The following is a 72,089-nucleotide window of genomic DNA, read 5'->3' as shown; positions in this document are numbered from 1 at the left end:
TTGTGTCAGTACCTCCCCCGACCTGAGAAGTCACTAGTGCTGCCTGAAGTGAAACCGCCTGAGCAAGGCTAGTGCAAACAGTCGATATCTGGGCCAAAGCCTCTTGATGGCCTGGAATCATAATGGGCACAATTGGTGCCTAAGCTGGTGCCACCGGCTCAACTACATCTGGAATCTTCTCCTGCACTGGAGCAATTGGTTGGTCTACAGGTGCTTCTCTAGTTGGTGGTACTAGAGGTCGTCCGCCTGGTCCGGTAGCACTTGTCCTCACTATCCGTGAGAGAATAGAATAACAGAAGTTTAGTTTCCGGAATAACAAAATTCACACGACAAGAACACAAGAAGGTGAAGTTTCCCTAATGGTTCGGCAACCTCTTGAACATAATACAAACATCTCTGTACCGATCCGCAAGACTCTACTAAACCTGCTCATGACTCCTAAGACCTATGTAATCTAGGCTCTGATACCAACTTGTCACGACCCAAATCTCACATGTCATGATGGTGCCAATGCAGTAAAAGACAAGCCGACAACCACAATAAACCACGCATTCTTTAAGATTGAAAACATAATAAAATAAGATTACGAGTAAAATCTCATAAATACTGATACAAAAATACCGCGACTCAATACAATATTCCTTATAACTCTGGGTGTCACTAAGTATATGAGCATCTAAATAACAACATAGTCTGACTGCTAAGTACACTGTGTAGGAAGGTAGAACAGTATAAATAAAACTAAAAGATAAAGGATGAGAGTCAAGGTCTGTGGACACCAAAGCAGCTACCTCGAAAATCTCCGAACTGATAAAGCTCCAAAATCAGCAAACACCGTACCCGAAAGTACCTGGATCCGCACACAAAGTGCAGAGTGTAGTATGAGCACAACCGACCCAAAGTACTCAATAAGTAATAAGACAAACCTTGGGCTGAAAGCAGTGACGAACTCAACAGGTACAGTCCAAATACAGAAATAACAGTACAGAAATATAGACATGCCTTCAAGTTCAACAGTTTAAGCTCAAAACAGATAAAATATACCAAGTGTGACTAAAATGAGAGATGATACATCTCTATATCTACATGTCAATTGTCACGCCCCTTTTTCTCGTGAAATCGAGTTTTGAAATGTGACTCTTTTAAGGAAGGTATTAAAAGAGAGAGTCGCCACCTAACGGATTAAGGTGCATTAGGGAACCTATTTTCAAACAACTCTGTCTAGCCAGTTTGCTTCAGTAAAGATCGGGTAAGGGCTCGAAATTACCTCGAAGAGAAGGTACTAGGCACTCTTCGAGGTTCACAACTGTGGGTTCCGGCCGAACTCAATTATAAGAATTAGTCTATGTGATCAATGCTAAGAAACAAGGAACTATTAAACATGAATAATCAATTGAAAGACAAGGGAAAGGGCGGTCCTAAGTTTATTAGCCTAAAGGATCAACCCATAAAACATAAATAATACTTCAAAAATCCCTTGAGATGGGGTGTTACTCATATTATTCAGTAGACTATCATCTCCTGCTACCTAATTATTATCTTTAAGTTGTTTGCCTGAAGCGCACTAGTCAATTCTAAGTCATTTCCTATGCGTGCACTACCCATCCCATGCTTATAGTCCAGGAGGCATTTGGACCTCTCTCTCAGGGTGGTTCTAGACTTTAAATTAGGCTGCTAAAAAATATCAAAAACGAGGCATCATACAAAACAAATTGGACTTTCACTTATAAGCAAGTAAGGGCTCAAGTTGACCTCCTCACTTAGAGAATAAATGCACGCGAGTCAGATTAACAAAGACAGTTGCCGATTTTAATAAGTTGAGGTTTCAGAAACCTATTGGCAGGATCTCTATATGAATCTGAATTTAATAAGCGGGCTGTTTATAACCTTTGAAACCTACAAAGTTTCCTACTGATTACAGGTATAAGCGATTAAACCTATAGGCATGATATCTAGGCATTTTATGCAGTAACTAACAGTGGTAATTACAGGATCATATTTAGAATTGGTTAATTGAATCCTATAGGCATGGTTTCTATTGACAATAGTTAGGGTTGAGGACTATTAAAGAAACGAGTAAAATAGTTAAATGATTCAGATCCTATAAGCATGATTTCTATAATTAAAAACTGATTTTAGATCTTATAGGCATGATTTCTAACAAACAGGCATAGAGCATATTTTTATCCAAATAAAGGATCTATATGTAGGATTTTTATTGGAAGATAATACGTTTTGAGCAGGGATATAATACCTATAGGCATGCTTTCTACAATAATTGGAAACTAGCATGTTTTGAGCAGAGACAGATTACATATAGGCATGATTTCTAACACATGAAGGCTGAAACATGTTTAAACAAGATAGCATATTTTAGCTAAGTAATGAGCCTATAGGCAGGATTTCTACCCATTTCGGTGCAAGCATAGGATAAAAGCCTTTTACCCAATTTTACTAATACCCCAAATTGTTATTACATGAATTATTATAGACCCAGAATGAACAGAATAAATTACAACATATACAATTATAGAAAGCCTACAGTAGGCCCAAAAGTACACTTGGCCAGGCCATGCCTTCTTTCTCATAGTTCACAACAGCACAAAATCACATGTTCATGGACATAAGGCAGCCAAGACTTGAGGGATTCCCCAGTAGTCTTAAAAATAGAATTGAGCATATAGAACCACGACCCCAGTGTGTCAGAGTTCCCAAAGGCTTTAAGAACCCAGGGCAGTGCTCACACTAGGGAAGTTAACAGAGATCATTCAGAGGAGGGACTAAAGACCAAGTTCTAGTGTGTCAGAGTTCATAAGGGCCTCAAATGGACCCTGAGCAATGCTCACACTAGAGAGGTTAAAGGACAGAACCTAAATAGCCTTGGCTTTCAACCGGCTAAGAATAGGATTCAAAGAACTTAAGCGAGAGGTGAAAGAGAAAAGACTAAAGTTGAGGGATAGGAATTGATGTATTTAAATAGACACGACCAAATTGAACATATTAGGCAAACAGTAGAACAGATCACAGAAATTAAAAGCCAGCTTTAAACTTAGGAAAACAGGTTCAACACTTAGCATAGAAACAGTCACATGCTAAAGAGAGGCTGATAAGAACATGTTTGCAGGATTGACTGGGGTTATTATCACTATACAGGTTGAAATATGATTTGGAATTATGCTAGGTATATAGGCAACCTTTTGCTCAACCACATAATCACATAAAGGAGAGGGCATCATGTTAGCAATGGGGGAAAGATCACAAACACATATGCCAGGGCATTTTTACAGAGATTCTGGACAGCATGAAAGGTACACAAATAGCATATAAGCATTCAAGCATTGTTATAGAGGTCTAATTAACAGAATATGATTCAGCTTGTGCCAAAAGTTTAGCCTAACACCTTAAAGTAACAATTGAAACATGCTGAGAGAACTATTCTAAATCACAAGCAAATAGTAAAAGGGTATGGGATCAGGGGGTAGGTGAATAAACATGTTCATAGGCATTCAAGAGTCAATACACTAATTGAATAGGCCCTTAAGGAGTTCAAATAACTTCAGAACAGGCAACATTAGGAGCAACAAGTGTTAAAGAGACCAAGACATACACAACTACCAAAGATAATGCCTAAATATCACTCATATGCATATTGGATCATGGATTCAGGAATAATAAAATATACAAATCAGGGATATGTAAGAATGCAAGTGCAGAAGTTAGGTGACTCACCAGTTAAGCGAGAAATGCAAGAAAAGAACAAAACCCACAATGTTCTGAATCGTCAATGAGAAGCAAAAACCCAGAACTTAATGGACTTGGCTTTCAGCCAGCCAAGACCATAGTATAATAGGAAATAACAAAGTAAAGTTTTGGATCTAGTGAGGTTATAATGATTTCCAAGTCTATTTAAAGGGAATAGGGGAAGGGGTTTATATAGTGGTAGAGATTAACACATAAACATAGAAAATTATCAGCCAAACACTATAAAGGAAAGCATTTAAATCAGTAAGGAAGAAAATTTGAAACCCTAGTTTTTAGGTAAACAACACAAAATTGGCAGAAAATAAAGACAAAAGAATTACATATTGCAAAGATGAACATAGACAAGAAATTATTCAAGAAGAAACACATAGTCGAACTAGATTTGGTTCGATTAAGAAGGATCTGAAACCCTAATTTAGGGTAAGTAAAAAATCGGCAGAAAATAGATAGATTTATACATAATAGGGCGAATAAAGATGAGATAATACATAAAATCAAGGCCTAGACCAATTTTGGTTCGAATCTAAGAGGATCTGTAAACCCTAACCTTAGGGTTAAGCAAGATCTGAACAGATCGGGCTCACATGGTGCAAAATAACGTGTGTGGACTCAATATCGTCCAGATTCAAGAGATGAAGATCGATTAGGACAGAATCAAAGTAGGGATACTTGCCATATTTAGGCAAGTACTAGGTAATTCCGCAAAGAATCACCCAATAAAGGAAATATGTCGAAATGGTAAGTAAATGGGAAGAAAATTCCATTAGGAACGGGATTAGGAGATGATTTTGGTGAGGCGGCGGGCTAGGGCTCTTCAGAGGAGGAGAGAAAAGACAAGGCGGGTTCGGGAAAATGGTGTTAGGATTTGGGGGATGGTGATATATGGAAAGGGGGAAATGTTTGTGAGCCGTTGATCATTGTTTATCAACGGCTTGGATTTAAGTGGAGGTTGGGTTGGGTTTAATGAAATGGGCAAGGGACTGGGCTAATAGTATTGGTCCAAGGGTATTGGGCTGGTGTATTGGGTAGTTTTAGGTCCAAATTTGGGTAGGAATTTAGGCTACTTTTTAAATGCCTCATATTTAATAAATAAATAATTTATAAAAGCAATTAATAAATAATAAAAATATCATTTGTGCACTAAAATAATTTAAAATAATTGCTTAATATTTTAAAAATATAAAAAAATTATTTTCTTCTTAAATAATGTAATCATACATTAATATGGGCTATTATTGATAAAATGTGCAATTTAGCCTTAAAAATGCAAATGTAATTATAAGAATACACTGAAAAATATTTAAACATTATGTTAGTATAAATGATAAATTGAGATGATTAATTCATCATAAAAATAATTTGGAGGTAATTATTGGATATTTGTATAAAAATGCAAAAATAAAGTTATTTAAATTCTTTAAAAATTATGACAGATTGTAAAAATGCTTGTGTGTGCTCATAAATCAAAATGATGATGCATATGTACTATTTTGAAAGTATATGTATATATATAGTTAAAGGTGAGGGCAAAATTGGGTATCAACATCAATTATGCAAGCCAATTGTAATACAAAACAATGATAAAATCATATGCATACTCTCAGAGTCACTCATGTCTCACATTCACTCAATCCTCACAGTCACTCAATCCGCCCAATCGCTCGGCAATCGCTCTATGGCACCCGCACGCGGCACTCGGTAGGTACATGAGCTCACTGTTGGTGAGTCAGGCTATAGAGGGGCCGATACTGCCCAAGCGCTATAATAAGCCAATCATGGCATGAATCAATAAAGCCTCCTGCGATGTGCAGCCCGATCCCATAAATATCCTCACAATCAGGCCTGCGGCCTCACTCAGTCATCAATCTCTCTAGTCTCTCGGGATCTCAAGTATCATGATAATCAACCCAAACAATGATGATATGATATATCAATAAATGGCAACAGAGACTGAGATATGATATGCAAATGATAGTTGTGACTGAGTACATAATTGCAAATTAAACAAATAATTCAACAGCAAAACAACCTATATGAGTACCAACAGTACCAACATATAGCCTAAGCATGATTTTTAACATGAATTATAGCTCAATTTCTTTAACACATAGGGAAAACGTGAAAAATAACAAGTTATATGACAACAGAATTCCACAAAATCGACCGAGTCACAATTCCTACGGTGCACGCCCAAACGCTCGTCACCTAGCATGTGCGTCACCTCAACATCAACCACATAACACGTAATTAAGGGATTCAAACCCTCATAACCAAGTTTAGAAGTGTTAATTACCTCAAACCGTGCAAATCTCTACTCCAACAAGCCCTTGCCTCACGAATTAGCCTCTGAATGACTCGAACCTAGAAACAAACAACTCGATACAATAAACACAAGCTATAGGAATCAATTCCATATGAAAAGGCTAATTTCTTAAGCAAAAGTCAAAAGTCAACTCAAAAAGTCAACCACGAGCTCACATCTCGAAATCCAACAAAAGTTACAAATCAAAACACCCATTCAATCATGAGTCCAACCGTGCCAAAATTACTCAAATCCGATCACAACTCGACCTCTAAATCCTTAAATTAAAGCCTAGGAAATTTTTGCAATTTTTCCCAATTTTTCAACCCAAAATACTAATTAAATGATGAAAACAATGATATATTCATGTAATTTAAACAAATACGAGTTAAAATCACTTACCCCAATCACTCCCTTCAAAATCTCTCCAAGAATCGCCTCAATCTGAGCTCCCAAAATCAAATTGTGAAATATAACTCAAACCCTGATTTTTGAAACTTATAATCTGCCCATATGGCCCCTCTTCGTGATTGCAAAGCACAAATTCACATGCTACCCAATTACTCTCTGGGAACGTAGGATACCACACGCAAACATAATATACAGACTTCCTAGACCTACGCGATCGCGATGAACAAATGTGCGTGAACCCCAGCATTTTTTTTCTTCTTTGCGGATGCGACTAAGCAAACGCGTTGCAATACAGTAACTGCCAAAGCTATGCGATCGCAAACCTTACCTCGGGATTGCATATAACAATATTCCATCAGTGACAAACAACTCTTCGCGATCGCGACATCCCACTCGCGATCGCGTGTAAGGAAACTAGTAGCAGAAATCAGCAGTTCCTCCAAGGATCAAAATGCACCAAACATGATCCAAATCATACCCGAGGCCCTCGGGACCTCAACCAAACATACTAACAAGTCCTAAAACATCATATGAACTCACTTGAAGCGTCAAATCACATCAAGCAACACTAAAACCGTGAATCACGCATCGATTCAAGCCTAATGAACTTATGAACTTCTAACTTCTACATTGAATGCCGAAACCTATCAAATCAAATCCGATTGACCTCAAATTTTACACACAAGTCAAAAATGACACAACATACCTATTCTAACTTTCGGAACAAAAATCCAAGCCCGGTAACCACAAATTCAACTCTCGGTCAAACTTCTCAATTCTTCAAACTTTTATTTTTTCAACTTTCGCCAATTCAAGCCAAAATCATCTACGGGCCTCCAAATCAATATCCAAACACGATCCTAAGTCCAAAATCACCATACGGAACTACCGAAACCATCAAAACTCCATTCCGGAGTCATTTACACATAAGTCAATATCCGGTCAACTCTTCAACTTAAGCTTCTGACCTTGGGAATAAGTGTCCCAATTCATTCTGAAACATCTCCGGAACCGAACCAACCACCCTGGAAAGTCACATATTAAAAATTGAGCATAGAACAAGCACTAAATGGGGAAACAAGGCAACAACACTTAAAATGACCAGCCGGGTCGTTACATCCTCCCCCTCTTAAACAAATGTTCATCCTCGAACGGGTCTAGAGTCATACTTGGAGTCTCAAAAGCTGTGGATATCTGCTTCGAATCCCCCGTTCAGTCTCCCAAGTGGAATCCTCGATTGGATGATTTCTCCATTGAACCCTTAGTGAAGCTATATTCTTTGACCTCAACTTTCGAACATGCCGATCCAAAGCACCGGCTCCACATTATAAGTCAAATCACCATCCAGCTGAACCGTGCTGAAGTCCAAAATATGAGACGGATCACCGACATACTTTTGGAGCATAGATACATGAAATACTAGATGAACACTCAATAGAATAGGCGGCAATGCAATCTTGTAAGTCACTTCCCCAATCCTCTCAAGCACTTCAAACGGGCCAATATACCGATGGCTCAACTTGACCTTCTTCCCAAATCTCATAACACTCTTCATGGGTGAAAATCCGAGCAGTACCTTCTCTCCCACCACGTAATAAACATCATGAACCTTCCAATCGGTGTAGCTATTCTGTCTAGACTGCACCGTGCGAAGATGATCCTGAATCAACTTAACCTTGTCCAAAGCATCCTGAACCAAGTTAGTACCCAATAGCCTAGTCTCACCTGGCTTAAACCAACCCACCGGAGACCGACACCATCTCCCATACAAAGCCTCATACGGAGCCATCTCAATGCTCGATTGGTAACTGTTATTGTAGGCAAACTCGGCAAATGGCAGAAACTAATCCCAAGAACCCCCGAAATCTATGACACAAGCACGTAGCATATCCTCTAATATCTTAATAGTGCGCTCAGATTGTCCATCCATCTGATGATGGAATATTGTACTCAACTCAACCCTTGTGCCTAACTCCCGCTACACTGCTCTCCAAAATTGAAATGTAAATGTGTACCCTAATCTAAAATGATGGACACTGACACACCGTGTAGGAGAACAATCTCGCGAATGTAGATCTCAGCCAACCACTCCAAAAAATAAGTATTCTCAACTAGAATGAAATGCACGGACTTGGTCAACCGATCCACAATCAACCAAATAACATCAAACTTCCTCGAAGTCCATGGGAGCCCAACTACGAAGTCCATGGTGATACGCTCCCATTTCCACTCCAGAATCTCAAGCCTCTAAAGCAATCTGCCTGGTCTGTGATGCTCGTATTTCACCTGCTGACAATTTAGGCACCTAGCTACAAACCCTACTATGTCTTTCTTCATCCTCCTCCACCAATAGTGTTGCCTCAAGTCCTGATATATTTTTGCGGCACCCAGTTGAATGGAATACCGCGAACTGTGGGCATCCTCAAGAATCCACTCTCATATCCCATTCATATTAGGCACACAAATTCAACCCTACATTCAAAACAACCTATCATCCCCAATACTAACCTCATTAGCATCACCGTGCTGAACAGTGTCCTTAAGGACAAGCAAATGGGGGTCATCATATTGAAGCTCTCTGATGCGATCATATAAGGAAGACCGAGAAACCACACAAGCTAGAACCCGACTGGGCTCCGAAATATCTAACCTCACAAACTGATTGGCCAAGGCATGAACATCTGATACAAGCGACCACTCACCAATAGGAATGAATGCAAGGCTACCTATACTCACCACCTTTCTACTCAAGGTATCGTCCACCACATTGGCCTTCTCGGGATGATACATAATGGTAATATCATAGTCCTTTAGCGGCTCCAACCATCTCCGCTGCCCCAAATTTAGATCCTTTTGTTTGAACATGTGCTGGAGACTCCGATGATCTGTAGATACCTGACAAGACACACCGTAAAGATAATGCCTCCAAATCTTTAATGCCTGAACGATGGATGCCAACTCGAAATCATGAACATGGTAGTTCTTCTCATGGGGCTTCAGCTAGTGCGAAACATGGGCAATCACTCTACCCTCCTACATCAAGACACACCCAATACACAATCCGAGAAGCATCACAATACACTGTATAAGAGCTTGAAGTTGCATGCAAAACTAGAACTTGAGTTGTGGTCAAGGCAGACTTGAGCTTCTAAAGCTCTCCTCACACTCATCTGAGCACCTAAATGGAGTACCCTTCTAGGTCAACCTGTCAAAGATGTTACAATGGATGAGAAACCCTCCACAAAGCGATGATAATATCCGGCGAAGCCGAGAAAACTTTAAATCTCTGTAGCTGAAGATGGTTTGGGCCGACTCTGAACTGGCTTTATCTTCTTTAGATATACCTTAATCCCTTAACTAAACACCACGTGCCCCAAAAATGCCACCGAACTGAAACTCACAATTGGAGAACTTGGCATAAAGTTTCTCCTCCCGTAACCTCTATAGTACAATCCTCAAATGCTAGGCATGCTCCTCCTGGCTACATGAATTCACCAGGATATCATCAATGAATACTATGACAAATGAATCAAGGTAGGGCTAGAATACACAGTTCATTCGATGCATAAATGATGTTGGGGCATTGGTTAGCCCAAAGACATCACAAGGAACTCATAGTGACCATAACGGGTCCGGAATGTCGTCTTAAGAATATCCGAGTCCCAAACCTCCAATCAATCTTAGAGAACACCCTCACTCCCTGAAGCTGTTCAAATAGACCAACAATGTGTGGCAAAGGATACTTGTTCTTGATTGTAACTTTGTTCGACCGCCTATAGTCGATGCACATCCGCATAGTACCATCCTTCTTTTTCACAAACACAACTGGTGCGCCCCAAGGCGATATACTAGGCCTAATAAACCCATTATCAAGAAGCTCCCGAAGCTGCTCTTTCAATTCCTTAAACTCTGTCTGTGCCATATGATACGGAGGAATAGAAATAGGCTGAGTGCCCGGCACCAAGTCAATACCAAATCAATATCCATGTAGGGTGGCATGCCTGGCAGGTCTGCAGGAAACACATCCGGAAAGTCTCGCACTACCAAAACCAAATCAATAGTAGGAGTATTGGCACCAACATCTCTCACAAAGGCCAAATAGGACAAATACCCCTTCTCAACCATCCGTTGAGCCTTCAAATATGAAATCACCTTGCTAGGAACATAATCTAGAGGACATCTTCACTCAATCCTTGACAAGCCCGGCATCGCCAACGTCATAGTCTTAGCGTAACAATCTATAATAGGGCGATCGCCAACGTCATAGTCTTAGCGTAACAATCCAGAATAGGGCGACATGGAGACAACCAATCCATACCCAAAATCACATTGAAATCAACCATACTAAGTAATAAGAGATCAACTCTAGTCTCCAATCCTCCAATGGTCACCACACATGACCGATACACACAGTCCACAATAATAGTAACGCATATCGACACAAATACATGAACAAGTGAAACTAAGGACTTATGAGGCATATCTAAATAACGAGTAAAATAGGATGATACATAGGAATAAGTAGAACTTGGGTCAAATAATATGGAAGCATCCCTGTGGCACACTAAAAAAATACTTGTGATCACTGTATTTGAAGCAATGACTTCTGGCCTAGTAGGAACAGCATAGAATCGAGCCTAATGACTACCTGATTGAACTCCCCCTCTAGGGTGGCCTCTAGCTGCTTGAGCCCCACCTCGAGCTGGCTGGGTGGGTGGTGAAGTGATACGAAAGTCACCGCTGACCCTTATGCTGAACTAAACCTCTAAAGCGACAGGGATAGTGTCTCCACACATGCCTAAACTCCACGTAGTTCCTGCTGGTGGTAGGGGCAGAATCGGGCCCCGAGAACCAGAATAATTACTAGAAGGACCTGGCACAAATGAACCATGAACCGATGGAGCATCGAATAAACTCTAAGCTAGGAGAGAACTGAGAGATGACTGAACCGGACGAGCACTGTCTGAACCTTCGCTAGCTGATGCACCCCGATGAACCAGACGAGCCATTTGAGCGGGCCTATAAGGAGAACTCCTACTGTGGTACGACTGCCCCCAGAAGGAACACCGCTAAAACCACCCGAACCACGAGGCCTCTTGGCCTCTCTCTCCTCACGCTCCTGACTACAGACTAACTCTAGCCGCAGAGCAATATCAACCACCTCGTCAAACCTAGCACATGATGCATTCTCCCGAATCATAACAAAACGCAACTAATAGCTAAGGCTATCAATGAACCTCATAATCCTCTCCCTCTATGGGAACCAACCAAATCACGCGATGAGCCAACTCTAAAAATCTCATCTCGTACTGGGTCATAGACATACCCTCTTGGTGTAGCTGCTCAAACTGCCTATGTAGATCTTTCCTATAGGTCGGTGGCACAAACAACTCCAAGGAGAGAACGGGGAACTCGTGCCATGAAAGTGGTACAGCATCAGCTGGCCTGCTCTGATCATAGGCCTCCCACCATCTAAAGGCTTCCCCTTTCAGCTGAAAAATAGTAAATGAGACCCCACTAGTCTTCAGAATACCCGCCATGCAAAGAATCCACTAACACCTAACCAAGAAATCCTGAGCATTCTCAGACTCAACCCCACTGAATGTTGGAGTCTTGAGCTTCCCAAACCTCTCTAGTCTCTTCTGCTCCTCATCACTCATAATGGGACCCACCTAGGCTTGAGAAACTACAACCGGCTGGGCTGGTAATATCCCCGGTGTTTGGAGTCCCTCTATCACCTGCTCTAGAGTTTCAGGTGGCGGGAGTCTAAGTACCTCCCCCGGCATGAGAAGGCTAGTGCAAAAAGTCAATATAGGCCAAAGCCTCCTGAAGGCCTAGAATTATAATACGCATAGTTGGTGCCTGGGCTGGTCCCACCGGCTCAACTACATCTGGAATATGCTCTTAGGCTGGAGCAACTGGTGGGTCTACTGGTGATGCTCTAGCTACTATACGAGCTGCACCTCGGCCTCTATCGCGGCCCCGAACTCTCGTGGCCCTAGCTAGTGGTACTGGTGGCCGTCCGTCCGGTTCAATAGCACGTGTCCTCACCATCTATTAGAGAATAGAATAATAGAAGTTTAGTTTTTGGAATCAACAAATTTGCATGACAAAAACACATATAAGTGAAGTTTTCCTAATGGTTCTGCAGCCTCTCGAAGATAATACAAACATCTCAGTACCGATCCGCAAGACTCTACTAAACTTGCTCATGACTTGTGAGACATATGTAACCTAGGCTTTGATACCAACTTGTCACGACCAAATCTCACATGTCGTGATTGCGCCTATCGCAGTACTAGGCAAGCCTACAACCACAATAAACCACGTATTCTTTAAGATTGAAAAAATAATTAAATAATCTTAAGAGTAAAATCTCATAAATAATGATACGAAAATACTGCGACTCAATACAATATTCCTCATAAATCTGGGTGTCACTAAGTACATGAGCATCTAAATAACAACATAGTCTGACTACTAAGTACACTGTCTAGGAAGGTAGAACAGTATAAATAAAACTAAAAGATAAAGAAGGAGAGTTAAGGTCTACGAACGCTAAAGCAGCTACCTTGAAAATCTCCGAACTGATAAAGCTCCAAAATTAGCAACCACCGTACCCGGAAGTACCTGGATCTACACACGAATTGTAGAGTGTAGTATGAGTACAATCTACCAATATACTCAATAAGTAACAAGATTAACCTTAGGCTGAAAGTGGAGACGAGCTCAACACATACATTCCAAATACGGAAATAACAGTACAGAAATGTAGACATTCTTTCAAGTTTAACAGTTTAAGCTCAAAACAGATAAAATATTCCAAGTGTGACTGAAATGAGGAATGATATATCTCTATATCTACATGTCAATTATGCATGCTAATTGTAATGCAAAATAGTGATAAAAACATGTGCATACTCTTAGAGTATCAATTCACCCAGCCCTCCCATTCACTCAATCCTTACAGTTACTCATTCCTCACAGTCACTCAGTCTCCATAGCCACTCAACCATCCTAATCACTTAGCATTTGCTCTCGGCACTCGCACTCGACACTCGGTAGGTACCTGTGCTCACTGCTGGTGAGTCAGACTGGAGGGGCGAATCTTGCTAAAGTGTTATAATAAGCCAATCATGGCATTAATCAATAAAGCCTGTTGTGGTGTGCAGCCCGATCCTATAAACATCCTAACACTCAGGCCCTCGGCCTCACTCAGTAATCAATCTCTCCAATCTCTCGGGCTCACAAGTATCATGATAATTAGACCAAACAATGATGATATGATGAATCAATAAATGGCAACAGACACTGAGATATGATATGCAAATGATTGTTGCGACCGAGTACATAATTGCAAATTAAGAAAATAATTCAATAGCAACACGACCTCTGTGGTTCCCAACATTACCAGCATATATCCTAAGCATGATTTTTAACATGAATCACAGCTCAATTTCTTTAACACATGGGGAATACGTGGAAAATAACAAGTTATATGACTACACAGTTCTATAAAACTGACTGAGTCAAAATTCATACGGTGCACGCCCACATGCCCGTCACCTAGCATGTGCATCACCTCAACACTAACCACATAACACGTAATTCATGGATTCATACCCTCAGAACCAAGTTTAGAAGTGTTACTTACCTCAACAAGCCCTTGCCTTGCGAATCAGCCTCTGAATGACTCGAATCTAGCTACAAACAACTCGATACAATCAACACAAGCTATAGGAATTAATTCCATATGAAAATGCTAAGTTCTTAAGCAAAAGTCAAAAACTCAACCTCGAGCTCATGTCTCAGAATCCAACAAAAGTTATAATATCTGAACACCCATTAAACCACGAGTCCAACTATGCCAAAATTACTCAAATCCAATCACAACTCGAGCTTCAAATACTCAAACTAAAGCCTAGGAAATTTCTACAATGTTTCCTAATTTTTCAACCAAAAACACTAATTAAATGATGAAAACAATGATATATTCATGTAATTTAACCAAATTCTAGTTAGAATAACTTACCCCCAATCACTCCCTTGAAAAACTCTCCAAGAATCGCCTCAATCCGAGCTCCCAGAATCAAATTGTGAATTATAACTCAAACCCTCATTTTTGAAATTTATAATCTGTTCAGATGGCCTTCTTTGCGATAGCGGGAAATGCTTCGCGATCGTGAAGCACAAAATCATAGGCTACCCAATTTACTCTCATGAACACAGGATCCCATACGTGAATATGATACACTAACTTCCCAGACCTACGCGATCGCGAACAACCTCACGCGATCGCGATGAACAAATGCGTGTGAACCCCAGCCTTCTCTTTCTTCTTCGCATACGCGTAAGCCTACTCATTTGTAATACATTAACTACCAAAGCTACGCGATCGTAGACCTTACCTCGCGATCGCATAGAACAATATTCCATCATTGACAAACAACCCTTCGTGATCGTGATCGCGTATAAAGACACTAGTAGCAGGATTCAGCAGTTCCTCTAAGGTTCAAAATGTGCCGAACATGATCTGAATCACACCTGATGCCTCCGAGACCTCAACCAAACATACCAACAAGTCCAAAAATATCATACGAACTCACTTGAAGCATCAAATCACATAAAACAACAACAAAATCATGAATCGCTCATCGATTTAAGCCTAATGAACTTTTAACTACTACATTCGATGTCGAAATCTATCAAATCAACTCCGATTTATCTCAAATTTTGCACACAAGCACAAAAAACCTATTCCAACTTTCGAAATCAAAATCTGAGCCCAGTAAATACAAAGTCAACTCTTGGTCAAACTTCTCAATTCCCCAAACTTTTATTTTTCTAACTTTCGCCAATTCATGCCAAAAAACTAATATTACCATACGGAGCTATCAGGACCATAAAAACTCTATTTCGGGGTCATTTACACATAAGTTAACATCTGATCAACTCTTTCAACTTAAGCTTCCAACTTGGGACTAAGTGTCTCAATTCATTCTGATACATCCCCGGAACCGAACCAACCACTCCGGCAAGTCACATAACAATAATTAAGCATAAAATAAGTAGTAAATAGGAAACATGGCTACAAAACCCAAAACGACCAGTTGGATCATTATAGAGTGTTACACTGCAGATATTTCAGTGTTTTGGATTCAAGCTACCTCTAGTTCATGGTTGTTTAGAACTTAAACTCTGATTATGTAATTTAAAATAGATATTGTACTTATTCTTTTCATTTCGATTTGTAAATCTAAATTATAAAGGTTTATGACTTATACTACCAATCTTTGGGATAGTTGTATAGTTTCTATTATATATATTATTGATTTCACAGTTTAGTTGTAACTTATATTGTTTGGCTTACCTATCAGATTGGGTTAGGTTCCATCACGACTTAGTGGAATTTTGGGTCGTGACAAGTTGGTATCAGAGCACTAGGTTCATAGGTTCTATGAGTCATGAGCAAGCGTCTAGTAGAGTCTTGCAGATCGGTATGATGATATCCCTACCTATCTTTAAGAGGCTACATGGCATCTATCAAACTTTCCTTCTTTTTTTCCTCATCGTGCGGCTTTATTTTAGCTTGGAACTTTTATCTTATATTTCTTCCTATTCACTAGTATGTCATCTTGCGCACTCGGTATCAGCTATGCGCTGATGGTTTGTGATACTGTGGATGGACTATGAACGGCTATGGATGATTGATTATAGTTGTGATATGTCATCTAGTCTTGGAAAGGGGTGCAGTGGTAGACCTTTCGATGGTTCAATTGTAGGAGTGTAGCGGATTCTTGTATCTAGTTGATGAGTATATACTCGGAAGGATTAATTGGTTTCCTAGTTGTTGTGACTATGGTAGGGTCATGGGGAGAAGTTGGATTGAAGCTAGCCGGTGGGATTCGAGATTGTGTGTTTTGTATGAGATTTCTATTTAGTGGAATACATATGTCATCATTTCAGAGCATTTGAGAAGGTTCGCTCGACTATCGCAAGGATGAGTATGTGCTTGGCATAGTCTTTGGTGTGTTCTATGACCAGTGTTACATGAGTTTATGAAGTATTCAGTTGATTAGTTGTGTGGGATCGGGGAAGCTATGAAGGAAGGGCACTATGGGTTACTGACAACGTATTCTATGGCTTTGAGCCAAGAGGTGGAGTCTTGTATCGACGATCAGATTGCAGGGTCATATGTCATATCAGTTTCGAGACTAAGGGACACTAATGGATTAGCTATGACTTGAAAAGGATTACTTTGGGAATGTTTCGAGCTGGATATTCATTGTGGATGTGGTGTGCAAGGAAAAGGAATTGCTTGGTTGTTTCTTTGGTATTCATGTGTTGATGAAGCGCGGGTTATTCGATGCATATTGGCATGTGTATGGGAGATTAAATCAAGGTGAAAGGTTGTCTAGAAGGTCCTGATTGGTTCAAGATTTACATGTGGTATTTACAAATTTTTAACTTTGTATATGGCTAGGGCTTGTGATCGGATTCACAGCAGGTCCCTTTAGAGCAAGCATTTCGGATAGAGTTGCTTTTGGGTTTGGCAGTCTGTGTGACTCGCTTGAGTTAGAGGAAATCAGTCCTGAAGACTTGATTATCTTTTAACGGGTTTCAAAGAATTCACGATAGTTATGGCCACAACTCGGGTTTGATGTCTTCACGGGTATAAAAGGTGTGTTGCGTATGGTGATATCCTCCTGGACTTAGTTAAATGGACGATTATTGATCAATGAGGTATTCATCCTGCTTATAATTTAGAGTTGATTATGAGGTTTTTGTATTTTTGAAAATTAGCATGATCATTGGTGGTGCACCCTGTGGGGTTGGAAGTTGTGAGTATGAGGTTACGGTTTAGTTTCAAAGGGAAGGTCATGAGTTTTAGATGGCTTGGATAATTTCATATGTTTAAGAAAATGCTGGCACTATTTGGTATCGCTTGGAAAGGGTGTGCATTTTAGAAGGTGCCTTGTGTTTTGGCCTGCGGATGCTTGACTAATGTTACGGTGATTGCCTGGTTTTGAGCTGTTGAGGTTCAGGTTTTGCTACATGGTGAAGAAGGCGTAGGTGGGTATTTTTTGTAAAATGATGGTATAGTAGTGATGTATCAGTAATTTGAGTAGTGGAGTTGGGATTGGATATGGAGATTTCAGTATTCATGAGGTTTAGAGACCCGATGTTCTCTTGGGCAAATTGTTCATTGATTATGAACTACAAAGATATGTTTAAAAATGGATAGTTGATGGTATGTGTTATGGATAGGTTGATATGGGCTTTTGGGAGGTTATTTACCTATTTGGGGATGATCGGAATTGGTTTGGGGGCTATTTGTAGGCCTAATCAGAATGGGTATTCTATATCAGATCGGGTTTGCTTATGTGTTTCTCCCTTATGCTATGACGGGTTGTGAGGTTACATGAATTCGCACGCATGTTGTGATCCTATTTAGGCCTTATGGCGATATGGGCGAGAGGGCCCTCGCAATGTTGATTTTATTATTGCACCATAGTTGTGCTTGCCTTTTTTCGTATTGTATTATGACTACTCACCTCCCCACAATTATACTTATTCTCTATCGTGTTTGATGTTGACGCACATGTGTTTAGTGATCAAGAGCAGTATGGCTCGATAGGTATACCTACGTGGATTGATATGTTTGGGATCGAGTTGCTCCGTAACGGATTTATGTGTGATACCCTTCCTTATGTTTATTTCATGTGTTTTGTTTTCCCTTTATGGGATGAGTTCACGAAATTATGCATTTGTTATTATATCATTTGTACTTGTTGGATAGTCTCCGTACCTTGTTTTCTTTCTATTTTGGATATATCAGAGTTATTGCTTGTATGGTGTACGTACCACATTATGTAAGGTTCCATTTGACTTTAGGTATGACTTGTCGGTTGGGCTGTTTGTATAAAGTGAGATGAGGTTTTTGGACTTGGGATTTGCACTATCGTATTGGGGTAAGGAATGTATAGAAGAATAATACTATATTTCCGCTCAGAAATTGTCAATGGTCCTTGTCGGGCAAGAAAACTCCACTACTTATTGATTGGGTGAGTGGTTATGAGTTTCTACATGTTTTTTTCATCATTGGTAGAGTATGAAGGTTTGGAACAAGGTTTTATTTAACATGAGGTTTGTTATCGGTACCTGATTTGGTAATAGGCAACTATTGTGGTCAGAGATATTACTATGGGCATATGAGCGATGGGCTACATTGTGTGGTTATATCTTGTGAATATATTTATGATTTGTTGCAGTTGGTTGATATCACTGCGGTCTGTGTAAGCGATAATCAAATCTTAGAAGGAGTCCTGGATGTTAAAATTTGGTTTTAAGGCTTATAGGTAAGGTTAAAGGAAGAGTCTCCAATTGAGATTGTGTAGATTGGATTTTATGGATTGAGGTGACGTGGGATCACCCACGAGTATGTGTATGGTGGGTTAATACAGTGAATTGATGGCTTTGAAATGACTCTTGGCACGTTCGAGGACGAACGTATGTTTAAGTGGGGGAGAATGTAATGACCCGATCGGTCGTTTTGAGCTCTAGTGTTCCGTTTGGTGGTTTGAGACTTTGAGTAGATTATTATGATGTATTATGAATTGTGTGTATGGTCGGTTTTAGTTTTCGAGTGGTTCGAGATTGATTTGGAAGAATGACTCTCGATTTAGAAGCTTTAAGTTGGAACAATTGACCAAGGTTTGACTTTTGGGAAAACAGACTCGGAATCAAGGTTTCATGGTTCCGATAGGTTCATATGGTGATTTTGGACTTGTACGTCTGTTCGGATTCATTTTTGGGGGTTCCTAGAAAGATTCAACACTATTTGTCGAAAGTTGTCAATTTGAAGAACTTAAGAGTTCATAAGTTTGACCAAGAGTTGACTTTGATATTATTGGACACCAATTGGTGTTCCGAGACTTTGGATAGGTCTATAATTGAACTTGTGTAAGAAATTTGGAAGTAATCCGAAGTGTTTAAGTATGATTCGGACACTCTTTTGAAAGAATGAAGATTTAACAAATTATGAGAGATTCTATTCAGTTTGAACCTAGATTCTTTGTTGTGATGTTCCAGTGGGTATTTTGAGGCTTAGGATAAGTTTGCATAATGTACTTGTACTTGTTGGTATGATTGGATAGGGTCCCGAGGTGCTCGAGTGTATTTTGGATTATTGGTTGAGAAACTAGTTAAGTTAAGGATTTGGAGATTGACCATGGTCAATATCGGGTCAAGATGAACTCTTTTCAGTGTTTTGAGTGCGCGAGCAAGTTCTTAGCATGTTTTATGATTGAAATGCATATATGGTTTGTGTCCGGAAGGTTCCGAATAAGTTTTGGATGCTAAAATGAAGATTCTTTTGTTGCTAATTTTCTGGTGTAAAATAATTACGAAAATGTCATTTTTGTCTCTTAAATTTTCAGACTTCTTTTAAAACTACAAAACGTCATATCTCCCTCATTTTAAATCTAAATTGGATGATTTAAAAGGCTATCTTGGGTGTAATCTTGCAAGTATTATGTTGGACTTATCAAATGTAAATTTCGGGATCATCTAGGATCAGGTTCGAGCTATAACAACTGCTGCATTTTTTTACTCGTTTCGAAATTTAATCACTGTTTCTCACAAGTTTTTGGAGCTCGGATTTTGTCGATTTTGGAGTGGATTTTCACATTGAATTGGGTAAGTATTTTGGCTTGAATTCTTTTATATTTCATGATTCCAACCTTGAATTTAAGGTTTGTTTGATGAATCAAATTGAAGAAATTGAGAATTTTAGTAAAAACTTTTCTAAAACATAAATTGATGATTTGAAGGCCGATTTGAGTCAGAATTGGATGAAATGTCATGATCCAAACCGAAGGGCCGCGATGGGCACCCGGTGACTTACTCAACCGAGTACTAACATAACATATCTTTCTTATCATACTATCATGGGTAAATGAGCCAGAAAACCCGTCATGAGATAATAAGAATAAAACATAAAGGAATACTCAACATATGACGACCTAACATGATATACAAACTTATACATGTGACATACGGTCCTATAAGACCAAAATGAACACTCGTACACTGAACATAGGCCGACAAGGACATACAATCTTTCATATGCATGACATCCATCTCTATAAGCCTTTAAGAGTACATGCATATCATAAAAGTTGGGACAGGGCCCCGCCATACCAATCAATACATGTACAAATCATACTGACCAAATAGGCAACTCCGGAGCAAGTGGAGTGCACCAACACCTTCTGTGGAGCTGATAGCCTGCTAGGAGGAATGTCAACCTATCTACCGGGACCTGCGAGCATGAAATGCAGCATCCCCAAGCAAAAGGGACGTCAGTACGAATAAAGTACCGAGTATGTAAGGCAGGAAAGCATAAATAAGAACAGTAATGTAAAGAGATATAAAGGAGATTCAACCTGTAACATCTGAGTGCCTTTAGGGGCTACTGACATGAAATGCATAATACATATATATAAAAAAAATTAAAAACATGCACCTTTGTGGGCATCATCATCATCATATCGTACCCGGCCTCAAAGAGGACTCAGTAAAAACGTACCCGGCCATCATAAGGCTCGGTAGAATCATACCACGTGGAGCTCGGTAAATCCAACTGATCAGTGATTGCACAATAGGTGTCGTACCCGGCCGACTATAGCGCGGCTCGGTAGTGTAAAATAGATACTATATATAATGCATGTTGAACTCATGGAATCATGTTCTAAACCTTTCGGAGTGACGTAAGGTCGTTTCACTTTCGATTAATATTATGTACATTCATACCATCAATATGAACCTCGGTAGGATTTAAGTATCATACATACTTGCTTAGAATAATATTATAAGGAAAGAACAATATGGGAAACCATAGTTTCTAGGAGTAGATCCGTTATGAAATAACATATCGTTTATGTGCATTTCATTTTAGATCATGCCAAAGGAAAGAAGGAAGTGCCTTAACATACCTTTGAAATCTTCTATCCAATCTTCAAGTAAGCTCAATATGATCTTCTTATGTCTACAATGAGTAAACCAACTTCGTCGTCATCATATAAGTGTTGTAACTCTCATATTTGGAAACTAATATTATACAAGTAAACGGACAGCACCTCCCTTATTTGTACTAAATCTCATATGTTACCAAAAGTCACCAAACAGCCCAAACAACAACAATATAATTCACAATAAGCTCTCTGATTTGTTCAACAACCATTTTGAGCGGCAAGCTCGATTTATGATTAATAAAATATGGTTTGATTCCAATTCCTTTTCCTTGAATCTTCCTACAACATATATATCATCATACTTATTCTTACCATATTATTTTCAACCCAAAACATCATAAGCATAATCTTCAAATATAGTCCACACACCTAGCACCTTAACATTTATCGTCAACATCTTATTTTTCATGTTATTTTCTTCAATCCACTAAATTAGCACGTAGATAAGCTTAACAACAGCAGACACAACATAATAAAACTATTTATAACAATTCTCATCCATAACAAACCATATATATAGCCTCAATACAACCCACAAAAAAGATAACGATTCCTTATGCCATATCAATTACTATCTTGTAGATTTTCACTCAAACAACTCAACCAACACATGATTGACCTTAAGAACACCCAAGAATATGATTTAATTACCTTAGGAAGTAGATAAAACTTGAAATCCCCAGCTTATGTAGCTCACAACAACCCTCAATCACACCACAACCCTATAGGTGTTGTATTCTCTTCTTGAATCAACCTTTGTGTTCATGTTGGTGTGTAAACACTTGTATTTTGCCTTGAAACTCTAATATACATGAAGGAGGTACTGATTCTTAGCTTAATCATAAAAAAAACACGAAATCTGAGGTTACTAACCTTTGGAGAATCCTCCAAAACAGCCACAAGATGAAGAACTACGATCTAGCAAGCACCACGGGAATTCTAGCGTTGGATTCATGTTTTTATCTTAGGTTTTCACCCTAGAATCATGGAGGAACACACGGAGAGAATTTAGGAGGGTTTAGGAACTATTGTGGATGAGAAACAATGAGTTAAAACGACATATAAATGACTTAAATACAAGCTGAAGTTTAAACCGACTTTGTGGGTCCCATGGGAGTTGCTTGCGCAGTCTCGCAAAAATGCAAATATCTCTTTAGTCCGATGTTGTATCAATGAATAGTTTAATGCGTTAGAAACTAGACTCGTATATATTTAATTTGATATGTATATGATCCCTTGATTCCAAGTATATTGTGAGAAAGTTCAGCTACATTTGACCTAAATTTCAGCACATTATGAATGCAACTTGTGATGACCTTTGCTAACTTTTGTTCCACAACTCTCTGACTTAAAAACATAACATACGACTATCATAAGACCAAAATAACTCATCTCTTAACCTCCTCATCATGTTATTCACCCCAGTCTCATCCCAAAAGTATATGTTATGACATTCCAAACTTGTCGATTTTCGACGAAACTTATTAACTTCAATTCGTTTTAGCGTCTAAGCTTTCCATCCCTTTTGGTACTTGTTATTCATAATCTTAAATATTTGTAACCTACAAGATAACATTATGAACTTACGTTATGTAATTTTAAAAATGATCTCATTTTCGAGCTTACATCAATTGGCTTACGACGTACTCTCACGTATGAAAACATGGGATGTAACATGAAATTAGTATAGTTGGACTCGCATTGGAATGAGTGTTAAGCTTTGTAGGGTTCAGAGGTGCAAGCCCGAGGTTGAATTTTTTATTTTAATTAATGATCGCAGCTTTATTATTCGAAATTATTTCCTATGGCTTTTATTTATGATATTAAGTTATTTTAGCTAGATTCGAGCCGTTCGGAGGTTGTTTCATGCGGGAAGGGCTTCTTAGAGTATTGATTTAGCTTTGTTGAGGTAAGTATCTTTTCTAGCTTTGTTGAGAAAAATTTTCCAATAAAATGATATTGTTTGCCACATGCGGGGGTGATATACATGCGAAGTGATGAGCGTATATGCATGTACCAGGGTTTCCATGCTCGGGAGGGAGAAATTGTATGCTCCTTTGTACATTGATGAATTTGTGATTTTATTGCCTTAGGTTTTACTTGATTTCTGTAATAATATGAGTACGAATTTCAAGCTAAAGACCGTGCTTTATCCTATTACCATTTGATTAAATTTGATGGACTCTTTGTGAAACCATTGATGTGCAAATTCGATCGTAACAATACCTAAATTATGAATACATTGCTATGACTTTTATTCTTGAAATACTTGGGTTCCATATTTGAGTTGAAGATGACTTTTGAGATTTGATGAGATACTTGAGCAATGGGGTTCTTGAAGTCCATTGAATTGCTTAATTGTTCAAGAATTATGATTCTCGTTCACGTGGTGTATTTTTGCTTAATCACTCTTCTTGAAGTTACTCGTGCTTCTTACCTTGCTTGTTCTCGATGTGTATATATATGCTTGGTGAGGAAGAGTGTAAAGCTCAAAGGGTGATGCCGTGTCATTATTATATATTATCATGTGAGAAAGAGTGTAAAACAAGAAGGGTGATGTCGTGCCATTTCATATACATTATTATGCATGAAGGATAATGTCATACCATTTCATTTACATTACCATGTGAGGATCAGAGTAAAAGCACGAAGGGTATGTCGTGCCATTGCATTTACATTATCATGTGAAGATGAGAGTAAAAGAACAAAGGGTGATGTCGTGCCATTGTTATATATTATCATATGTTCATGGTATGAAGGGTATTTCTGTGCAGGTAAGGACGAGAGACATGCATTATATTGTGATATCTTTTCCTTGCGTATACATTTATGCCTTTATCCTGAGTTGTTACTATTGCACCTATGTTTTCTATGATGTTTGTGGTTGTCATGTCTTTTCCTTTTCCTTATTTGCTATTGTTTTATCTGTGTCTACAATTTGTTAATTATTGTTGCTTTCATGTCTACCTTTGTTAGTTGTTATATTTATATCTATGCCTTTCCTCATTTGTTGTGCTCTCATCTAAACCTTCTATTTTGCTAGATATTGAAATTTATGTTCTCCTACCTTAATTGCTATCATTACTTATGTGCTTCCGACCTTGTCTGTTATTGTTGTCCATATTCTTTGCCTTGTTCGTTATTGCTACCTGTGTATTTTTCACTTTGTTGTTACAGTTGTTGGAATTTCTTTTACCTGGTTTATACTTTTATACATATGCTTGGTGAGGATGAGATAAATTCACGAAGGGTGTTGATGTGTCAATTAATTTGGTATACATTCATATATCTGGCGAGGAAGAGATAGATGCATGAAAGGCGTTGTCCTACCATTTGACTTGATATCTTGAATACATTCCTCATACTGTGATGATTCGTGGATTAACTATGTTATTTAGTGGTTATCGCTTAAGGAAAAAAAATTGTTGTGATATTGAGAAAACTAATCATGATTTCATTTAGTAATCATTTAGTACTTCGCGTATTTGTTCTTTACTCTTCTTTGTTATTTATAATATTGTTTCTATTGCAAATCTACTGCATAGGTTATATTATTGAGTATATTTTAACTAAAAACCTTTGTCACTACTTCACTGAGGTTAGTCAAGATACTTAGTGAGTATATGGGGTTGGTTGTACTCATGCTACACTTCTGTACCTTGTGTGCAGATCTTGGAGTTGCGTAGCTGTGGAAGATAGAGCCCTGCACTGCAGACGTTTCACCATTCCGGATTCAAGCTACATCTAGTCATGGTAGTTTAGAACATAAACTTTGATTATGTAAATTTCAAACAGATATTGTACTTATTCTTTTCATTTCGATTTGTAAATCTAAATCATAGAGGCTCATGACTTATACTACCAGTCCTTGGGTTAGTTGTATTGTATTCGATTGTAGTTTCTATTGTATATATTGTTGATTTCACAGTTTAGTTGTAACTTATATTGTTTGATTTACCTAGCGGGTTAGGTTAGGTACCTTCACAACTTAGTGGAATTTTGGGTCGTGACAAGTTGGTATCATAGCACTAGGTTAATAGGTTCTATGAGTCATGAGCAACTATCTAGTAGAGTCTTGTTGATCGGTATGATAACATCCATACCTATCTTTGAGAGGCTACATGGAATCTAGGAAACTTCCCTTCTTTCTTTCCTCATCGTGCGACTTTTTTTTTTTGCTCAGCACCTTTATCTTTGATTTCTTCCTATTCACTGGTATGTGATGTTACACACTCGGTATCAGCTATATACCAATGGTTTGTGATGTTGTGGATGGACTACGAAAGGCTATGGATGCTTGATTATAGTTGTGGTATGTCGTCTAGTCTTGGAAGGAGTGCAGTGGTAGACCTTTCGGTGGTTCAATTGTGGAAGTGCAGTGGATACTTGTATCTAGTTGATGAGCATGGACTCAGAAGGATTAATTGGTTTCCTAGTTATTGTGACCATGGAAGGTTCATGGGGAGAGGTTAGGTTGAAGCTATCCGGTGGGATTCGAGGTTGTGTGTTTCATATGAGATTTCTATTTAGTGGAGTGCATATGTCATCATTTCAAAGCATTTGGGAAGGTTCGCTCGACTATCGCAGGGATGAGTACGTGCTTGGAAGAGTCATTGGTGTGTTCTATGATCAGTGTTACATGAGTTTATGAAGTATTCAGCTGATTAGCAATGTGGGATCGGGGCAGCTATAAAGGAAGGGTACTATGGTTTACTGACGACGTATTCTATGGCTTCGAGCCAAGTGGGGGAGTCTTCTATCGACGATCGGATTGCAGGGTCATGTGTCATATAAGTTTCGAGACTAAGGGATGCGTGTGGATTAAATATGACTTGAAAATGATGACTTCGGGAATGTTTTGAGCTGGGTATTCGTTGTGGATCTGGTGTGTAAGGAAAAGGAATTGCTTGGTTGTTTCTTTAGTATTTATGTGCTGATGAAGCACGGATTATTCGGTGCATATTGGCACATGTATGGGATATTAAAAAAAGGTGAAGGGTTGTCGAGAAGGTCCTAATGGGTTCAAGATTCACATGTAGTATTTAAGGATATTTAACTTTGTATATGGCTTGGGTTTGGGATCGGTAGTGGATGGTGTCTGGAATTGCGGTACTCATATATCAATGCGGACTCTTCATGGCAGCGTTAGAGAGATACAAGAAACGGCTTCGGATTCATGGCAAGTCCCTTTAGAGTGAGCATTTCGGATTGAGTTACTTTTGTGTTTGGCCGCCTGCGTAACTCGCTTGAGTTAGAGGAAATCAATCCTGAAGCCTTGATTACATTTTAATAGGTTTCAAAGAATTCACGATGGTTATGGTCACGACTCATGGTTGATGTCTTCTACGGGTATATGAGGTGTGTTGTGTGTGGTGATTTCCTCCAGGACTGAGTTACGTGGATGGTTCTTGATCAATAAGGTGTTCATCCTTTTTGTAATTCAGAGTTGATTATGAGGTTTTCATATTTTCGCAAATTAGCATGATGATTAGCGGTGCACCGTGTGGGGTTAGAAGTTGCGAGTATGAGCTTGCGGTTTAGTTTCGAAGAGAAGGTCATGAGTTTCAGATGGCATGGACGATTTCAGATGTTTAAGAGAATGATGGCACTATTTGGTATCGCTTAGGAAGGGTGTGCATTTTAGAAGGCGCCTTGTGTTTTGACCTGCGGATGCTTGACTAATGTTACGATGATCACCTTGTTTTAAGATGTTGAGATTCAGGTTTTGCTACGTCGCGCAGAAAATGTAGATGGGTATTTTATGTAAGATGACGGTGTACCATTGATGCATCAGCAATTTGAGTAGTGGAGTTGGGATCAAATATGGAGATTTCAATATTCATGAGGTTTAGAGACTGGATGTTCTCGTGGGCATATTGTTCCTTGATTGCAAACTGTAAATATATGTTAAAAAAATTGGATAGCTGATGGTATGTGTTATGGATAGATTGATATGGGCTTTTGGGAGGTTATTTACCTGTTTGGGGATGATCAGAATTGGTTTGAGGCTATTTCTAGACCTAATGAAAATGGGTATTCTATTGTATTGTTTGGGGCTATTTCTACTACCAATCCTTAGGGTAGTTGTATTTTATTCGATTGTAGTTTCTATTATATATATTTTTGATTTCACATTTTAGTTGTAACTTATATTGTTTGGCTTACCTAGCGGGTTGGGTTAGATGCCATTACGACTTAGTGAAATTTTGGGTCGTGACACATGATTTGTTGGCTCCCAAAATATGCTTGTTTCTTTTTTATATTTAACTAAGAAATATACAAAAAAAAAAAAAAATAGATATTTGAGGAGCTTTTGTGTCTATACCCAGTTTTGGGGTTATAATTTAAGCTATACCCACTTTATAAAAAAAATTTGCAAGTTTACCCATTTTATGATCAACGTCAGACTTATCGGTCTGAAGCTAAAAAAAATTAGTCCGAAATACAATACACTTAAGGCCAATTAAATTTAAAATGCTAAAATTGCACTTAAGGGCAAATAGGTAAGAACCTCTACAACCACTATTTACATTTGAAATTTTATCTTTGGAAGTCTCACCGCTCTATGTGATGAGGCTCGAAGCACTCAAGTCCCAAGCGACCATCGAGAACCATCTCTTTTCCTTTATTGTGTTATTAAAATTTACTATTTTATTTCATATTCTATCTTCACTGTCTAGTTATTATTTGGATTGCATCTGTCTCTTTTAGTCCTCTACAATAAATTCAAATTGTTTTATACTAAGAATCAAATTTTGGGTTACGCAGTATTCTATTGAAACATAGAAATCTATGTGGGAGAAATTTTACCATGAGACATAACAATTATTCACTTTTATAGGCCAAACAACAATCTTACATCTATATATACGTTTTTATATTCATCTAACCTTAATAATTAGAAATTAAATAAATCACTCATAAATAACTTAAAATAGAAGAGTAATAAAAAAAAGTCAAGAGAGCACCACAAATATAGATACAAGTCCTTTATGGCTAAAAATACGTAAAGTATCTTTATAAAAATAAATAACTATGATCCTAATATTTATAAATTGATATATTTATATAGTGCACTCGTAGGTTCTTTCTAATATCTTAACCCAAACAAATATTATTGATTTTGTGAATTTAAAATCAAACGAAACTCCGTCAAAGAGTATAAGGTATACGAATTGTTAGGTGTTTGCCATAATTTTCTTACCATATTTGGTTTTCCTATTTGTTGAAGGAAAGGGCAATATAATTACCTTAATTGGGTTTTCCTTTTTGTAGAAGGAAATTATAATTCTCCTATACTTGGCTAGTCCTTTTTCCTGTAGGAAAATGTTTGAACTTCTATAAATTGAGGATCCATCCTTTTTATTCAGCAGCAACCACAATATAGCCATATGGGGTTTGAGAGTCGTGTTTAGGGAAAGAACTTTACGGGACAAGTGTTAGTGTGTCACTTGTGTTTGCCTCTTCGTGAGGTTGTTCTCTCGATATTTTGTACTCTCTTTTTATAGAGTGGATTGCTCATCTCCGCGGTGGACGTAGGTCAGTTGACCGAACCACGTTAAATATTTGTATCTCTTTTGGTATATTTCTCCTTTGTTGTATGATTTATCGTCGCTCAATGTTTGCTTAGCTAGCTTCCGTATGACACCTGATTTTTACGGTCCTAACAAGTGGTATCAGAGCGAGGTTCAAGACAGGTTCATCTTGGCGGGTTCAATTCTAGCGCAACATATTTGACGATAATTGTGATTTTTGTCTGAGAAATTTGACCGGTGTGCTACGCACGTTGAGACATACTTTGTGGTGGGATTTGGAGATGCAATGTGTTGAAGGCTATGTGAAGAAGGTGGATTAAGTTTATTTTGTCAGAAAATTCCGGCCAAGGGAGAGAATTGTTAGGTGTTTGCCATAATTTTCTTACGTAATTTGGTTTTCCTATTTGTTGAAGGAAAGGGCAATATAATTACCTTAATTGGGTTTTCCTTTTTGTAGAAGGAAATTATAATTCTCCTATACTTGGCTAGTCCTTTTTCTTGTAGGAAAATGTTTGGACTTCTATAAATTGAGGATCCTTCCTTCTTATTCAGCAGCAACCACAATATAGCCATATGGGGTTTGAGAGTCGTGTTTAGGGGAAGATCTTTACAGGACAAGTGTTAGTGTGTCACTTGTGTTTGCCTCTTCGTGAGGTTGTTCTCTCAATATTTTGTACTCTCTTTTTATAGAGTGGATTGCTCATATCCGCGGTGGACGTAGGTCAGTTGACCGAACCACGTTAAATGTTTGTGTCTCTTTTGGTATATTTCTCCTTTGTTGTATGATTTATCGTCGCTCAATGTTTGCTTAGCTAGCTTCCGTATGACACCTGATTTTTACGGTCCTAACAAGTGGTATTAGAGCGAGGTTCAAGACAGGTTCATCTTGGCGGGTTCAGTTCTAGCGCAACATATTTGACGATAATCGTGATTTTTGTCTGAGAAATTTGACCGGTGTGCTACGCACGTTGAGGCAAACTTTGTGGTGGAGATTTGGAGATGCAACGTGTTGAAGGCTATGTGAAGAAGGTGGATCAAGTTTATTTTGTCAGAAAATTCCGGCCAAGGGGGAGAATTGTTAGGTGTTTGCCATAATTTTCTTACCATATTTGGTTTTCCTATTTGTTGAAGGAAAGGGCAATATAATTACCTTAATTGGGTTTTCTTTTTTGTAGAAGGAAATTATAATTCTCCTATACTTGGCTAGTCCTTTTTCCTGTAGGAAAATGTTTGGACTTCTATAAATTTAGGATCCTTCCTTCTTATTCAGCAGCAACCACAATATAGCCATATGGGGTTTGAGAGTCGTGTTTAGGGGAAGAACTTTACGGACAAGTGTTAGTGTGTCACTTGTATTTGCCTCTTCGTGAGGTTGTTCTCTCGATATTTTGTACTCTCTTCTTATAGAGTGGATTTCTCATCTCCGCGGTGGACGTAGGTCAGTTGACTGAACCACGTTAAATGTTTCTGTCTCTTTTGGTATATTTCTCCTTTGTTGTATGATTTATCGTCGCTCAATGTTTGCTTAGCTAGCTTCCGTATGACACCTGATTTTTACGATCCTAACAAGTGGTATCAGAGCGAGGTTCAAGACAGGTTCATCTTGGCGGGTTCAGTTCTAGCCGCAACATATTTGACGATAATCGAGATTTTTGTCTGAGAAATTTGACCGGTGTGCTACGCACGTTGAGACAAACTTTGTGGTGGAGATTTGGAGATGCAACGTGTTGAAGGCTATGTGAAGAAGGTGGATCAAGTTTATTTTGTCAGAAAATTCCGGCCAAGGGGGAGAATTGTTAGGTGTTTGCCATAATTTTCTTACCATATTTGGTTTTCCTATTTGTTGAAGGAAAGGGCAATATAATTACCTTAATTGGGTTTTCTTTTTTGAAGAAGGAAATTATAATTCTCCTATACTTGGCTAGTCCTTTTTCCTGTAGAAAAATGTTTGGACTTCTATAAATTGAGAATCCTTCCTTCTTATTCAACAGCAACCACAATATAACTATATGGGGTTTGAGAGTCGTGTTTAGGGGAAGAACTTTACGGGCAAGTGTTAGTGTGTCACTTGTGTTTGCCTCTTCCTGAGGTTGTTCTCTCGATATTTTGTACTCTCTTTTTATAGAGTGGATTGCTCATCTCCGTTGTGGACGTAGGTTAGTTGACCGAACCAAGTTAAATGTTTGTGTCTCTTTTGGTATATTTCTCCTTTGTTGTATGATTTATCATCGCTCAATGTTTGCTTAGCTAGCTTCCGTATGACACCTGATTTTTACGGTCCTAACACGAACAGGGGTAAATTCGAGATTTCAAATAAAAATTCTACATATGTTTTCTCAATGTTGCCCCTAACCTCTATGACTTAAAGCTCTGCCAATTGGGAGTTTAGTGGTATTGTATTCGTTCCTTCGTTTATATTGAGCGCTCACACGAACCTAGTCAGTTCTCTGCCTTTATTGTCAATCGCTCTTTCTCCTCCTATTGAGCCTTCACTATTTTCATTAGAAGCTATTGAGTTTGAGAGGAGAACTTTTTTTTTCTTTGCTCAGCTCTCCGGTGGTTTCTTCTTCTACTTCCTCTTTCTTTTTTTCTTTATTTTTTGTGGATTTCATAGGTAAATTTTTGTTTTTCTTTGTTTTTTAGCAATGTCTATGTTTTAATTTTCAATGTAATCTATCGGGATTAAGTGTTCTGTGATTTTGACTGAATAATTTTTTGTGTTGCATGTATTCGTTATATCTTGATATGAATAGTGAAAGTTAATTTACCGTGATTGGAACCTCCAAATTTAGACTTGATCTTTTTGTATCTTGTAATTGCTAATGGGATCTATATTCAGACGATTCCTATGTGCATTATAGTTGTGCGGAATTTTTCTATAATTCTTGCTTCTTCTTTCCTTAAATACACCCTATTGCTAATGGGATTTTTGTGGGCATCTAGTTGTTCTAATGTGCTTTGGGATATTTTTTTTTACGGGAGATTCACATGCATGCCTCTACCTATATTAGATTTGCACACTTATGTTGTCACGATCACAATTTCTCACCTTAGTATGTCATGAAGGAACCTAGTCTCTAAGACTAGGTAAGCCTATCATACATTGAGAATTAACCAAAATAACAACATAGATAATCCACTGTTAAATTATGATAAATAAACTCAAATGGTACGACTACCAAATAACTCCGCAAAACCTGGTGGAACCGAGTCATAAACTCTACAGAAAGTGCAGTAATAATCTCAAAATATAATACTGTTTTGACCAAGAAATAAACAGTAATACAACTAAAAACAGAAGGTGATTTTGAGGCCTGCGAACATCTAGCGGGTGTACCTTGAAGTCTCCTGAAATAACTGATCAATCACTAGTGTGCGGCACGATTGGATATACCTAGATCTGCACAAAAATGTACAGAAGCATAGCATGAGTACACCACAACGGTACCCAGTAAGTATCAAGCCTAACCTTGATAGAGTAGTGACGAAGCTAGGTCAAGAAACTTGCTAGGACAAGAAAATTGAACACAGTATAATATAGTCTAATAACGGATGTTACGCCCCGCAGTATTAAATTACGGTGATGTCACGCCCCGCAGTATTAAATTACGGTGATGTCACGCTTCGCAGTATTAAATTACGACGAGGTTGCACCCTATAGTATTGTACGTTGAATTTATCGTAACGAAATTGACATCAGTCCAAGGAAAAGATTATTTGGGATTATAAGGATTATAAGTGATAAGTAAATTCGTGAAGGTAAGAGAGTAAGTAAATCAAAGAGAACAAATTTTGTCAAAGTTTGGCATTTTGGGATAAAATACGGTCCGAGCTAAAATACCCGGTATTTATGACTAGTGTCATACAAGATACTACATGACCATTGTAGTAAGGTGTACAAGGTATGTTAAAAGAGATTAGTATTTAATTAAGTTGAGACAATTTTTAAATTATACGGGTAATTGATTAATTACCGGGTAATAAGACATTACCCAGTTAACTAATAAGTGGATAAAAAAATCAATATCTCACCCCCACCCCATGTGGCAAGAAGCCACAAGATTGGAAGTGACTAAGTAGTCACTTTATCAGATGGCTAATATGTGATAACCAAGGCATGATTTAAAGTATTAGCAAAAAACATTTTTCATTATCTAGAAAACTAAGTAAGCAACTCATTAAATGAAAGCATTCTGTATTTGGTTTCAAACAAATGACGTGAGAAGCAGAATAAGTTCGTCCATATTTCAAATCTAATCCAAGATTCGTTCCAATTTCAAATAAATCCAAGCCAATTTCGTTCCTCAAGTTGAAAAGCCCAGAAGCTTAAATCTGATTTTTGGGTTTTAAGTTTAATCCACGAAGGTTTTCAATGGGATAATTATACGGAGTTGTTCCTGCTCTAGGTATATTAAGGTTATCCCTTCTTTCTTTTAGCATGATCCATACGATACGAACGAAATGTGCAAATGCACAAATTCCATAAATGACTTTATTCATAGAAGTATTAGAGATATCTATGTTATTTAATTTCCATGTGTCATAATATTTTATTATCCGTTCGTGTGTCTCAGGAAAAAAAATGAAAGTTGAAACGAGTTTACTTTATGATATTACTCAAAGGTAAAATGGTCTTATGACATTTCGAAAGATTTTATTAAGTACTTTTCATGCGTTGCATTCATGTACATTGACCCATGACCAGATGGCGTTATATATGTGTATATATGTATGTATGTGTATATATATATATATATATATGGGATATGGGAAAGGTTATGGCATTATATATGCACCACTACCTGATCAGCTGGTATACGTTGATGATTTTGCCCACCGTGGCCGATATGATACGATGGGATGCCCTCAGAGGCTGATGATGTTATGAGACATGTACCTATGCACGACATGACATTAATATGCATATGCATGATGCTAAAAGTATTTCATGATTTACAGAGTTATTCAATATAACGACCCGACTGGTCGTTTTGCTTTTTAGAACCTTGTTCCCCTAAATAAAAAATTTCGCGCATGCTTTAACTAATTTACGACCCGCGGGGATGGTTGGTTCGGGAATTGGAAGAATTTGGGTTGAAACATGCTCATTTGATTCCTTAAGATTTTCTTAAAAGGCTAAGTTTGACTTTGGTCAATATTTTTAGCAAACAGACCCGAATTCGTATTTTGACGATCCCGGAGGGTCCGTAGGAAAATATGAGACCTGGGCGTATGCCCGGAATTGAATTCCGATGTCCCTAGGCCGAGTAATGAATTTTTATTAGAAATTATTAAATTGAAATTCTAAGGATTTAATGAAAAGGAATAATGCTTGATCATGTTGGTATCAGGCCCATATGTTAGTTCCGGAGCTCGGTACAGGTTCAATATAATATTTTAGTCTTGTATGTGAAATTTGGTGAGAAACGGGACTGATTTGACGTGATTCAGATGTCTGGTTGTAAAGATAGGAATTTGAATGTTCTTAAGGATTTCATACGTTTTGGTGTTGAATCTGTGGTTTTAGGTGTTATTTCGGTGATTTGATCGCTCGAGCAAGTTTTTACAATGTTGTTGGACTTGTGTGGGTATTCGGAGTGGAGCCCCGAAGGCTCGGATGAGTTTCGGTCATGGGTTGGGGGTGAAAAACACCCAGTTTTCTGGTGTTTCTGTGAGAAATTGTAGGTCTCGCAAATGCGAGGAATTTGTTCGCAATTGCGACCCTGCATTTGCGAGGAAACTACCGCAATTGCGATGAAGGCAGCAGGTGGGCAACGTCGCATTTGCGACAATTGCACCGCAATTGCGAACCCTGCAGGGTCCGCATTTGCGATCCCAGGATCGCATTTGCGATGAAAGCAGGAAGGGAGCCAGTTCGCATATGCGAACCTGATGTCGCAAATGCGACATCAGAGACCTGGGCACAACTTTAAAAAACGGGACTTACACCATTTATTTTATTTTATCTCTACACTTGGGTGATTTGAGAGCTTTCAAAGAGGGGATTTCAACATAGCATTGTGAGGTAAGTTAATTCGACTTAATGTGAGTTTAATGCTTGGGTTTTGGGTAGATTAACACACAAAAATTTATGAATAATATTAGATTAGAGCAAGACCTAGGGTTTTGATAAAAGTTAGATTTAACCCCGAAATTTGTTATGAAATGAATTAGAAATAATATATTATTGATCCTTAGGTTATAGAGAACAACTTCCTTCGAAAAATTTCGGAACCCGGGCACGTGGGCTCGGGGTCGGATTTTAGGAAACTTGTGTTTAAGATTGGGAAATTGCTTAAATAACTAGAATACAATTTTGTGAGCTTATATTGACAGTTCCTACCTCATTTAACTAGTTTTGGATCGTTCGACTTCAAATTGAGGGTTTGGGCTCGTTCTTGGTATTGGAAGTGCACTTTGGAGCGGGGTGAGTCTCCTTTCTAAATGCGGGGGCTACGTACGCATCAGGTGACGAGAGTACGTGCGTAGTTACTATTATGTTAATTTTCGGGTAGTCTAGGACCCGTATCATGCTATATTTGTGAATGTCTCTATATTTCTTGCTAATATGATCACTTAGGATATGCTAGAGACTTGGAAAGGAATATAAGCGAATGTATACACTTGTTGGACACTTGTATGAATTTACCTGGAAATAAATGTGCATTCATGTGTTTTCTTGATATTAATTGATATTTGTGGATCGGGCTGATTGCCTCGGTAGAGATAGATACATCTATGGTTCGCGCCATTTGACCCTCTGGCAGTGCATAATTTATTTTCTATTGGATCGGGCCGTCGACCTCGCCATAATGTGCGCATGATATCTACGTGAAATCTCATCCATGACTTGTTCTGCTAAATATTTGAAATGTAAATGGCTAATTGTAAAATTGTTAAGAACATGACTTATTACCTCTTGCTACAAACTGTTGATTATTTGTGCCTCCCATTCTTAGCATAACACTTTATTATATTATTCGACCTTAGTAAGTATTAAGTCGACCTCTCGTCTTTACTTCTTCGAGATTAGACGGGATACTTACGGGGTACATGTTGTTTATGTACTCATACTACACTTCTGCACTTAATTGTACAGGATCTGAGGCAGGTACATCTGGCGATCAGTCTGGGGCGTGCCCTTGATTCATAGTCCGAGACTTTCACGATGAGTTGCCTCTTCCTGTGCCATTCAGCAGCTTGATGGAGTCTCTTTTCATTTATTTTTGGCTGTCTATTCTATTTTGAATAGTAGGGTGGATTTATTCTTTTGTATATTCTACTAGATGCCCATAACTTGTGACATCAGGTCTTGGCACACACATTAGTAGACGTTTCTTTTGGGTTGTATAATTTTTATCGAATGTTGCATATTATCACATGTTTTTAATTGCAAATTAAGAAAATGTTATAATTGTTTTGGGTAAGTAAAATAAGAATTTACTAATACTTCCGCGTTGGCTTGCCTGACAATAGTGTTGGGCGCCATCACGATCTGTTATGGAAATGGGTCGTGACAACTTGGTATCAGAGCACTAGGTTCACGTAGGTCTCACAAGTCATGGGAAAACCTATTAGAGTCTTGCAGATCGGTACAGAGACGTCTGTATTTATCTTCGAGAGGCTATAGGGTATTAGGAAAACTACTCTTTATTTATTTCCTATCATGCAATGGCTGGTATACTAAATTTCTCTCTTTTATTCTCTCACAGATGGTGAGGACATGCACAGGTGATGTTCCAGACCCGAGAGGAGCTGCTCTCCCCATTGCTAGAGGCCGGGGGAGGGCACCTGCCCAAGGTAGGGGACGAGGGCATCCCAGAGCTCTTCCAGTAGCACCACCAGTAGATCCTGCGGGAGATCCTATCATCGAGGAGAAGGGCAAGGTGCCCGCAGTTGAGCCTACCCCGGCGGACTTTATGACAGCACCGGGTTTTCAGGAGATCATGGGTCGTATGCTGCGATTCATGGATTCCATGACTCAGGCTGGTTTATTTCCAGCAGATCCATCTACCTCACAAGCAAGAGGGAGAGCACAGACCCCTACTACTTAGGCCCCTGGACATGCAGCTGCAGTGTATCACACTCCGGGTGCACTACCCGCAGCCAGTGGCGCCCAAGCCCAGACCAGCTGCGGATGGCTACCCGCAGAAGTTGTTGGATATATGGACCAGACTTCACCCTCCTGTCTTCGGGGGTGAGCATCATGAGGATGCCCAGGACTTCATAGACAGGTGTAGGGATAGACTGCACAATATGAGGATATTGGAGTCGCATGGGGTTGACTTCACTACTTTTCAGCTAGAGGGTAGGGCCCGTAGATGGTGGCAGTCTTGTGTTCTTGGCAGGCCGGTAGGTTCCCCTCCCCTCACTTGGGGTCAGTTCACATAGTTATTCTTGGATAGGTACATTCCTCCCTCTGAGAGGGAAGATCTGCGGTATCAGTTTGAGCATTTGGAGCAGGGTCAGATGTCTGTGACCGATTATGAGGCGAGGTTTTCTGAGTTGTCTTGTCATGCACTCATGATACTTCCCACTGACACAGAGAGAGTGTGGAGATTTGTTGTGGGGTTGCACCCAGGTATTCGAGTTAGCATGGCCCGAGAGGTGGAGATGAGTACTGAGTATCAGCTAGTGGTAGAGATTGCTCGTAGGATTGAGGGATATCGCCAGAGGTCTAGAGAGCAGATTCAGCAGGACAAGAGGGCCCGATTTTCGGGAGAGTTCAGAGGTGCCCTAGCTAGGGGTAGAGGTCACTTCGGGAGGGGTCAGCCCAGCAGACCCTCGTATTCAGCACCACTACCACCTCCCCGAGGTGCTCCAGTGAGACTGTATTTCAGTGCGATGCTGGAGAGTTCTTACCGCCTACCAGCTATTCAGGGTTTCTCCGGCGGTTATTCAGGTCCACAAGGTTCTTCTGATTCTTATTTCAGTGCTATGCCGGAGAGTCCATACCATCCATCGGCTATTCAAGTTTCTTCCAGTGGGTCTATAGGCCATCAGGGTCAGCCATCAAGGCAGCAGGCCGCCGCACCACGGGGTTGTTTCGAGTGTGGAAACCTTGGTCATATGAGGAGATACTGCCCCAGGCTTCAGGGCAAGGCAGTGCAGCAGGGTCAGCAGCCTATGATTTCAGCACTGGCTGCCCTGCCACCTAGAGGTGGAGGGTAGACTGGTAGGGGTCGTCCTAGAGGTGGAGGCTATACAGGGAGAGGTCAGCTAGTTACTGCTCAGTCAGGTGGAGGCCAGCCAGCCGGCGCTCCAGCCAGATTCTACGCCCTACCATCTAGGCCAGATGCATTGGCCTCAGATGTCGTCATCACAGGTATTATTTCCATTGGCAGTAGATATGCTTCGGTATTATTTGATCCAGGGTCTACTTATTCATATGTTTTTGCTCGTTTCCTGGTTATTTCTCCTGAGCCTTTGGGCACTCATGTTCATGTGTCCACTCCTGTGGGCGATTTCGTGGTTGTGGATCGGATCTATCGGTCCTGGGTGGTCACCTTCTGTGGTTTCGAGACTAGAGAGGATCTCTTGTTGCTTGACATGATCGACTTTGAGGTCATCCTGGGCATGGATTGGTTATCTCCATATCACGTCGTCCTAGATTGCCATGCCAAGACTGTTACTTTAGCGATGCTAGGGTTGCCAGGGTTGGAGTGGAAGGGTTCCACGATTGATACGTCTAGCCGGGTTATCTCTTTCCTGAAGGCTCAGCAAATGGTCGAGAAGGGGTGTTTGGCTTATTTGGCTTATGTTCGGGATACCACCGCAGAGTCTCCGACGATTGATTCAGTTCCAGTAGTTTGAGAGTTCGCCGATGTGTTTCCTTTTGATCTTCCTGGCATGCCACCGGATCGTGATATTGATTTCTGTATTGATTTGGCTCCAAGCACCCAGCCTGTATCAACCCCACCGTACCGTATGCCTCTGAGGAGTTGAAGGAGCAGCTTGAGGATTTGTTAGCAAAGGGGTTTGTTAGACCTAGTGTATCGCCTTGGGGTGCACTAGTATTATTTGTGAATAAGAAGGATGGGACTATGCGGATGTGCATTGATTATTGCCAGTTGAACAAAGTCACCATCAAGAACAAGTATCTGTTGCATCGTATCGATGACTTGTTTGACCAGTTGCAGGGTGCTAGGGTGTTCTCCAAGATTGACTTGAGGTCAGGGTATTATCAGCTGAAGATTCGGGACTCAGATGTTCCGAAGACTGCATTCCGGACTAGATATGGCCATTATGAGTTCCTAGTGATGTCATTTGGCTTGACTAATGCCCCAACAGCATTCATGGACTTGATGAACAGGGTATTCAGGCCTTACATTGATTTATTTGTCATCGTCTTCATTGACGACATCTTGATATACTCCCGTAGCCTGGGGGAGCACAAGCAGTATTTGAGGGTAGTGCTTCAGACCTTGCGAGAGCAGAATCTATATGCTAAGTTCTCTAAGTGTGAGTTATGGCTAGATTCAGTGGCATTCTTGGGTCATATTTTGTTAGGAGAGGGTACTAATGTGGACCCCAAAAAGATTGAGGTAGTTCAAAGTTGGCCACGTCCTACTTCGGTGACCGAGATTAGGAGTTTCCTCGGGTTAGCAGGTTATTACAGATGATTCGTGTAGGGCTTTTCATCTATTGCATCACCTCTGACTAGATTGACCCAGAAGGGTGCTCCTTTCCATTAGTCCGATGATTGTGAGGCGAGCTTTCGGAAGCTCAAGACAGCCTTGACTACAACACCAATTCTTGGGTTGCCTTCCAGTTCAGGGATGTATATGGTATATTGCGACGCTTCGCACGTTGGATTGGGATGTGTATTAATGCAAAAGGGGCGAGTTATTGTATATGCTTCGCGTCAGTTGAATATCCATGAGAAGAATTATCATGTGCACGATCTGGAGTTGGCCGTGATTGTTCACGCTCTTATGATATGGAGGCATTATCTGTACGAGGTATCATGTGAGGTTTATACGGATCATCGCAACTTATACCACTTGTTCAAGCAGAGGGATCTCAATTTGAAGCAGCGTAGATGGCTTGAGTTGCTGAAGGATTATGACATCACCATTCTTTATCACCCGAGCAAGGCAAATGTGGTCGCAGATGCCTTAAGCAGGAAAGCAGAGAGTATGGGTAGCTTGGCATTCATTCCAGTAGATGAGAGGCCACTAGCTTTGGACATCCAGTCCTTGGCTAACAGATTTATGAGGTTGGATATTTTAGAGCCCAACCGAGTTCTTGCGTGTGTTGTTGCTCAGACTTCATTATTGGGTCAGATCAAGGCTCGGCAATTCGATGATTTACATTTGGCAGTTCTTAGAGAGATAGTGCTTTAGGGTAGTGCCAAGGAGGTTTCTATTGGCGAGAATGGTGGTTTATGACTCCAGGGTCGCTTATGTGTTCCTAATGTTTATGGTCTAAGGGAGAGGATAATAGAGGAGGCACACAGTTCATAGTATTCCATTCATCCGGGTGCTAAGAAGATGTATCGAGACTTGAGACAGCATTATTGGTGGTGAAGGATGAAGAAAGACATAGTGGAGTATGTGGGTAGGTGTTTGAATTGCTAGCAGGTCAAGTACGAGCACCAGAGGCCGGGTGGCCTACTTCAGCAGATGCCTATACCAGAGTGGAAGTGGGAGCGCATTACTATGGATTTTGAAGTTGGCTTGCCCCGGACCTTGCGGAAGTTTGATGCACCGTGGGTCATCGTGGATAGGTTGACCAAGTCAGCACACTTTATACCGGTTGTGACTACTTAAGCTTCGGAGAGACTGGCTCAGATTTACATTTGGGAGATAGTCCGGTTGCATGGTGTGCCTGTTTCCATCATATCAGATAGAGGCCCTCAGTTCACTTCTCATTTCTGGAGATCTGTTCAGAGTGAGTTGGGGACCTGCATGGAGCTTAGCACAGCATTTCACCCACAGACCGACGGGCAGTCAGAGCAGACAGTTCAGATTTTGGAGGACATGCTTAGAGCATGTGTGATTAACTTTGGAGGACAGTGGGGTCAGTTCTTGCCTTTGGCAGAGTTTGCTTACAACAACAGCTATTAGTCCAGCATCGAGATGGCTCCATTTGAGGCTTTATAGGATCGGCAGTGTCGTTCTCCTATCGGGTGGTTTGAGCCCGGTGAGGCTAAGTTATACGGTACAAATTTGGTACAAGATGCCTTGGAGAAGGTAAAGCTGATTCACGAGAGCCTTCGCACAGCTTAGTCCAGACAGAAGAGTTACGCAGATCAGAAGGCGCACGATGTATCATTCATGGTTAGCAAGAAGGTCCTCTTGAAAATCTTGCCAATGAAGGGTGTTATGAGGTTCGGGAAGAAGGGCAAGTTGAGCCCAAGGTTTATTGGCCCATTTGAGATGTTGAGACGAGTTGGGGAGGTTGCTTACGAGCTTGGTTTACCCCCTAGTTTATTGGGAGTTCACCCAGTCTTTCACGTGTCTATGCTTCAGAGGTATCATGCCGACTTGTCCCATATGGTGGATTTCAGTACTATTCAATTGGATGAGAGTCTGAGTTACGAGGAGGAGCCAATTGCCATTATTGATAGACAGGATTGCCAGTTAAGATCCAAGAGGATTTCAGCGGTAAAGGTCCAATGGAGGGGCCAACCAGTCGAGGAGGCGGCCTAGGAGTCCGATGAGGACATGCGGAGCAGATACCCACACTTATTCAGCACCTCAGGTACTTTTCTATGACCATTCGAGGACGAACGTTTGTTTAAGAGGTGGAGAATGTAACGAACCGACTAGTCGTTTTGTTTTGTAGAACCTCGTTCCCCAAAATAAAACTTCCCGTGCTTGCTCTAACTAATTTACGATCTGCGGGGATGATTGGTTCGGGAATTGGAAAAATTTTGGGTTGAAATATGCTCATTTGATTCCTTAAGATTTTCTTAAAAGGCTAAGTTTGACTTTGGTCAACATTTTTAGCAAACAGAGCCGGATTCATGTTTTGACGGTCCCGGAGGGTCCGTAGGAAAATATGGGACCTGGGCGTATGCCCGGAATCAAATTCCGAGGTCCCTAGGCCGAGTAATGAATTTTTATTAGAAATTGTTAAATTGAAATTCTAAGGATTTAATGAAAAGGAATAATGCTTGATCATGTTGGTATGGGGCCCATATGTTGGTTCCGGAGTTTGGTATAGGTTCAATATAATATTTTAGTCTTGTCTGTGAAATTTGGTGAGAAACGGGACTGATTTGACGTGATTCGAACGTCCGGTTGTAAAGATAGGAATTTGAATGTTCTTAAGGATTTCATGCATTTTGTGTTGAATCCATGGTTTTAGGTGTTATTTCGATGATTTGATTGCTCGAGCAAGTTTGTACAATGTTGTTGGACTTGTGTGGGTGTTCAGAGTGGAGCCCCGAGGGCGCGAGTGAGTTTCGGGCATGGGTTAGGGGTGAAAAACACCCCAGTTTTCTGGTGTTTCTGTGAGAAATTGCAGGTCTCGCAAATGCGAGGAATTTGTTCACAATTGCGACCCTGCATTTGCGAGGAAAGCACCGCAATTGTGATGAAGGCAGCAGGTGGGCAACGTAGCATTTGCGACAATTGCATCGCAATTGCGAACCCTGCAGGGTCTGCATTTGCGACCCCAGGATCGCATTTGCAATGAAAGCAGGAAGGGAGCCAGTTTGCAACTGCGAAGATTTTGTGGCAATTGTGAGTTCACATTTGCAAACCTGATGTCACAAATGTGACATTTGAGACTTGGGCACAGCTTTTAAAAACGAGACTTAGGCCATTTATTTCATTTTATCTCTACACTTGGGCGATTTGGGAACTTTCAAAGAGGGGATTTCAACATAGCATTGTGAGGTAAGTTAATTCTACTTAAACTGAGTTTAATACTTGGGTTTTAGGTAGATTAACACACAAATATTTGTGAAAACTATGGGATTAGAGCAAGACCTAGGGTTTTGATAAAAGTTAGATTTAACCCCGAAATTAATTATAAAATGAATTAGAAATCATATATTATTGATCCTTAGGTTATAGAGAATAACTTCCTTCGAAAAGTTTCGGAACTGGGGCACGTGGGCCCGGGGTCGGCTCTTAGGAAACTTGTGTTTAAGGTTGGGAAATTGCTTAAATAGCTAGATACGATCTTGTGAGCTTATATCGACTAGTTCCTACCTCATTTAACTAGTTTTGGATCGTTCGGCTTCAAATTGAGGGTTTTGGCTCGTTCTTGGTATTGGAATGCACTTTGGAGTGAGGTAAGTCTCCTTTCTAACCTTGTAAGAGGGAATTGTCCCCATAGGTGTGATAATTGAGTAATTTGCTACTAAATGCGAGGGCTACGTACGCACCAGGTGATGAGAGTCCGTGCGCAGCTACTATTATGTTAATTGTCCGGGTAGTCTAGGACCCGTATCATGCTATATTTGTGAATGTCTCTATATTTCTTGCTAATGTGATCACTTAGGATATGTTAGAGACTTGGAAAGGAATATAAGCAAATGTATACACTTGTTGGACACTTGTATGAATTTACTTAGAAATAAATGTGCATTCATGTGTTTTCTTGATATTAATTGATATTTGTAGATAGGGCCGATCGCCTCGGTAGAGATAGATGCATCTATGGTTCGTGCCATTCGACCCTCTAGCAGTGCACAGTTTATTTTCTGTTGGATCGGGCCGTCGACCTCGCCATAATGTGCACATGATATCTACGTGAAATCTCATCCATGACTTGTTCTGCTAAATATTTGAAATGTAAATGGCTAACTGTAAAATTGTTAAGAACATGACTTATTACCTATTACTACAAACTGTTGATTATTTGTGACTTCCATGCTTAGCATAACACTTTATTATATTATTTGACCTTAGTAAGTATCAAGTCGACCTCTCGTCTTTACTTCTTCGAATTAGACGGGATACTTACGGGGTACATATTATTTATGTACTCATACTACACTTCTGTACTTAATTGTACAGGATCTTAGGCAGGTACATCTGGCTATCAATCTAATGCGTGCCCCTGATTCATAGTCCGAGACTTCCACGGTGAGCTGCCCCTTCCTGTGCCGTTCAGCAGCTTGATGGAGTCTCTCTTTATTTATTTTTGGCTGCCTATTCTATTTCGGACAGTAGGATGGATTTATTCTTTTGTATATTCTACTAGTTGCCCATAACTCATGACACCGGGTCTTGGCACATACATTAGTAGACGTTTCTTTTGGGTTGTATAATGTTTATCGAATGTTGCATATTATCACCTGTTTTTAATTGAAAATTAAGAAAATGTTGTAACTGCTTTGGATAAGTAAAATAAGAATTTACTAATACTTCTGCATTGGCTTGCCTGACAATGGTGTTGGGTGCCATCACGATCTGTTATGGAAATGGGTTGTGACATTCATACTTACAAGTTGAGTTATGTACTGTATATTTCTTCCATGTCTGTTATGTACTTATTTATGTGCCTTACATACTCGATACATTTTTCGTACTGATGTCCCTTTTTCCTGGGGACGCTGCATTTCATGCTCGCAGGTCCCGATAGACAGGTCGAGAGTCCTCCAAGTAGGCTATCAGCTCAGCGGAAGATGTTGGTGCGGTCCATTTACTTCGGAGTTGCTTGTGTGGATGGTATGATTTAGACGTGTATTGTTTAGTATAGGGAGATTTTGTCCCGGCCTTTATGACATTTATGTACTCTTAGAGGCTTGGAGACATATGTCGTGTACGTGAAAGATTGTACGGCCTTGTCAGCCTATGTTTTGAGTTTATAAATAATCATGTTTGCCTATTAGGCCCGTATGTCACGTGTATATGATAATGTAATAATAAAGATACAATGCGTTGGTACTCGGTTGAGTAAGGTACCGGGTGCCCGTCGCGGTCCATCGGTTTGGGTCGTGACAACAGAAAATGAGGAAATGAGTGGAAACAAAGAAGTACAATAATGTAGGCTAACAATAGAATTTAAGGCAATAAAGTCAACAAGGAGTAAAAACATGATAGGAACAACAAGAAATCAAATACGAACAAATACAAGTAAGACAAATGTAGAGATAACAAAATTGTTCAACTTCCTTATACCACCGCGTGAGCCTTGCAGTTATTTTTAAAAACATCTTCCCAAAATAGCTACACGCATTTTAGCCCTCTTATCTCACCGGGTAGCTTCAAGTAATTCCCTTACTAGCAATACGCGTATAAATCCACCTTATCTCACCTCATGCGTATCAACCCCTATCCTTATACCACTGCATGCGTATCAAATATAACACAATAATCAACTCGCACTACACGTGCCCATATGACACAACACTTGCCAAAATCAACAATACCAATGTTACCATAACATATAGCCCATGGCTCAACCACAATGTGAACAAGAATCTCAATAATAACAAAATGAATGAGAAATACTCAACGAGGAAAGATATCTCAATAATCAACAACTTCAACCTCAATGTAATAATAGATTTCACAACTTCAACTTCAACAGCTCAAAATAAAGGTATTCCCACGAAAAGACAACTTCCCATTCAAGTGGATATCATAAGCTTAACAATGAATGAGATAGTATGAAATAGCAACTACGTCTACGTGCATAAGTAGAAAACAACACGAAGAGACATTATGTAATAACAACTTCAAATAAGAATAATTCAACAATAAAAGAGGTAACAAGAACATAAGAGAGGCAACAACTTCATCTAAAGTATATAGGAGCAAACTTGACAATAAAAGATAGAACATGTACTAACAACGTTATGTAGATCATGTGAGAGTAAATTTAATAATGGAAGATATAGCATGTTATGACATGTCTAATTAAATGCATGGAAGAAGCCTAAGAGTCTAAACCGCTCAAAATACCACATAAAAGTATGTGTACACACTCGTCACCTCACATAATTCAAATAACACAATCAACCCAATTCTTAAGGGGTAATTCCCCCTCACAAAGTAAGATACTTATCTCAAACAAGCTAAATCAATTCACTAATAATCCCTTCCCACGCAAATTCAACGCTCAAATCTAGCCAAAATAACTTAATACCATAAATACAAGCCATATGAAGAAATTCTGGGTAATAAAGTTTCAATCTTTAATGAAAATCAAAAAGTCAACCCATGCACATACCTCGAAACGCGACCAAACTCACAAATTCCGAATACCCATTGCAATACGAGTCCAACTATACCAAAATTATCCAATTCCAACCTCAAATCAACCTTCAAATCCTCAATTTATGGTTTAGGAAAGTTTTTACAAAAATGCTCAATTTTTCCAATTCAAATCACCAATTAAATGATAAAAACAAAGATGGAATCATGAATAATGAACAAATCCGAGTCAAAAACACTTACTCCAATCCAAATGGTGAAAATCTGTTCCAAAATTGCCCAAATACGAGCTCCACAACTCAAAATATGTTAAAATGAACCAAACCCTCGAAATAGAGTACTATATAGTTTGCCCGGGCATTACCCTTCGCAATCACGGAAAGCCTTCGCGATCGTAAAGAACAAAAATCTCTAGTTGCAAAATCCTCCTTCACAAACGTGACCTCCAAGGTGCGAACGCGATGACCAATGACCAACACCTACATGATCGTAGACCATTAAACGCGATCGTGATGAACAACCACGTGCAAATCCTCAGGCCTCCCCTTCCTTCTACGCGAATGCATCTCCTCACTCGCATTCGCATTGAAAAACACCCAAAGCTTCGCGATCGCGTCCTTCTCTTTGCAAACACGATGAACAAACGACCACCTGCAGAAATAACTCTTCACGATCGCGGCCCTTTCTTTGCTATCATAAAGGAGGAAACCAGAAGCACATAAATAAGCATTCCAACAATGAAGAGAAATGGTTTGAAACACATCCGGAACACACCTAAGGGCCCCAAGGCCTCGATTAATCGTACCAACCAGTCCCAAAACACAATACGAACTTGCTCGAAACCTTAAATCACATCAAATAATACCAAAACCACGAATCGCACATCGATTCAAACCTAATGAACAAATAAACTTCCAACACCTAAATCTAATGCCGAATCATATCATACCAATACAAAATGAGCTCAAATTTTGCACACAAGTCATAAATGTCACAACGGACCTACTCCAACTCCTATAACTGAAATCCGAATCCGATATCGATAAAGTCAACTCTCGGTCAAACCTCTCAACCTTCCAAACCTTCAACTTTCCAACTTTTTCCAAAAATCAACAAATCAACCTACGTGCCTCCAAATCAACATCCGAACATATGCCTAAGTCCAAAATCACCATACGAAGTTGTTAGAACCATCAAAACTCCATTATGGGGTCGTCTATACAAAAGCCAAACTCCGATCAGCTCCTCTAACTTAAGCTTCCATCTGTTGGACTAGGTGTCCCAATTCACTCTAAAACATCCCCGAAACCATACCAACCACCCCGGAAAGTCACATAACCACAAATGAACCTAGAAGAAGCAGTAAATAGGGGAACAGGTCTACAATATACAAAATAACCAGCCAAGTCATTATATTTCTCCTCCTCTTAAAACAAACGTTCATCCTCGACCGAGGATAGAGACATACCTAAATTGCTGAAAAGGTAAGGATAACGGCTACTTATATCATGCTCGGTTTCCCAAGTCGCCTCCTTGAACGGTTGACCTCTTCACTTAACCTTCACTGAAGCAATGTTCTTTAACCTCAACTTTCGGACCTGCCTATCCCATATAGCCATCGGCTCCTCAATATAAGTCAAATCCTTGTCCAATTGAACTGAGCTAAAATATAATACATGAGATGGATCACAAAAATACTTCTGGAGCATGAAAACATGGACACTAGATGAACTGCCAATAGGTTGGGTGGCAATACAAGTCTATAGTCCACCTTGCCAACTCTATCAAGGATCTCAAAAGGACTAATATACCTAGGGCTCAACTTGCCCTTCTTCCCCAGCCTCATCACACCCTTCATGAGTGAAACCTGAAGAAAAACCCTCTCTCCCATCATAAAAGCTACATCATGAACCTCCCGATTAGCATAACTCTTCTGCCTAGACTGTGCTTATATGAAGCCGATCCTAAATCAACTTGACTTTCTCCAAGGCATCCCAAACCAAATTAGTGCCCAACAACCTAGCCTCTCTCGGCGCAAACCACCCAACTAAAGAATGACACCGCCTCCCATATAAGGCCTCATAAAGAGCCATCTGAATATTGGATCGGTAGCTGTTGTTGTAGGAAAACTCTGCAAGTGGAAACACAAGCACATGAACTAATCCCATGAACCCTGAAATCCATAACACAGGCACTTAGCATATCCTCCAAGATCTGAATGGTGCACTCAGATTGCCCGTCCGCCTGGGGTGAAATGTTATAATCAACTCAACCCATGTGCCTAACTCACACTGCACAGCTCTCTAGAAATGTGATGTGAATTGCATGCCTCGATCAAAGATAATTGACAACGGTACACTATGGAGACGAAAAATCTCACGGATATAAATTTGAGCCAGATGCTCCGAAGAATAGGTAGTCACCACCGGAATAAAATGTGCTGACTTAGTCAACCGGTCCATAATGAGACAAACTGCATCACATTTCTTCAAATTCTGTGGGAGCCCAACAACGAAATCCATGATAATACGCTCCCACTTCCACTCGGGAATCTCAAGTCTCTAAAGCAAATCACCTGCCTCAGATGCTCGTACTTCACATGCTAACAGTTCAAGCACCAAGCCACATACTCCACCATATCTTTATTCATTCTTCTCCACTAATAGTGCTGCCTCAAATCCTCATACATCTTAGAGGCACCCGGATAAATGGAATACTGCAAACCGTGGGCCTCCTTAAGTATCAACTCATGCAACACATCCACATTAGGTACACATATCCGACCCTGCACCCGTAACATCCCATCATCTCCAATAAAAACCTCATTCGCATCGCCGTGCTACACTGTGTCCCAAGTAAATAGGGGTCATCATACTAAAGCACTCTGATGCGATTATAAGAAGAAGACCGAGAAACCAAGCAAGGAAGAACCTAACTAGGCTCCAAAATATCTAACCTCACAAACTGATTGGTCAAAGCCTGAACATCCAATGCTAGCGGTCTCTTACCAATGGGAATATATGCAAGGATACCCATACTTTCAACCTTCCTATTCAATGAATCGGCCACCACATTGGCCTTCCCGCGATGATACAAAATGGTGATATCATAGTCTTTTATCAATTCTATCCACCTCCGTTGCCTCAAGTTTAGAACTCTTTGTTTAAAAAAGTGTCGTAAACTCTGATGATCTGTGAATACCTCGCAAGACACGCCGCCGAGATAGTTCATCCAAATCTTGAATGCATGAACAATGGCTACCAACTCTAAATCATGAATGGGGTAGTTCTTCTCATGGGGCTTCAGCTGACGCGAAGTATAAGCATCACCCTACCCTTCTGCATTAAGACACCCCCCGATGCCAATCCGCAAAGCATCACAATAAACTGTATATGAACCCAATGCTGACGACAAAAATAGAATTGGTGTTGTGGTCAATGTAGTCTTGAGCTTCTAAAAGCTCCCTTACACTCGTCGGACCACCTGAATGGAGCACCATTCTTAGTCAACCTGGTCAAAGGAGCTGCGGTGGATGAAAACCCCTCTACAAAACAGCGATAATAACCAGCCAAGCTTAGAAAACTCTGTATCTAAGTGGCAAAAGATGGTATGGGCCAACTTTGAACTGCCTTCACCTTCTTCAGATCCACCTTAATCCCCTCACTAGACACCACATGACCCAAAAACGCCATTGAATCAAGCTAGAACTCACGCTTGGAGAATTTTGCATATAACTTCTTCTCTCTCAAGTTTTAGAGCACGATCCTCAAGTGCTGCTCATGCTCCCCCCGGCTATGAGAATATACCAAGATGTCGTCAATGAACACGATGATGAAAGAATCAAGATATGGCTGAAATACACTGTTCATCAAGTGCATAAATGTTGTTAGGCATTGGCTAGACCAACTGACATCACTAGAAACTTGTAGTGACCATATCGAGTCCAGAAAGTAGTCTTTGATATATTCGGATCTCGAATCTTCAGCTATGATACCTTGATCTCAAATCAATCTTCGGGAACACTCTAGAACTTGACTGTAACTTTGTTCAACTACCTATAATCAGTACACTTCCGTATAGTACAATCCTTCTTCTTCTCAAACAAATCCAGAGCACCCCAAGGTGAAACACTCAGCCGGATGAAACTCTTATCGAGCAACTTCTGAAGTTGTTCATTTAACTCATTCAACTCTACTGGTGCCATACGATATGGTGGAATAGAAATGGGATAAGTTCCCGGCACCAAGTCAATACCAAAATTAATATCCCTGTCGGGATGCATGCCTGGCAAGTCTGCTACGAACACATCTGAAAAATCTCTCACAACCAGAAGTGACTCAACGGTAGGAGTATCAACACTGACATCCCTCAAAAAGACTAGATATGCTTCACACCCTTCCCAACCATCTGTTTTGTGCCTTTAGAAAGGACACAATCCCGTTAGGGATATAATCTAATGTACCCCTCCACTCCAACCGCGGCAAACCTGGCATAGCCAATGTCATGGTCTTGACATGACAATCCAGAGTAGCATCATAGGGAGACAACCAATCCACACCTAAGATCACATCAAAGTCTACTATACCAAGTAGCAATAGATCAACTCTAGTCTCATAACCACAAATAGTGACTAAACACCACCGATAGACACGGTGCATAATAATAGAATCTCCCACAGGCAAGGACACATGTATAGGAGCACTCAAAGAACCACAAGATATATCTAAATACGGAGAAAAGTAAGATGACATATATGAGTAAGTGGAACCGAATCAAATAAGACTAATGCATCCCTATGACAGACCGGAACAATACCTATGATGGCAATATCTGATGCAACTACCTTCATCGTGCCAGGAAAAGCATAGAATCAAACCTTGCCTAACCCTCTAGGGCGACCTCTACCCCCCTGACCTCCACCCCTAGCTGGCAGTACAGGTGGATCGGCAACTAGATCAGTAACCATGGCCTGTGAACCTTGTGGGCCCCATAAAATTCATGGAGCTTGTGTAGTCTATGTAGGTGCACCCATCCTAAGTCAGGGACAGTCCCTCACCATATGTCTGGTATCGCCACACTCGAAATAAGCTCTCGGTGGGTGTGGCTGCTGAAACTGACTCTGGCCTGGTGGGCTAGATTGACTGCTGAAGTCACCCCGCATAGGAGGTGTAGTGGAAAGTGGATATGCATAATGGGCAACCTAAGACCTTGGAATATCCAAAGCATAACTAGTGTCTGGAAGTGCTGAATTAACTGGCCAACTCATATACCCTATACCATAACGGGGTGCAACAGTTGCATGGGCACCACTATATCCTCCAGAATCTTGAGGTCTCTTGGCCTCCCTATCCTCCCTCTCTCAGCCCTGTGTACCCTCCAACCTCCATGCGATCTCTACAACCTATTGAAATGGAGTATCTATCACCAACTCTCAAGCCATGCTGAATCTAAGACCATAACTGAGTCCCTCGATGAACTTGTGGACTCGCTCTCTGACCGTAGAAACCAAGGCAAGTGCATGTCAGGACAACTCACTGAATTTGATGGCATACTCTGACACTAACATTGTCCGTAACACAGCTGCTCAAACTTTGTGCACCATGCATCCCAAAGGGTCTAGGGAACAGACTCTATCAAAAATATCTCTGAAAATTGAGCCCAAGTGAGTAGGGTTGCATCAGCTGGCCTACTCTCTTTGTAAGCCAGCCATCACTTATACGCTGCTCCTGACAGCTGAAATGTAGTAAAAGCAACTTCGCTCACCTCCACAATACTCATGGTGCAGAGAATACGGTGGCACTTCTCTAGAAAACCCTGTGCATCCTCTGTAGTTGTGCCACTAAAAGTAGGGGGATCATACTTCTCGAACCTCTCAAGTCTCCTCTTCTCCTCCTCAGATGTCGCTGGCCTGACCTCAGGCTGAACAGGAAAAATGGGTTGTGCTAGCATGACACTCGAAATATAATTGATATAGACCCGCTGCTCTGGAGTATGGGCCATAGGAGTATGAGATCCTCCCCAAACCTAAGATGTAGATGGAGTAACCCGGATCCATCCCGCCTAGCTAGAGTACCGAACATGCTCAAAAAATGTGCTAGGGTCTCTTGAAGTCAAGGGGTGACACCAGGTGCCTCGGGTTTCTATCCCCCAACTAGAACTATTAGTGGCTCCTCAGTCGCTACTCATGCAGGTGCTCTACCTGCAACACGTGCTGCTCCTCGACCTCTTCCCCGACCCCAGCCTGTCGCGGCTCTAGCAGGGGCACGAGTGTTTGATCCTCTTATCCAGTTGTTTCCTCACCATCTATGAGAGAATAGAAAGACAAAGGCTCAGATTTCAAAATCAACATATCCGCACGATAAGGAATCAAAGAAGTGGAATTTCCTAATAGTTCTGTAGTCTCTTGAAGATAAGTACAGATGTCTCCGTACTGATACCCAAGACTCTACTAAACTTGTTTATAACTCGTAACACCAATGAACCTAAAGCTCTGATACCAACTTGTCACAACCTCAGTTTTCCACCTTAAGATGTCGTGATGGCACCTAGTTTCTAAGACCAGGTAAGCCTAACATATATTGAGAATTAACCGAAATAACAACTTAGATAACAAGTTAAACTGTTAAACTATCATAAATAAACTTAAACGGTACAACTGCCAAATAATTCCCCAAAACCTGGTGGAACTGAGTCATAAACTCTACAGAGAGTGCACTAATAATCTCAAAATACTATAATGTTTTGAACAGGAAATAAATAGTAATACAACTAAAAGCAGAAGGTAACTTCGAGGCCTGCGAACATCAAGTAGGTATACCTTAAAGTATCCGAAAATAACTGAAAAATCACTGGCGTCGGACACAAGCAGATGTACCTGGATCTACACAAAAATATGTAGAAGCGTAGCATGAGTACACCACAACGGTTCCTAGTAAATATCAAGTCTAACCTCGGTAGAGCAGTGACGAGACTAGGTCAAGACACCTACTAGGACAAGAAAATTGAACACAGTATAATATAGTGTAATGATGGAAAATAAGGAAATGAATGGCAACAAAGCAGTACAATAATGTAGGCTAACAACGGAATTTAATGCAATAAAGGCAACAAGGAGTGAACACATGATAGGAACAACAAGAAATCAAATACAGACAATACAAGTAAGACAAATGTAGAGATAACAAAATTGTTCAACCAACAATCCTTTTTAACATAGAATGTACAACAAGAATCACAACTGAGATATCACACCTAACAATATCATTTCACAAGTCATAATCACAGTCTTCCTCATATCACCGTGTGAGTCTTGCATTTGTTATTGAAAATATTTTCCCAAAATAGGTACACGCGTTTTAGCCCTTTATCTCACCGCGTAGCTTCAAGTAATTCCCTTACTAGCAACTCGTGTATAAATACCACCTTAACTCAACGCATGTGTATCAACTCTTATTCTTCTACCACCATGTGTATCAATCACAATACAATAATCAACTCGCACTGCACGTACACACATCCCACAATACTTGCCAAAATCAACAATATCATTGCTACTACAATATATAGCACATGCCTCAACCACAATGTGAACAGGAATCTCAATAATAACAAAATGAATGAGAAATACTCAACGAAGAAAGATATCTCGATAATGAGCAACTTCAACCTCAATGTGTTAATAGATTTCACAACTTCAACTTACACAATTCAAAAAGAAGGTATTCCCACGAAAAGACAACTTCCAATTCAAGTGTATATCATAAGCTTAACAATGAATGAGATAGTATGAAATAGCAACTACGTCTACGTGCATAAGAAGAAAACAACACGAAGAGACATTATGTAATAACAACTTCAAATAAGAATAATTCAACAATAAAAGAGGTAACAAGACAATAAGAAAAGTAACAACTTCAACTAAAGCATATAGCATGAATGCATGTTATGACCATTTCAATTAACAATACAATGGGAGATATAATATGTTATGACAATTTCAATTAAATGAATGAAAAAATTCTAAGAGTCTAAATCGGTCAAAATATCATATATAAGCATGTGTACATACTCGTCACCTCACATAATTCAAATAATACAGTCAACCCAAATCCTAAGGGGTAGTTCCCTACACAAAGTTAGGCAAGATACTTACATCAAACAAGCTAAAGCAATCCACTAATAAACCCTTCCCTTGCAAATCCAACTCTGAACGGCTCGAACCAAGCCAAAATAACTTAATACCATAAATACAAGCCATATGAAGCAATTTCGAGTAATAAACTTTCAATCTTTAATGAAAATTAAAAAGTCAACTCAATAAGTCAACCCCGAGCGCACACCTTGGAACTCGACCAAACTTATAAATTCTGAATACCCATTCCAATACGAGTCTAACCATACAAAAATTATCCTATTCCGACCACAAATCGGCCTTCAAATCCTCAATTTACAGTTAAAATTCCCAATTTTTCCAATTCAAAGCACCAATTAAATGACAAAAATAAAGATGGAATCATGAAAATAATAAACAAATCCGAGTCAAAAATACTTACCCCAATCCAAATGTTAAAAATTCCCTCCAAAATCGCCCAGATCCGAGCTCCACAACTCAAAATATGTTAAAATGAACCAAACCCTCGAAATAGAGTACTATATAGTCTGCCAGGCATTACCCTTCGCGATCGCAAAGAACAAAAATCTCCAGTTGCAAAATCCTCCTTCGTGAATGCGACCTCCAAGGCGCGAACGCAATGACCAATGACCAACACCTACGTGATCGCGGACTACCAGACGCGATCGCGATGAACAACCGCATGCAATTCGTCATGACTCCCCTTCCTTCTAAGCGAACGTGTCTCCTCACTCGCGTTCGCGTTGAACAAACACCCAAAGCTTCCCGATCGCGCCTTTCTCTTCACGAACACAACGAACAAAAGAACACCTGCCAGAAATAACTCTTTGTGATCGTGACCTTTTCTACGCAATCGCGAAAGAGAAAACCAGAAGTACAAAAATCAGCAGTCCAACAATGACGAGAAATGGTCGGAAACCCATCCGGAACACACTCGAGGTCCCCGGGACCCCGACCAATCACACCAACCTGTCCCAAAACACAATACGAACTTGTTCAAAACCTTAAATCACATCAAGCAACACCAAAACCATGAATCGCACATTGATTCAAGCCTAATGAACTAATGAACTTCCAACTTCTTAAATAGAAGCCGAATCATATCAAACCAATTCCGAATGAGCTCAAATTTTGCACACGAGTCATAAATGATGCCTCCTTTTTGCCTTTTTATCTATGCTACAACATACCTACTCCAACTCTTAGAACTAAAATCTGAACCCGATATTGACAAAGGTAACTCTCGGTCAAACCTCTCAATCTTTCAAACCTTCAATTTTCCAACTTTTGCCAAAAATCAATAAATCAACCTACGGGCTTCCAAATCAATATTCGGACATATGCCTAAGTCCAAAATTACCATACGAAGTTGTCGGAACCATCAAAACTCTATTCCTAAGTCGTCTATACAAAAGTCAAACTCCGGTCAACTCCTCCAACTTAAGCTTCCAACCTTAGAACTAGGTGTCCCAATTCACTCAGAAACATCCCCGAAACCAAATCAACGATTCTGGCAAGTTACATAATCACAAATGAATATAGAAGAAGCAGTAAATAGGGGAACAGGGATATAATATACGAAACGATCGGCCAAGTCGTTACAAATGCACCGAGAATATTTGATAATGCCTAAATCAACTAATTTTCCTTTGCTTTTATCATTTACCTGTGTTCTCTCTCCTTTTAATTAACTTTTTTATGGAAATGTAATATATTTTTTCACTAACACTACAATTTGTACTCCTTTACAGCTAACATTAACGGCTCTATAAAATCATCTCCAAAATGACTAAGAATTGAGATTATTTTTGGTAGTTATAGTCTTATAGCTTTAACTTTATAGTGCATAGACATTTGCAGTAAGAATTTCGTCATGGTATTAGTTGTTTTCATTGTATACGCTTTTATGCGCTCTCTCTTATGTACTCTTGTGCAACATCAGGTTCATATAAATGGCTTTTATTACTATTACTAACGCAGTGTGCACATCCAAGATGTATGCGTCTAACACCCTAATAAATTTTGATGTATTTCTTTTTTCAAACAGGTTTACATTCTGATCTATCATTCAACAACTCAAAATGTACATTATTTGCTTCTGCTGGACATCATCGTTCAATATCATATATCTATCATTTATAGTCGTGTTAAAGAAATATGCTTCAAATGTATGTCGTTGGTTCTCATCTGTCTTTCTATTAGAATATTTACCCCTTTCCTAACTTTGTGTTAACTAAAATATTGAATCTAAAGTATGATATTCAGATTATACTATTCTAAAAAATTAATTTAACAGAAGTAAAAACTATTTTAAACGGGAATATCAGGAAACATAGATAATTAATTTAACAAAAGTATAAACTATTTTAAATGGAAATGTCCGGATATATAGATACTGTGAATTTGCTCTGGAGAGCTAAAAGTAATGAAGAAAAATGAATTGATGGTAGAAATTTGCACCGTCGTACTAGATACGCACAAACCTGAGAGAAAATAATTATTTTTGACCTAACTACGAGATAAAGAACTGAATTGAAATAACAAAGACTCCTTCATCATTCAAGCAATACAGTCTCATCTCTAGAAGTTGATATCCAACCTCGAAAAGGAAGTGCTCTTACAATTACCAATCCTTCATTGCACCTTGATGAAGGTTGGCGAACCGCATTGTTATCTTCCTTTACTAAAATATTTCTCTATAAATTATATTAGTTTACACGCATGATTGCTCGTGGATATCTATAGGTAGACTTAGATGTTCAAATTAATCTACTCTCATTTTACATTTCATTTGATATGTCATGCTTCTCTAGTTACAAATATGTCAGTTACTTCCAACAAAGAAAAATTTATAGTTGATTACTTCTCTATCTTTGAAGTTGGGAATCCATAAATATCACTTTATATATTCTAACAATATTATTATAATACCCATATCTAAACATTGACTATTCCAAAGGATCAACATCAAGTACATGTGATGCAGAAAAGAATTTAACTTTAAAAGTTGCTTCAAAGAGAGGTAAGTATCTATCTACTAAAGTAATAATTCACATATTAATGCCTCTATGTGTAACATAATTGTTATTTACCATGCACAAGTAGGAAAAAATTAGAAGTCAATTTACAAAATAATAATATATTGCCAAAAAATTACATACACTTAAAGAAAGTTCCATATTGTGAATTCTATGAAGCAAAACGGTTCCAATATAAATCACCGAGTTTTTGTTCTGATAATGGATCAATTAAAGTGATTTCCCATCAAATGGCTCAAGAGTTACGAAATTTATTTTTAGCTGACATTGAAGAATTTGAACATTTTTATATTTACAGTTACAGTAAAACCTACTATAATATATTTGTATTTACTTCACTTGGAGTAAATTATGATAGAGGATTAGCAAAGAGAAACTATGTCATCTATATGTTTTGAGTTCAGGCAGGGACAAATGTCATTGACAATTTGGTTTCTTCTGGAGCGAAAAGGGAAAAATTTATAGCCGAATTTCTATGATAATGAAAATGATTTAACAAATCGAATGGCCTTATCAGATAAAATTAATGAGAAAGTTGTCATGGATATACTAAATATCAATCCTTATTCTACTTTTATGACATTGTTATATATTTGGAAAGTTCATTCTATGTTGTCTTCCGCCTTCTTTGGATTGAATTGGAATAAATAATCTCTTATTAAAAGGCATGTGACTGATTTAGTTTAAACATTTGGGTGACCTTTTTCCTGAATATAATATGTTATTATTTTTTAAATTTGTATGTTGCTCTTGCAGATGCTGGTTGAAAAAGCTGAATTTTTTATTTACTCCACTGACTTTGAGAAATTTGGATCTGTTAAACAGAAATCAGATAAGTCTAGATGATTGTGCAACCTAGAAAAAAAACTCCAGATACTTGCTACTTTGTGACAAGATGCTTTTCAAAATAAAATTTGTTAAGGTTCGGTGCTATATTATTCAAAAATTTATTACTTTCATTTTCTAAATAACTGATAAAGGTCTGAGGTTCATTTATCTGATAACTGAGATTAATTATTGGTAAGAAGTCAGATTTAAAGGAAGATATTTTGACTCAAGAGATGTTTATACAAATCAAAGCTGTCACGATCCAAAATATCAACCCCTTGTGACGGCGTCTAATACACCGGCTAGGTAAGCCGAAATTTAACAATAATGTTGAAAATGTCAAAAGTCCCACATCGGTGGGTGACATATTTGGTTGGGATTTTTTCCCTATAAAAGGAGGCCTAATGTTTAGGATTTAAACACTCCTCTCATTTGCCTTCTTATCTTCTTAAGGTATTTGTATCTTCTCTCTTTAGTATTATTTCACTTGTATTTTTGGAGTGGAATAAAATATTGGTTGTGTCCGAGGGAGTAGGCAAAATTGGCCGAACCTCGTAAATTTTGGTGTTCATTTTATTGTTTTTTATTGTCTTATTTATTATTTGGTGGCTGCCATAATTTTTGGTATAGTAGTTGTGACTCATTCACACTATATACATTTGGCTTCCGCAACAATTGGTATCAGAGCCAAGGTACTGTCTAAGTATGCTCTGTGGTTGCAGCATAGTCTGATCTTCTACATCAGAAAAGATTTATTTTGGTAACTGAGTCAAGGTTCTGTCTGAGTATGCTCTGTGGTTGCAGCTTAGTCTGATCTTCCACACCAGAAAGGAAATAATCTTGATTTGTGTCGTCAAGCCCTTGTGAGAGAAATTGTGTCGTCAAGCCCTTCTGTTTTTACGATATAGGATGGAAGGAATACCACACAATTTTTATTTGACGAAATTTCTCTCAGAGAAGTTTGTTCGGCTTTGTATAGCTATGAACAAAGAAAGGGAGAAAAACAGAAGAGCGGAGAAGGAGAAGCACTGGTTATGAGGGGTCCTCCTCAAAATCAAACGAGGAAAAAGAAGGGAAGATCCAAGTCAAGATCTAGACCCAGCAAAGATGAATGTGCCTTTTGTCGAGAAAAGGGGCACTGGAAGAAAGACTGTCTGAAGTTGAAGAATAAGGCCAAACATAATAATGGAAAGGCCATTATGGATTCAAATGTAACTGATTGTGATGATTCAGACTTCTCATTAGTTACAACAGAGCCATCAACATCATCAGACATATGGTTGATGGACTCAGCTTGTAGCTATCAATGTGTCCCAATAGGGACTGGTTCGTGGATTTTCAAGAAGGAGAATATGAAGTCATTCATACAGCGGATAACAGCCCTCTTACCTCATATGGCATTGGTTCAATACGATCAAGGAACCATGATGGAATGATTAGAACATTAATAGATGTTCGATATATACCGGATTTGAAGAAAAATCTCATCTTTGTGGGAGCCCTAGAATCAAAAGGGTTCAAAATCATTGCAGTAAATGGAGTGATGAGAGTATGCTCCGGTGCACTTATGGTAATGAAGGCTAATCGGAAGAACAATAATATGTACCGCTATCGTGGCAGTACAGTTATTGGGACAGCGACAGTGACATCCAGTGACGACAAAGAGGCAGAAGCAACCAAGTTATGGCACATGCGCTTGGGACATACTGGAGGAAAATCCTTGAAAACTCTATCAGATCAAGTATTGTTAAAAGGAGTAAAGACTTGCAACTTGGAGTTTTGCGAGCATTGTGTCAAAGGGAAACAGACAAGGGTTAAATTTGGTACAGCGATCCATAATACTAAAGGCATTTTGGATTATGTACACTCTGATGTTTGGGGTCCTTCCAAAACACGTTCATTGGATGGGAAGCACTATTTTGTAACCTTTGTTGATGATTTTTCCCGAATAGTGTGGGTGTATACAATGAAGAGCAAAGATGAAGTGTTGGGAATTTTTCTCAAATGGAAGACGATGGTGGAGAATCAAACAGGCAGGAGGATCAAGTGTATTCGCACAAACAATGGAGGTGAATACAAAAATGATCATTTCAATAAGGTCTGTGAAAATGATGGCATCGTCCGACACTTCACTGTCAGACATATACTACAACAGAATGGAGATGGCAGAACGTATGAACCGGACCTTGTTGGAGAAGATACGGTGTATGTTGTCCAATGATGGCTTGGACAAAGAATTTTGGGCTGAGGCAATTACATATGCATGTCACCTCATTAATCGCTTACCATCTGCTTCTATTGATGGCAAGACACCATTTGAAAAATGGTATGGAAAGCCTGTTGTAGATTATGACTCTTTGCACGTATTTGGCTCAACTGCATATTATCATGTGACAGAGTCAAAATTGGATTCAAGGGCAAATAAGGCTATTTTTATAGGGATTACTTCTAGAGTCAAAGGATATCGCTTATGGTGTCCTATGACAAAAAAAAGTAATATTCAGCAGGGATGCTACCTTTGATGAATCTGCTATAGTAAATAAGGTAGCAGAAGATACCAAACAAAATTAGGGTGCTTCTAAGCAGGTGGAGTTTGAGGGAAATTTTATTTTTCCTACACAAGAAGCAGAGGAGGAAACAAATGAAGATTATCCTCTGGAAGAAGAGCCAGTATAGAGGGAGATTCCAACTCAGGAACCTCAACAACTTGAATTAATAGCAACTAGCAGACCAAAAAGGATAATAACAAAACCTATTCGTCTTATAGAGACGGTTGCTTGTGCCGCCTCAATTGTAGCTGATAATATTCCTACCACTTATAAAGACACACTCCAAAGTTCAGAAGAAGATAAGTGGAGGAATTCCATGAATGATGAAATACAATCCCTTCATCAGAATCATACATGGAGATTGGCCAATCTCCCGAAGGGAAAGAAAGCAATTGTGTGCAAATGGGTATTTGCAAAGAAAGAAGGATTTCCTAACCAAGAAGATATTCGCTACAAAGCAAGATTGGTGGCCAAAGGATATGCTCAAAATGAGGGAATTGATTAAAATGACGTATTTTCTGCAGTTGTAAAACATTCCTCCATTAGAATTATGTTGGCTTTTGTAGCACAGTTGGATTTGGAACTAGTTCAGATGGATGTAAAAACTGCGTTTTTACATGGAAACTTGGAGGAGGAAATCTATATGACTCAGCCAGAAGGATTCAAAGTTGCTGGAAAAGAAAATATGGTATGCAAACTTGAAAAATTATTGTACAGATTGAAACAATCTTCTAGACAATGGTACAGGCGATTTGACAAGTTTATGTTGCGGCAAGGGTACAAGAGAAGCAAATACGATCATTGTGTGTATTTGCGCAAGCTTGAAGATGGTTCCTTTGTATATCTTCTCCTATATGTTGATGATATGTTGATAGCTTCCAAGAATTCAGAAGAAATTGATAAGTTAAAGATTCAACTGAAAAAGGAGTTCGAGATGAAGGATCCGGGTGAGGCAAAGAAAATTCTTGGCATGGAGATAATAAGAGATAGACGTTCAAAGAAACTCTGTTTATCTCAGAAAGAATATTTGAAGAGAGTACTACAGCGCTTTAGCATAGATGAGAAGACTAAGCCAGTTAGTACTCCACTTGCTCCCCATTTTAAGCTAAGTACTATTATGTCGCCAAAAGATGAAGCTGAACAGGAGTATATGTCAAAGGTACCATATGCAAATGTTGTTGGTAGCTTGATGTATGCAATGGTCTGTACCAAATCAGTGATCCAAACAAATACTGGCCAGATTTCCTCAACCTTTCCATATCCGTACCAAATCAGTGATCAGTTTTCCTCAATATCTGCGTGTACACCATCAAAAGAGAAACATGAGAGAGTGGCCCTAAGGAGTGGATCCAATCCACAAAAAAGCATAGCCAATTCAACGTGCTACCAGTCCGATGTGGTCACATGCTCAATATCATAATTCGCCCGACCTGATTACAGGAATAATAATATAATTCGTCCGGCGTAGTCACAGACATATCAACATAATCTGCCCGGTGTGGTCACAGGCATAATAACATAATTCGCCCGACGTGGTCACAGGCATAACAACATACTCTGCCTGGCATGGTCACAGGCATAACAACACAATCCGCCCGGCATGGTCACATGCATCCAGTCCAAATCATATCATACAAAAGCAAATATACAAAAATATATGTCTATTATTAATGAATACCAAGTCTCATGCTCCTGGACTGATATAAGTGATATGCTAAAGTGTAGGCATGTGCATAGCATGCTTTCATAGCTCCAAACCGACTATTTCATCACAGAGATAACAATTATCAAGTTTGTTAAGAGATTTAGCCTTTATGTAACCTCAAACATGGCTCAAATAGTTCATAAAAATATTACAAATATGAGAAACATAATAGCTTAAATCTTAACAGTCAATTCTATGCATATCATAGCCTAAGTACTACCCGAGCATGGATAAATACCCAGGTGTTAGCACATGGTCTCAAACCCCACACATATGCGCACCTATAGCAAGTAGCTATCATGAATAATTCAAGAAACTAGTGCTTCAACCAAGTTTAGATAAGATACTTACTTCAAGCAAACCAAATCACTCCGCTAATAAGCCCTTCTCGCGTGTATCAACCTCCAGAAGGCTCGAATCTAGCCAAAATAACATAATACTATAAATAAAAGCTATAGGAAGTGATTCCAAAAGATAAAGCTAAGATCTTTAACGCAAGTCAAAAAGTCAACCCCGAGTTTGCACCTCAAAACCCGACAAAATTCATAAATTCCGAACATCCATCCAATTACGAGTCTGATCATACCAAATCATCGAATTCCAACAACAAATTGACCCTCAAATCCTCAATTTCACCCTCCAATAATATAGTCCAAAAATCTCAAAATTCTAACTTAGATGCATGAAAATTAGGTGTAATAATTAATGGGTATTCAATATTTATGGACAAAAGTGATTAAAAGTCACTTATCTCTTCAATCTAGGTATAAAACTCTCCAAAAATTGCCTTAGTCCGAACTCCAAAATTTCCAAAATGAAAGAAAAACTCAAACTCTCGATTTTTAAACAACTTCCCTGCGATCTCGCTCCTGCGGCCTAGAAGTCCGCTTCTACGGTATAAAATGCGCACCTGCGCAAACCACTTAAGTCCTGATCCTTCGCTTCTGCGGTTGGGCTCCCGCATCTATGCTTGCGTGCCTACGGGGAATATTCCGCACGTGCAGTCCTTCCGCTTTTGTGTTTCCCTTCATCGCAGAAGTAACTTTGCTTCTACAAAGATAATTTGCACATCCGTGATCCCACTGCTTCCATCCTACTTTCGCATCTGCGTCCATATCACAACATCTACGGTGTTGTATCTGTGGTCATTCCCACTGCAGGTGCGAATGCACCAGATGCCTGAAACTTCAGCGCTTCTCCAAAGTGCAACCATGCTCTGCCAACCATCCGAATCACACCCGAGGCCCATCCAAACATACCAACAAGCACTAAAGCATAATACGAACTCGCTTGAAGCCTCAAATCACATCAAACAACACCAAGACCAAAATCTCACATCGATTCAAGCCTAACGAACAATTTAACTTCCAACTTCTAAAACTAATGTCGAATTATATCAAACCAACTCCGATTGGCTTCAAATTTTGTACACAAGGCATAAATGATACAACACACCTATTCCAACTCTCGGAACCTAAATCCGAACTCGATATCCAAAAAGTCAACTCTCGACCAAACTTCTCAACCTTCCAAACCTTCAACTGTCCAACTTCCGCCAATTCAAGCCAATATGACCTACAGACCTCCAAATCAATATCCGAACATACTCCTAAGTCCAAAATCACCATGTGAAGCTATCAGAACCATCAAAACTCCATTCCGGAGCCATTTACACAAAAGTCAAACTCCGATCAACTCTTTCAACTTAAGCTTCCAACCGTGGGACTAAGTGTCCCAATTTACTTTGAAACATCTCTGGAACCAAACCAACCACCCCGGAAAGTCACGTAACCACAAGTGAACATAGAATAAGAAATAAATAGGGTAATGGGGCTATAATACACAAGACGACCAGCTGGGTCATCACATTATCCACCTTTAAAAAAACATTTGTCCTCGAACTTGTCTAGAGTCTTATCTAGAGTCTCAAATAGGTGTGGATAACTGCTCCGCATCTCCCGCTCGATATCCCAAGTAGCATCCTTAACTGGATGGCCTCTCTACTGAACCTTCACCAAAGCTATATTTTTTTATCTCAACTTTTGAACCTGCCGCTCCAAAATGGCCACCGGCTCTACATCATAAGTTAAGTCCCCATCTAACTGAACAGTGCTGAAATCCAAAATATGTGACAGATCACTATAATACTTTTGAAGCATAGAAACATGAAACACTGGGTGAATACCTGATAGTCTAGGTAGCAATGCAAGCTTGTAGGCTATCTCTCCAATCCTCTCAAGAACCTCAAAAGGACCAATATACGGATGGATCAACTTGCCCTTCTTTCCAAACCTCAACACACCCTTCATGGGTGAAACTTTGAGTAAAACCTTCTCACCCACCATTTATGCAACATCATGAACCTTCCTATTGGCATAACTCTTCTACCTGGACTGCGCTGTATGAAGTAAATCCTGAATCAACTTGACTTTCTCCAGGGAATCCCTAACCAGATCTGTACCCAACAACCTAGCCTCTCCCGGCTAAAATAAACAAACTGAAAAACGACATCGCCTCCATACAAGGCCTCATAAGGAGCCATCTAAATGGTCGATTGGTAGCTGTTGTTGTAGGCAAACTCTGCAAATGGCAAAAATAGATCCCATGAACCCCCCCGAAATCCATAACACAGGCGCGTAGCATATCCTCCAAGATCTGAATGGTGTACTCGGACCGTCCTTCCCTCTGGGTGGAATGTTGTACTGAACTCAACTCGCGTGCCCAATACTCGTTGCACTGCTCTCCAAAACTACAATATGAACTGCGTGCCTCGGTCAAAAATAGTGGACACTGGCACGCCATGAAGACGAAAAATCTCACAAATATAGATCTGAGCCAGCCGCTCTCTAGAATAGGTAGTCATAATCGGAATGAAATGTGCCGACTTAGTCAATCAGACCACAATTACCGAAACTGCATCAAATTTCTTCAAAGTCTGTGGGAGCCCAACAACGAAGTTTATGTTAACACACTTCCATTTCCACTTGGGATCTCAAGTCTCTGAAGAAAACCGTTCGGCCTTGGATGCTAGTACTTCACCTGCTGACAGTTCAAGCATCGTGCCACATACTCTAATATATCTTTCTTCGTTCTTCTAGACCAATAGGACTGCCTCAAATCCTGATAAATCTTAGCGACACCCGGACGAATGGAATACCACAAACTATGGGCCTCCTCAAGAATCAACTCATGTAACCCATCCACATTGGGCACACAAATCTGGCCTTGTATCTGCAACACCCTATCATTTACAATAAAAACCTCCTTGGCATCACCGTGCTGCACGGTGATGCCAAAGCCTGATGAACTGGGGGTCATCATACTAATGCTCTCTGATGCGCTCATACAAAGAAGATCGAGAAATCATGCAAGCAAGAACCCGACTAAACTCCGAAATATCTAACCTCATGAACTGATTGGCCAAAGCCTGAACATCCAATGCTAGCGGCCCCTCACCAATTGGAATATAAGCAAGGCTACACATACTCTCAACCTTTCTACTCAAGGCATTGGCCACCACATTGTCCTTCCTAAGATGATACAAAATGGTGACAAGTCTTTTAACAGATCTAACTGTTAAATCTTTTAACAGATCTAACTACCCTCGCTACCTCAAATTTAAATCCTTTTACTTAAACAAGTGATGCAGACTCCAATGATCTTAAATACCTCACAAGACACGCCGTAGGGATAATGCCTCCAAATCTTTAATGTGTGGACAATGGCTGCCAACTCTAGATCATAAATGGGGCAGTTCTTCTCATGTGGCTTCAACTGGAGTGAAGCATAAGCAATAACCCTACCCTCCTACATCAAGACAAATCCAATACCAATCCATGAAGCATCACAATATACCGTACAAGAAACCGATGTTGAAGGCAAAACTAGAACTGGAGATGTGGTCAAGGCAATCTTGAGCTTCTGAATGTTCTCCTAACACTCATCAGACCGCCTGAAAGGGGCACCTTTTTGGGTCAATCTAGTCAAAGGGGTGGCAATGCACGAGAAACCCTTCATAAAATAGCGATAATATCTGGCCAAACCAATAAAACTCCAAATCTCAATAGCTGAAGTCAGTTTAGACCAATTATGAATTGCATCAATCTTTTTCAGATCCACCTTGATCCCCTCGCTGGACACCACGTGCCCCAAGAACGCCACAGAATCAAGCCAGAAATCACACTCGGAGAATTTAGCATATAGTTTCTTCTCCCTCAATGTATGGAGTACAATCCTCATATGATACTCATGATCCTCATGGCTGCATGAGTACACCGGTATATCATTGATGAACACTATGACAAAAGAATCAAGATATGACTAGAATACATTATTCATCATGTGGATGAAGGCTGCTAGGGCATTGGTCAGCCCAAAAGACATCACAAGAAACTTGTAGTGAATCCATAATGCCGTCTTCAGAATATCAGAATCCTGAATCTTCACGCGACACAGTAGGCTTGATGAATCGCTGATTAAGTAGCTCCTGAAACTGTTCTTTCAATTCCTTCAACTTTGTTGGTTCCATACGATACGGTGGAATAGAGATGGGTTGAGTGCCCGGTACTAGATCAATACCAAAATCAATTTCCTTATTGGGTGGCATGCCCGGCAGGTCTGCAAAAAACACATCTGGAAAGTCTCTCACTACCAGAATGGACTCAATGGTAGGAGTATCAGTACCAACATCCTTCACAAAGGCCAAATATGCCAGACATCCCTTCCCAACCATCCGTTGGGCCTTCAAATATGAAATCACTCTACTGGGAACATAGTCTAGAGAACCTCTCCACTCAACCCTAGGCTATCCCTGCATCGCCTACGTCACGGTCTTATCGTGACAATTCAGAATAGCGTGACATGGTGATAACCAATCCATGCCTAGAATCATGTTGAAATAAACCATGCTAAGCAGTAAAAGATCAACTCTCGTCTCTAATCCCACGATAGCCACCACACACGACCGATACACATGATCCAGAACAATAGAATCACTCATCGGTATAGATACATGAACACGCATAACTAAAGAATTACAGGGTATATCCAAATAACGAGAAAAGTATGATGATACATATGAATAAGTGAAACCAAGATCAAATAATACCGAAGCGTCCCTATGGCATACTAAAACAATACCTGTGATCACGACATCGGAAGCAATTGCCTCTAGCCTGGTTGGAAATGCGTAGTAATGGGCCTGGCCACCACCTAATCGACCTCCCTATCTATGGCGGCCTCAAGTTGACAAAGCCCCACCCCGAGCTGGCTATGCAGGTGGTGTAGATGCTGGAATGGAAATCATAGGCTGCGAGATCTACTATGGAACCCTACTCAATAGTCTAAGGCAATCCCTCTTGAGATGACTCAAGTCTCCACACTCATAGCAACCTTCTTGACAAGCCATTGACCCTGATAGCCCGAAGACCTTTCTGTGAAAACTTAGGCAGATGAAGCATGGTAAGAACTATGTGTCGGCAATGCACTGAAAGGTAACTGAGGTGGGCGGGCACTGTAGGAACTGTCACTAACTAAAGAGCCACGATGAGCATGGCGAGCTGCCTGAACAGGTCTAGAAGAATGACCTCTACTGTATTAGGACTGGCCTCCAGATGAGGCACTATTGAAACCACCTGAACTACGAGGCATCTTGGCCTCCCGCTCCTCATGCCCCTGCCTGCGAACCAGCTCTAAGCATCTAGAAATATCAACCACCTCATCAAACCTCACACCTGTTGCAATCTCCTGATCCCTAATGAAGCGTAATCCATAGTTGAGGCCATCAAAGAACCTCTTAATCTTCTCCCTCTCAATGGGAACCAATCATACCGCGTGACGAGCCAACTCTAAAAACCTCATCTCAAACTGAGTCATTATCATACCCTCATGGCGTAGCTGCTCAACTGCCTACGCAACTCCTCTCTACGAGTCTATGGGACAAACTTATCTAAGTAGAGAACTAAGAACTCATGCCATATAACTAGCATTGCATCGGCTGGCTTGCTCAACTCATAAGCCTTCCACCATCGGTAAGCTACCGTTGTTAGCTGAAATGTAGTAAATGAAACCCCAATGGTGTCCAAAATACCCACTGTGCGAAGAATCCGCTGACATCGGTATGTAAATCCTGAGCATCCTCCAACTCTGCTCCACTAAACTCTAGAGGCTTAAGCCTCCCGAACTACTCCAATCTCTTCTGCTTCTCATCACTCATATGGGGACCAAACTCGGCCCTAGTGGTAGCAACCGACTGAACTAGCAATACACCCAGTGTTTGGAGTCATTGAGCTAACTGCTCTAGAGTACGGGTGGCAGGAGTCTGAGCACCTCCTCTGGCCTGTGAAGTGGCTGGTATAACTGGAACTAAGACTCCATGTGCTAGGCTCGTGTACACAGTGAAAATCTGGGCTAAGGCCTCCTGGAGGCCAGGAATCACAATGGGCACTATTAGTGCCTGAGTTGGTCCCACCGGCTCAACCACATCTGGTACCTGCTCTTGAGCTGGAGCAACTGGTGGCAGGTGCTGCTCTAGCTGTAGTACGAGCCACACCTCGGCCTCTACCACAGCCCCGGCCTCTCGCGGCCCTAACTGGTGGCACTAGTGGTCGTCCACCTGATCCGGTAGCACGTGTCCTCACCATCTGTAAGGGAATAGAAGGGTCAAGTTAAAATTTCGAAAATAACAAGTCCGCACGACAAGAATACAAGAAAGTGAAAAACATTTCCTAACAGTTCGGTAGCCTCTCGAAGATAAGTATAGACGTCTCCGTACCGATCCACAAGACTATACTAAACTTGATCATGACTCTTAATACTTATGAATCTAGAGATCTGATACCAACTTGTCACGACCCAAAATCCCAACCTGTTGTGATGGCGCCTAACACACCGGCTAGGCAAGCCGAAACTTGTCAATAAAGATCCACAACAATATAACTTATCGTAATAACATAATTTTGAAACCTCAATGTAACAAAATACTGCCAAACAAGGTAAATCCCCCAGAAACTGACAAATACGGAGTCATGAGCTCTATAACGAAATACAAGTCTAAAAACTAAATAATGATATTGTTTGAACTGAGACAATAATACATAAGAAAAGACAAATCAAACATACCAACAAGTACTAAAACACAATACAAACTCGATTGAAGTCTCCAATCACATCAAAAAACACCAAGTACAAAATCGCACATCGATTCAAGCCTAATGAACAATTAAACTTTAAAATTCTAAAACTAATGTCGAATCATATCAAACCAGCTCTGATTGACTTTAAATTTTGTACACAAATCATAAATGACACAATGGACCGATTCCAACTGCCAAAACCAAAATCTGAACCCAGTATCTACAAAGTCAACTCTCGGTCAAACTTCTCAACCTTCCATACCTTCAACTTTCCAAATTTTGCCAATTCAATCCAATATGACCTACTAACCTCCAAATCAATATTCGGACATACTCCTAATTCTAAAATCACCATACGAAGCTATCAGAACCATAAAAACTCCATTCCAGAGTCATCTACATAAAAGTAACACTCCGGTCAACTCTTTTAACTTAAACTTCCAACCTTGGGAATAAGTGTCCCGATTCACTCTGAAACATTACCGGAACCAAACCAACCATACCAGAAAGTCACGTAACCACAAGTGAAAGAAATAAAAAATGGAACAAGGCTACAAATACACAAGGCGATCGGATGGGTCATCACAAAACCTGACCTTATCGTTTATATCAACCTAATAAGTTATTTATCGTGGAATTAAGTGCCACCTGTCATGACCCAAACCGATGAGCCGTGATGGGAACCCGGTACCTTACTCAACCGAGTACCAACATAATGTATCTTCCTTATCACATCATCATAGATAGGTGGTCCAGAAGGCGCATCATGATACAACCAGAGTAAACATGAGTGACCCGACATAGAATGACCCAACCTGTATAGAAACTTATACATGTGACATACGGGCCTATAAGACCAACATGATCCATTATATACTTTAAATATAGGCCGAAAAGGTCATACAAATATCTGTAAACATGACATCTATCTACAAGACTCTAAGAGTACATACTTATCATAAAGGTCAGGACTGACCCACGCTATACCAATCAATACATGTACTAATCATACTAACCAAAGAAGCAACTCCGGAGCAAATGGAGCACATCAACACCTTCCGCTAAGCTGATAGCCTACTTGGAGGACTCTCGACCTATCTATCAGGACCTGCGGGCATGAAACGCATCGTCCCTAAGTAAAAGGGACGTTAGTACAAAGAATGTACCGAGTATGTAAGGAATGAAAATCAGTAACTAGTAGACATGAGAGAAATATGGAGTAAAAGACTCAACATGTATACCTGAATAACTCTGTGAATCATTTAATATTATAATATCGTGCATATATGCATAAATATTATACCATGCATGATTATATGCGTTCATAACATCATCAAGCCTCTAAGGGCATCCCATCATATCATCTCGGCCACTGTGGGCAAATCATCAATGTATACCAGCTTATCAGGTGGTGGTGCATATATAACGCCGTAACCTTTTTCCATATCCCATATACATATATATATATATATATATATACCCGTATATAGCACCATCTGGTCATGGGTCAATGTGCATGTATAAATGCATGAAATGCGTTAATAAAATCTCTCGATACGCCATAAGATCATTATGCCTTTTAATAATATCGTGAAGTAAACTTTTTCAACTTACATATTTTTTTGAGACCCATGAACAGATGATAGAACAATATGACACATGGGGAATCAAGAGCATAAGCATCCCTAGTATTTCTATGAATAGAGTCATTTATGGAATTATGCATTTGCTCGTTTCGTTCGTATCGTAAAGATCATGCCAAAAAGAAATAAGGGATAGCCTTAACATACCTGAGTCGATTCTCTTGATAATCCTCTAACACATGTTAATTGCGATAAAACATGGAATAAGCCTCGAAGCAATGACGTTATGTAATGAAAATTTTGGCCGAAAACATTTCCTTAAGAACTTAGCAACAATGGTAGCTTTTTTTGAAAAATTAATTAACGTGATCTGTTCCTTGGATTAGAAAGTCAATATTGAGTTTCTATTTGGAAAATGCATTAACATGATATGTTCCTTTGATCAAAATGTCCTTTGTAGTGTAACGTTCTTGGATGCAACTTTCTAAGAGATTAGAAACTGAATTGAGTTAGGGTAAAGCCCACATTTCAAGGATTAGATGTCACACATAAATCATTTAAGTGAGCCACCTCCCAATCTTCTTTATGAGTCATTAAAGAGTGATGGGGGTGCTGCCATGTCATGATATTTAATACTTATCCAATATATCCCCAATTAATTAGGTAATGTCCTGTTACCCGATAATTAATCAATTACCCGCATAATTAAGAATTATCTCAACTTACTTAAAATACTACTTGATTTTAACATGCCTTATACACCTTACTATCATGGTCATGTAGAACCTTGTATGGCGCTAGTCCATAAATATCGGGTATTTTAGCTCGGGCCGTATTTTATCCTAATATGTCAAACTTGGACGTAAATTCATTTTCCTTGACTTGATTTCCCTCTTACCTTCACGAATTTACTCATCACTTGTTTGAAAGAGCATAATACTTATAATCTCACAATAA

General features: G+C 39.7%; 2 protein-coding genes across 2 annotated transcripts; both read right to left on the bottom strand.

Moving 5' to 3' along the window:
* Positions 1 to 50,216: 50,216 nt before the first annotated feature.
* Positions 50,217 to 51,014, bottom strand: LOC138874945 (uncharacterized). Its single transcript, XM_070153745.1, has 3 exons — positions 50,981 to 51,014; positions 50,642 to 50,888; positions 50,217 to 50,583 (listed from the first exon to the last, which is right to left on the bottom strand). Exons 1-3 carry the CDS (start codon positions 51,012 to 51,014, stop codon positions 50,217 to 50,219), a joined length of 648 nt encoding a protein of 215 aa, XP_070009846.1.
* A 13,432-nt stretch (positions 51,015 to 64,446) lies between these two features.
* LOC138874944 (uncharacterized) lies at positions 64,447 to 64,761 on the bottom strand. Its single transcript, XM_070153744.1, has one exon. It carries the CDS (start codon positions 64,759 to 64,761, stop codon positions 64,447 to 64,449), a length of 315 nt encoding a protein of 104 aa, XP_070009845.1.
* Positions 64,762 to 72,089: the final 7,328 nt, after the last annotated feature.

This window comes from Nicotiana sylvestris, chromosome 8 (assembly GCF_000393655.2).
Source record: "Nicotiana sylvestris chromosome 8, ASM39365v2, whole genome shotgun sequence".
Lineage (NCBI taxonomy): Eukaryota > Viridiplantae > Streptophyta > Magnoliopsida > Solanales > Solanaceae > Nicotiana > Nicotiana sylvestris.
Note: the sequence above shows the minus strand (reverse complement) of the source record. Positions and strands in the feature narration are given on the sequence as shown.

Coding starts and splice junctions, on each gene's coding strand:
- LOC138874945 (XM_070153745.1), bottom strand. CDS start 51,014: ATGAAGGTAGTTGCATCAGATATTGCCATCATAG. Junction 50,889..50,980: donor ATCAGATATTGCCATCATAG/GTATTGTTCCGG, acceptor CTCCGTATTTAG/ATATATCTTGTGGTTCTTTG. Junction 50,584..50,641: donor GCTATGCCAGGTTTGCCGCG/GTTGGAGTGGAG, acceptor TCCTTTCTAAAG/GCACAAAACAGATGGTTGGG.
- LOC138874944 (XM_070153744.1), bottom strand. CDS start 64,761: ATGGTGGGTGAGAAGGTTTTACTCAAAGTTTCACCCATGAAGGGTGTG.